This window comes from Carassius auratus, chromosome 30, assembly GCF_003368295.1.
Source record: "Carassius auratus strain Wakin chromosome 30, ASM336829v1, whole genome shotgun sequence".
Taxonomy (NCBI): Eukaryota; Metazoa; Chordata; class Actinopteri; order Cypriniformes; family Cyprinidae; genus Carassius; species Carassius auratus.
This window is the reverse complement of record NC_039272.1, coordinates 18,737,365-18,789,138: the sequence shown is the minus strand read 5'-3', so window position 1 is coordinate 18,789,138 and position 51,774 is coordinate 18,737,365. Positions and strand designations below refer to the sequence as shown.

Genomic DNA, 51,774 nt, shown 5'->3' with positions numbered 1-51,774 from the left:
TTTTTGTGATTAACATATGCTTTTGTCTAGAGTATGCAGTTAAATTACTCAATCATGCTGGATAACTCGTCTTAAGATAATCAGTGATTATTTTTGAAGAATCCTCTATGGCCTATTATGTTATTTAAACTACTTTAATTTGATGTATAATATTGAGGATTGAATCCTAATGTAAGTGCATGAAATAGAAGCAATTGTTTACTGTACCGTTTTGCCCAAACCTTTCATTAAATAATTTGAAATGTTACTTAACTTTAAGATTTGGTTAAATTAAATTATTTTTATTGTGATATGCTGTTTGTATTGTTTTTCTTGCTGTGATAAAATAAGGTTCACAATCTCCGAAGTTTGCGCATGCACATATAGTATGATACATGCTACCCTTTAAGTCAATTATTTTTATAACATATTTTACACTAATATTTAAAATTTCAGCTGAGAAAGGCTATAATGAAATATAAAAAATATAAATCTTATACAAACCAATAAGTGCATTCATTTTTTTCTGGGTTCAGCCGTTCTTTTTTGGGACCTATTCCCAGTGAGGCTAGATGAACCCAGAACCTCCCTCCCAAACAACAAAACAGCTAACTCTTGAGTGAACAGGGACATTCTGCTCCTATTCAATCTCCTAAAGCAGGTTTTGTTGACTTGGACAGCATGTGCCCCAGAGAAATCTATGTAAAGAAAAAAAAAATCACATTAACATACCAAAAACAACAAACAAACAAAACATTAGTAGGGTCTGTAAAAAATGTAATCTCTAGACTGAACACTGGCTACAATACCTGTCAATCATTTTACAATTAAGCAGTGCCTATACACAACCATCATATATTGATAAAAATTCCATCCAGTGGTTTTGTTTCAATTTTTTCATTGTTCCCGTTCATTATATTGAGCAGTTGTGACTTCACTATATCAATCCCCCTCCCTCGATTGTTGATTGACAGCAGCGTTTCAACACAGACCCGCCCTGAACAAGCTTGAGCTGTCATCATAGTCCAACATGTTGATACGTTGGAGCAAAATGGTGTGTAGGCTAATTACCGGTAATAATGTATACTTCATGCATACTTCAGTCCATTTTGTTTTGCTCTCTCAGAGTTAGCCAAAAATCACTAATTATCTCCTTGAGAATGTATGAAACCACTGCATACACACTCTAATTCGGTTGTTAAGTCTGACGTCACGTGGCTTTCGTGGGTCCAAGCGCTTCTCCGACCGCACCAAAACAATGGAGGAACTTGTACATTTATTTACGATCACGTCTTCTTACGTTACCCTCGCGGTCAAAAAGGATTTAACTACTTTAAATCCAACAGAGTGCAGGCGGCATAATTAAGGACAGATTCCAGGCATCAATGAAAAAGAAGGTTTATGAGGTTGAGGTGAGTAAGCTAGCATCCATGTTCTTGATGAGGTATTTTAAAAACTGCTGTAACTGTGGATGTAACTGAACAAAGATTAAAAATTAAATATGTGACAGCCAGGTTTTAGAGGGTTAGCAGCACCAACTGACGCCAAGTTTCTTTATTTGTTTATATTTGTAACTTATGTTATCACTGCAGCCATTTCCTCTTGTCTTTCTCGTCACAGGGAAAAGTACAATGACTGTTGACAGTCACTTGTTCTTTTAAACTCTGATCTATTTAACAACACGGGTCGCAGCACTACTGTATGGTAAAACCATAGTAAAACTCATGCAAAAGCAGTAGAAAGGCGACGGCCTTAGGACCCGGAAACAGTAGTGGTTACGTCACAATTTAACAACCGATTAAGACGTGCCAGGCGTGAAAGTTTGCCAGGCGTAGCAACAGTATCTAAGGAGGGTGGAGCTTAGCTAAGAGTCAATTACTAGTTAAAATTTTGTTTTGAATGATTAGTATTTCACAAAACACATACAATAACATACCATCTCTTGGGCTGAGCTGGAGGACCCTGAGCTTGTGCTTGCTGTATCGATCCCTCTGTTCATTGAGGATATTAGTTCCTTTACACACTGCACTAAGGTGGGAATTTCTGCAAAAAAAAGAGGAAATGTATTTTATATATTTTAAAGTTTAAAATGTACTATAACTAACAGATTTTGAGGACATACCAATTATGACAGTCAAGTTAAACTAAACTGCAGCTTGAGTATATGTTGTTTTCTCTAAAGCCCAATTTGCACGGGATTAGTATTATCTGGGGATGATGAGTGATTTTGAAACTGCCCCAACATTAATTTTGTCATGTGCATTCGCACGGGATATGCAAAGCCAGTGATTTTACTAAAATTTAATGACATAACTCCCGGATAATAAGAATGTCAAGGTTTTGACAGTCCCGTTTCTGCAAATTGTAGCGATATGACAGCACCCAAAATACTATCAAACACTCCAAAGCAGCTCCATTCTGAAAAGGAAAAAGGCAAAGAAAAGGCACACGGGAAACAAAAACCTTAAAAAATGATATATGACCCGCCAAATTACAGAAATGACTATTTGTAGTAAACTGACAATAGTTTTATATAATTTGTTTATTAATAAATTAATTAATTAAGACATTGTTGTTTGATAGTTTTACCTGAATGAATTTTTAATAATTTACTATATTTCTGATCAATTTGTTTGTTTTCCTTAATTAACCACCGTGTTTTAACACACACACACACACCACTGTGAGTCACTGTGATGGACAGTAGGGAAACGCACTGAGTTCAGACACACACATACACATTCACCTGCTGTCTCTCAGGCTGTGGCATACAGTATAACGTTGGTGATTTAGTTGAAGTAAAGGTCTCTTACTGAACTGTATTTGTGACACTCGAGGACAAATTGCTTCTCTGTCTCGATCTCTCTTGTGCTACAGTGAACACACTATATCTTTCTCTCTCTACCGCGCGTGCGAGCACACACACACACACTCCAGCATTGTAATCAACGCAAACAAAGAAATGCTTAAAATTTGCGTCTAGTTTGCATTAGTCCAAAGCGAATAGGACGCGCGTCACATATTGTGTCCCCAAAGAACATGCGTATCTAACAATAGTTCCGCTTCGCAGTGTATTTTCTGTGTAAATGCGTGCACCAAAACCGTGACCCTTGTACCAAATTGGTTCAGTACGAATACATGTACCACTCCACTCCTGATGCACACCACAGGTAATACGTGTAAAAACACATCGTAAGTGGGGTAGGAACAAGATGCCAAACGCCACAGTTGAGATTTCTAGAGGTGTCGAAAAGATTTCTATTAAAAAGTTATGAAGAAAGATGGCTGCTTAGAATGATTACAAAGATTGTAAATGCTTAATGCTCAGAATCTATCTAAAGAAATGAAATACAGTACAACCACTTTTACTGCTTTAAATACAAATCAAGTCAATAGAAAATTGCAATCACAAATGTATTATTGTATATATAGTATATTTAAGACATAATTATCCACATAGCATCCCTTAGCACAACTCATTTCAGGTATTTTATACTGTACCTTTCAAAGCTTTCAACACTTCACCACTGACAAATAATGGCTGTTCCACGCTCTCTCCGCTTGCCTCAGCAGCATCTAAGGTATCCTATATTTAAAACAATAAATACAATTTCAAATAAAAATGATTCGCATGGTAATGTTCTACTTGCAAAAAAAAAAAAAAAACGCTTTGGAGAACCTGAAAGAATATGATTAAAAATACATTAGAATAACTATAACACAGTCCAAATGTTTTTTTGTTTTTTTTTGGTGTATGGTCTGAAACGACATACGGTTGGTTGAAAATTCTCTGGGTAATCGAACAAATCCACATTTGTGTCCACGGTTTCGGCTTGAACTTCCTCCTCACTATGTAACGGATTGGTTCTGCGTGGATCAGAGTGGAGTGGTTTCCTCAGTGTATGCTTCAGCTGAGTGAGGACCCTCTCATTTGCAACCTTTTTTTGTTTCTGAACCAAAGTCAACAAGAAATAAAAACTCAGTTATATACAACATAAAAAACAGCGACAACTGAACATCTGTATATAGTCTATAAACAAATAACATTTAAACAATACCATAGATCTTATAATTTGTATTATCTGCCTAAACATTACTTTTAAAAATACATTAGGTTGACTACGCAGTCCAAAAGTTTGTGTTCATTGCTTAGGGTTTGAAACGACATACGGTTGGTTGAGAATTCCCTGGGTAATTGAACAGATCCACGTTTGTGTCCACCGTTTCGGATTCAACTTCCTCCTCACTATGTAATGGATTGGTTCTGCATGGAGTGGAGTGGAGTGGTTTCCTCAGTGTATCCTTCAACTGAGTGAGGATCCTCTCTTTTGCAACTTTTTTTTGTCTCTGGACCAAATAAAAACTCAGTTATATACAACATGCAAAACAACTATCATCAGTACAAAACAACTAACATAAATCATTATGGTGATTTAATTTATATGCATTCTACATCATTTTTATTAAAAAAATCAGATGTACTATATCACTCTGCCTTTTGTTTCATTACAGATGTAGGCAGCTAGGACTCACCACTGCACTCTGTATGTAACTGTACAATGGCCTTCCCTCTTTCTCTTAGAAGAAAATTCCATCTGTTAATTTTTACTTTTAAAGCACTAATGGGTAAATTACCCCTTTACATTTCAAATTTACTTATTTAACAAAATAGTGTTTATAGGACAAGGTCGTCAAAAAAAACTGTTATTAGTTATTCCATTAACAAAAAAAGAACCTGGAAAAAAAGCTTTTTCATTATATGCACCAAGTGTCTGGAATGAACTTCAAAACACCTTAAATTTAGAATCACTTCAATCTATTAGTACTTTTAAAACCTCTTAAAGACATCTCTGAATGAACAGTTTACTTGTTTCAACTAGGTACTATTTAAATTATGTTTGTTTTTACTTAAGTTAAATGTGTATTGTATACATAGAGCTTTGCTGTGTATTGTAATTTTTGTCCCGTTTTTTTTATGTTTTTAATTTGCAACTTTTTTGGCCTCCTGTCTTGGCCAGGACTCCCTGTGAGAAGTTATTTTAACTCGATTGGACTTTTCTTGTTAAATAAAGGTTAAAAAAACGAAGGGCCAACAGGACATCTGTATACAAACCACTGATATTTAAACAATACCATACATTTTTAATTTTTTAATATCTCTTTAATAATCAAGAGGACATTTTATCCTAGGACTGCAAAATCATAAACATTAGGGCAATTATATATTAGTTAAAAAATATATATATTTGAGCAATATTACAGTAAATACTTACTTTTGCTTTTTCATATTGTCGCTTCATCTCAATGTCTGTTTCGTCATCAGAACTTTCTAAAGTGTTTTTTTTCTAGAACAAAGACAAAAACACATTGCACAGCATCCTTAATACATTTTCACTTGCAAACAAAAAACTTGAGTTTGCATTTTAGAAACAAAACCGTGATTGTATTTTAAAAAATCAAATGTAAAAAGCATTCCTTGTCGATTAGCCTACGTTACGACCCCTCCCTTATGGCAAAGAGGAGCAAGCGTTCTGAAACGTTTCTGTGTCATAGCAAGACAGACAAGGGGATATTAACGTTATATATATTAAAAAAAAAAATAATAATGTCATGTTGTAATAAAGTTATCTGGCTGCAGCATCTTTAAGTCAGGCAGCACATTAATTTTGACTGTCATTTTAACATGTGAACCAAAATTACTGAAGATGAATTAAGTATTTATCCAACTTACTGAACAAAAGTCAGTACTAAACTGCATTTAATCATTAATAGTTCGTGCATGTTATCAAATTCAACAACTTATACTTACTCTTGGTGGAGCGCTAACGTTAGCTCCTGCTGCCTTGACGTTCGCCATCTTCTCATACATTTCGCGCCAGTGTAACGGGCTGTGGCCCAATTGTAATTGGCCGAAATTGTTATTGACGTCTGATTGGCTACGACTTATTTAAAAAATAAAATAAAAACTTTTGATTTGAGGATAAAGCCCGCTCAGAGTGTCACAAACTATTCAATGGTGATGTGTGTCAGTTTTTTTTAAAAGCATAAAATATATTTGAGAATCGTAATCAACCAGATATGCAATGATGGCGCACAAAAGAAGATATAAAGAACATGTACTTGATGATTTGAGACAACCATCAAAGGCCACGAAATATCGACGGATAACAGAATCTGAGGTAAAAAAAAATAAATAAAAATCCTGCTAGGTTTAACTACAACGTATTATTATTTTTTTTTAAGGCTAACAGTGCATTGTTTATTACAGAATTATTTTAAGTGCCGAGACCGAGGGAGTTACAAGAAGTATCTCAATTGCCCATCCTCCCACAAAGAAAAGAGACGAGTCTCAACCGAGGTATGCAACATTATGTCATTTGACAAAAACAGTTATGGATACGTTTATCAGTGATTCATATTAGAATAACTTATAGGGAGCGTGGTAATGTGTGTGCTAAACTGTGACGTTAGCCTAGACCGCACCAGTTTTGTGATTATGTTCGTTCTGATGACAAATCATCCCTTGAGGTTTTACCATATTTGTCTTGGTGACTGTATATTCATCTATAATCCAGCCAGAATTACTAAATCATAATTTAAATCTTTGTTTGTTCTTCAGATATTTTCATAGTGTAGCCTAAGCCAAATAAAATTTCATTCTAGAAGTGAGAGCTGTCATGAGGCTCAAACTCTGAGCTCCTTGCAGTTTCCTTACAACTGGCTTGCTAAAGGTGCAATTTAAGGTGATAAAATAGCTTTAAACAGCAGCCGGAGTTTTAGTTCTTTCTTACATATTCAAATAGTTATTCATACAGAATTGTGTTTGCCATCATTACACTAACTATAGTGGCATACTTTAGTTGTCCCAGAATGCTCCTCATGAAGGACCTCTGACAGAAAGTGCAAGCAGTCAGACAGCAGGACTACAGCATGAGCAGGACACACAAAACAACAAATCCTCAGAGGTAAAATGTCTACAGATTGAATTTTTTTAAATTTTAACATTTTTAAACTTAATGCTTATTTGTTGCATTGTTATCATTGTTCTACAATGTAAGTAAATCAGGGATAAGCTTATATTTCCCCTGTTGTCCTGTATGTGTATGTGATAAAGATACATGAAAAATTGCTTGTAATAAACACACCCATGTCCCCTAATGCTGTTGTATGACTCATTACAGCCTGACAGTGAGGCAGCCTGGAGACAGTCCCACTTAGTCCAAGTGATGGAATTACCCTCCACGTCAGACCAAGACAGACCTTGGACTCACATAAGTGGGGACCAACCTGATATAAAAATGCTAACAGAATTACAGGTAATAATTAATGTGAACATTGACCAATTTGTATTAATAAAACTTCTAATAAAGAAGTTACTGTGTCAACACCAGCTTATACATAGGTCAATTAATTTAATACTTTGAAGTAAACACTCGTTGCATTATCCATTCATGATAGGTTTATGCAAATTTAAATTAATTACTAATTTATAAGTTTACAAGTTGAATAACTTCCAGTTGTTCAGAAATTAATGGCTATAACACATTATTTGATATTTTTTATGCAAAAATTTGATGGATCTTCAATGCAATGCAGATACAGTTTAACAAACACTTTATATTTAATTGGCATATATTTCTGACCTCATCTAAATTAATACGCCAGCACGGACACTGGGGTCAGAGGGCCAGCTCCAGCTTGTGGTCCCCAAGTCGAGCCTTAAGACTCGGGGGGACAGGGCCTTTTCTGTGGTTGGATCTAAACTCTGGAATGGCCTGCCCCTCCATGTCCGAACTGCCCCTACAGTTATGTGTTTTAAGGCTCGTCTAAATTTCATTATTTTGCTTTTAATTCTGCCTAAGTTATGTCGTCCACTGTGGTTTTTATCCTTTTTTTTTATATTTTATATATTTTTAAACTTGATGTTCTTATTTTGTTGAATTAATTTTATATTAATTGTTTTCTTTTATGAGTCTTTGCAGCACTTTGGAAACTTTGTGTTTGTAATATGTGATATAGAAATAAAAGTGGATTGGATTGGATTTGTGTATGTTTCATCAGTGGACAAAGACATCTATCCCATTATTCATTGCAAAACTACTCTAATTCTGTCTGGTTGCATATTGCAAGTTAACTATCTTAAACTATTTTAAAAAACACGTTTATAACTAATGTTTTTTTATGTATGGCAGGACATATCCTGGACACAGCCAGAAGAGAACAAGTCTGTTCCAACTGCTGATCAGCATGAGCCAAACAAAAAGGTTAGTAGCTTTTATTATTGTATTTTTTTTTCTTTACACTATTTGTCTTTTACTACAAGTTCTCTTTTTAAAATAATAATTATTATTAAGATTATGTATTGTATCAATCGTAAACCATTGTCACAGGCCGGCTTAAATGATGGGACACAAACAACTAGTATAGGCCAAAAAGATTATATTTATTGTAAACCAAAACTATTTACTTTAAACATATAAAGGAATGAGGTGGGAGAATGTCATAATGTAATGTGTAAAGTGTATAGATGAGTGAATCTGTCTGTCTGTGTGTGTCTCTATGTGTCTGTGTGTGTCTCTGTGTGTGTGTGTGTGTCTGTGTCTGTGTGTGTATGTTTCTGTGAGCATAACTGAATTTAAAAAATAAGTAAAACTATAAAGGAACAATTGAAATAGGATGGAAGAGCAGAGAGAGAGAGAGAGAGAGAGAGAGAGAACGTGGTTAGTAGCAGCTTCAATACCCTGAACCCAGGTGGCTCCAATCACTATCGACCCTCCTCTGCCTGCAAGAGGAACCGCACCTGCAATGCAGAGGAGGGCCGTGACACCAAAAAAACCCCACCAAAGTAAAATCAGTTATCTATGTTATTTTTAGGTATGGCAGGACATATCCTGGACACAACCAGAAGAGAACATGTCTTTTCCAACTCCTGACCAGCAAGAGCCAAACGAAAAGGTTAGTAGCTTCTATTTTTGTATGTTTTCTATACAGCATGTTTCTTTTGCTATAGGTTACTTTTTACAATAATTACTATTATGATTATGTCCTCAGGCAGGCCCATTAACAGATGGCGATGATCCTGTGTATCCCGGCGCACCTCTGACAAAAGGACAAAGTTTACTGTTGCTTATGTCCTTTATACTAAGGCACAATCTTACAGCTGTTTCACTGGACCATCTACTGAAAATTTTCAATGAGCATTTTCCAGGCATGGTACCAGTGACCACATATCTTTTCCGAAAAGCTTATGGTCAGTATGGAAATTATGAACCCCATTTCTACTGTCCAACATGTGAAAACTACTTAGGGAAAAATACTGGTGAGCTACAGTGTGACATTTGTCACACAGTAACTGATTCAGACAGCTCTCTTAAAAGTGGATGCTTTTTCCTGGTTCTTAGTTTGGCCTCACAGATCAAAACATTGCTTGAGGAAAAACAACCAAAAATTCAAAACGATTGGTTGAATTCAGATACAATTTCAGACATCCAATGTGGAGATGAGTATCAAAAACTTAAGGAATCTGGTGCAATGGGTGAAGATGACATATCTTTAATTTGGAACTGTGATGGAATCCCACTGTTCAGGAGCTCCAAGTACCAGATCTGGCCCATACAGTGCCAAGTAATAGAGCTTGAGCCTAGAGAACGAAAGGCAAATATCTGCATTCCATGTCTTTGGTTTGGGGAAAAAAAGCCCTATATGCTCACATTTTTGAAGCCATTCGTAGATGAACTGTCAATTCTACAGAAAGATGGAATTAAATGGAAAGATTCCGCGAACATAGAGCACACTTCCAAGGTTTTTGCTCTCATATGTAGTTCTGATTCAGTCGCCCGCCCACTTCTAAGGAACACTAAACAGTTCAATGGTTTTTATGGGTGTGACTTTTGCTACCATGTTGGGGGAGGTCCCTACACAAATAAAGACCCTGTGCCAAAACTTAGAACTGAAGTAGAGCACTTTGATCACGCATTGGCCGCAACACTTGAGAAAACTGTAATGGGAGTAAAAGGACCTTCACCTTTAATGAGACTTGAAAACTTTCAAATGATAAATGGATTTGTTCCAGAGTATCAACACTCTGTCTGCCTTGGGGTTACAAGGCAACTAGCTAATCTGTGGTTTGACTCCAGAAATCATGAACAAGAGTGGTACATAGGAACAAAATCAGACCTTCTAGACAAGGAGCTAGTTACAATCAAACCACCTGTTGAGATAATCAGAGTACCACGGTCTGTGGCAGACAGAAAGTACTGGAAGGCATCAGAGTGGAGGTCATTCCTCTTATTCTATGCTCTGCCTCTTCTGAATGGGGTTTTACTGAGGAAATTCTGGAACCACCTTTTTCTGTTTGTGTTTGCTATGCACATTCTGTTGGGAGAAAAAGTGAAACGCTGTGATATTGATGTAGCAGAAAGAGCTCTCAGAAAGTTCACTTTGCAGTTTGAGAAGTTATATGGAGCAGCAAATATGACTTTCAATGTTCATCTACTGACACACATTACAACAAGTGTAAGGAACTGGGGGCCTCTGTGGGCCACATCAACCTTTTCCTTTGAATCATTTAATGGCACTCTGTTAAAGTACTTCCATGGAACCACCCATGTTCCTGAACAAATTGTTAGAAGGTTTCTTAGCTGGAGGAGTCTAACGCAGAAAGCTGAAAAGGTGATGGCAGATGCAAATGATGGTGTTAAAAAGATTTTTGCTGGTTTACAAAGCAGCCATTTACATTCTTGTAATTCAGCCAGCCTCAATGAAAATGTCAGGGTTTTTGGCAAACCCTGTCATGGTACACTATCACCATCCCAATCATCTGCTGTCAAAAATTTGCTGGGTGTTACAGTCAGTCAATGTGTATTTTATCATCGTTTCATCGTAAAAGGAATACTGTACCATTCAAGCAGTTACACAAACCTTAAAAAAAGGATAAACTCCACAGTAGAATTAATGGATGGACGACTGTGCAGAATTCTTAGCATGTTAGTATTCAGATTACACCATGTATCAATGCACTGTGTATTGGTTAGGGAGCTCAAGAATACCGGTAAACTGCTCTGCAGGGACAGTGAGCTAAACATTACTTCATATTTTGTTTCTGAGGTGTTGCAGTCCAACAATGTATGTGCGGTTCCCACTGATCTGTTTTACAGAAAATGTGTTTTGATAGAAGCAAAAGCCAAAAACTATGTTATTCCACTCCCAAATAATATAGAGAGAGATTAATTATGAACTGACACATGAATGAGAGATATGCATATTGCTCACTGAGCCTGTTCGTGCCCTTATCTGGATATATGTTGTTCCTTGTTTTTCTTTTATTTTGTATGGTGCAATGGTATGGCTCTGTGGAAGCACCCTAAATGTTGTTGTACCAAAGACAATAACGTCTATTTTATTCGCTTATCCTCCAAGCTTGCAAGTAGTTTTTTTTTTTTTTCATAAAATGTTATGCAATACAAAGCAAACAGTCAGAAAAATACAGTTGTCATGTCTGTTCTAAATATTAACTCACAGACAGTGTTAAGTGAATTATTTTTGGTTACTGTGAAATTATGAAACTATTTAAATATCTTGTTTTATTTTTATTGACAATAAATGTGGAAAACAATCATATTGCAATTGTGTATAGCAAAAGTACACTTTTAAGTAACATACTTAATGTGATAGTAGTGCATTTATAGTATAGCATAAGCACCTACAAGTTATACTGTATTTATGAAAATCCATCTGTTAATCGGTGTGATCGCTGCATGCTTTTTCAATGCAAAACACTTCTGAATATGTGTACTATATCAATTTAATATTTAGTGTATTTAAGTATACTTAAGTAGCACAACTACTTTAACCTATTGCTAATATATTGTAAACTAAATTAATTTAGGTTAACTATCTAATTACACTTAAAATAAATGTCAGTGTTAGTGCTATTTAGTATATTTATATAGTGTACTGAAATAGCACATTTATGAATACATTTCTAACATATTTCTGTTGAAATAATTTTATTTAAACTTTCTAAAAGTACACTAACAATGAACTAACAATGAAATATTACTAATGCGTTAAAAATGTACTTGTAAGAAATACAGTAATAAAACTATATTCTGTGTAATTTTTCAATAGTATATCATATTTATATGCACTAAAAATACATTTAAAATATCAATGGTATTTAGTATACTTTCTTAATTACACGTAAGTACTACTTTAGTATTTTCACTAAAATAAAGTGTACTTGAGTGCACTAAAAAAACACTTAATTACAAGAAAGTAATTTGTAGTACATTCTTATTTTTGTGCTAAAAACAACTGTAAAAACAATACATTATAAATACACTAATTAAAAGTATGTTTTAATTTAAATAGTAATTAAGTGTAATTAATAAAGTATACTAAAAGCCTTATTTTAAAAAAATGTATTTTTAGTGCACTAACAAAAAAATGTACTTTTGAAAAAATAGACAGAAGAGTTTTTTAGTGTATTTCTAAAAAGTACATTTTAACACATTAAAATAGTTCATTGCTAGTGTACTTTGATAGCTATGTAAAAGTACACTAACAATGAACTATTTTTAATGCGTTTAAAATGTACTTGTAAGAAATACACTAAAAAAAGACTTCTGTCTATTTTTTCAAAAGTATATATTTGTTTTATGCACTAAAAATACATTTAAAATATAAATGGTATTTAGTATACTTTATTAATTACACTTAAGTACTACTAAAGTAAAAATATACTTTTAATTAGTGTATTAATAGTGTATTATTTTTACAGTTGATTTTAGCACAAAAAATATGAATGTACTACAAATGTACTTTCTTGTAATTAAGTGTATTTTTAGTGCACTCAAGTGCACTTTTTTTTCACCTGGGCTGACCAGACGAAACCAGTAGTTCAATTCCAGGCTGCAGCGAAGTCAGATTGTGCAGAAGAATCATCTGTTTCCTGTGGTCTTGTCCTGGTGGTCCTCTGAGACAAGGTCTTTACAGGGGATCTGTATCTGGGGCTCTAGTTGTCCTGGTCTCCGCTGTCTTTCAGGGCAGTAGAGGTCCTTTCTAGGTGCTGATCCACCATCTGGTCTGGAAACGTACTGGATCCGGGTGACTGCAGTGACCCTCTGATCTGGATACAGACTGGATCTGGTGGCCACGGTGACCTCGGAACAAGAGAGAAACAGACAAATATTAGCGTAGATGCCATTCTTCGTGTTCGTGTTGTGTGTTCAGAGATGGTATTCTGCATACTTTAGTTATAAAGGGTGGTTATTTGAGTTACTGTGCCTTACCTTTTTATGATCTCTAACCAGTCTGCCCATTCTCCTCTGACATCAACTAGGCATTTTCGTCCACACAACTCCCCCTCACTGGATATTTTCTCATTTTTGGATCATTCTCTGTAAACGCTAGAGATGGATGTGTGTGAATATCAGACCAGCACCAGACTGGCACCAACAACCATTCCATATTAAAGTCACTTGAATCCCCTTTCTCCCCCATTCTCATGCCCGGTTTGAACTTCAGCAAGTCGTCTTCACCACATCCAGACGCCTAAATGCATTGAGTTGCTGCCATGTGATTGGCTGATTAGCAGTTTGTGTTACCAAGCAATTGAACAGAAGTAACTAATAAAGTGGCCGTTGAGTGTAGGTAACAGAGACGCTAGATGCCACCTCCTGTGGTTTTGTATGAGACCCGCGGGTTTGTGATACATGAAAGTAGAAAACATTATAACAGAGAACTGAAACGTTGGACCGAACAAGAATATACATGCTCAGACAACAGTGAATGTTAGAGAATATCATGCTGCGTTCCAGACAAAGTAGGTGTGAATACTCGTACTCAGGTTCCACCCATAAGTTCTACAGAGGCCCATTTAGATCTGTAGTGAACACCACTCGTCTAATTACAAGTTCTTTCACAGATTTGCAACACAAGATGGCGCTAGTACACACTGTATCTCAATGTGTGGCGCTGTTTTTTTTTTTTTTATTAATTAATTAATTTTTTTATTTTATTGACAGCACAGGAATATAGAGTCATAAAAAAACAGAATCAAACAAAATTATATCTTATATCAAAAATCAGTCTTACATCTAATACATCAATTACCTTTATGAACAGCAGAAATGTCTTAGGTTTATGATTGTTCTGTTTAGAGACTAAAGAATCATGAAAGGTAATTAAATCAGTAGAAAACTGTTTACCATTTGGTACAGACAGCATGTATTTTCCCTCTCTCTTTCTCTCTCTCTCTCTCTCTCTCTCTCTCTCTCTCTCTCTATATATATATATATATATATATATATATATATTTATTTATTGGTAGGGGTGGGGGATAGTTTTGCAATATATAATTTAAATACATAAAAGAACAGGCTTTCATGTTGATAAAGAATAATCAATCCACCGTTGCATAACAAAGAGAGAAAAACTACTATTCTTTTTTAAATGGATTACTCCAAGTAATTCTGGATTTAGCGGGTGACAAAGCAGCAGACCCAAAAGGGGAACAATGGCAAACATACCAGGGGACAACATCTAAGGCACTTGAAGAGTCGTAAAGCATGTAACATCAAAATATTATTCCTTTCTGAATAAAAGTATTAATTTATTGAATTTCCTACCACCCAAAAGATAAATAAATTCGTGAACCGTTTAAAACGATTCAGTTCGATTTGGTGAACTGGTTCAAAAAGATCCGGATGATTCGTTCGTGAACCGGATATGACAAACTGCTTTGTTTTGAACTGTCTTACAACAGACACGGAAGAGAAGACAATGCTGAATAAAGTCATAGTTTTTGCTATTTTTGGACCAAAATGTATTTTCGATGCTTCAAAAAATTCTAACTGACCCTCTGATGTCACATGGACTACTTTGATGATGTTTTTCTTACCTTTCTGGACATGGACAGTATACTGTACACACAGTTTAATAGAGGGACAGAGCTCTCGGACTAAATCTCAAATATCTTAAACTGTGTTCCAAAGATAAATGGATGTATTACTGGTTTGAAACAACATGATGGTTAGTTATTAATGATATTATTTAAATTTTTGGGTGAACTATCCCTTTAAACACACTTTTGAAACTCTGTTGCTGCCCCAGAAAAACAAACTGTATCCACTGTTTACATAACGGTGGGTTCTTTAGGAAGCTGAACAAAGTTATCTTTTCGTTACAACCAAAAACACACTTCCTTGGAGACATTCTTTCTTCCCAAGCAATACCCGTGCAGCACTGCTGCTGGATGAAGCACGTTGATGGACTTGCTCTTGCTCTAGGAGAAATTACCATATTAGGAGTTCCACCCTCGTTCATGAAGAGCCACAATTGAAAAAAACACTCTGAAACTTGTACGAGCCCGGAAACAAGATTTTTGGCACAGAAATACTTTGTCATAGATCCAAATTGTTTTTTGAAACCTTGTCCATGCTTAGCATGAGTATCCAACTTTTTTTTTTTTTTTTTACTTTGCGTTAAAGTGCCCTTTATCAGTGTGTTTATGTAAACTTTACAAGGATACTAATAGCAGTCTCAAGATGTCTGATAGAGTTTGGGTGTTAATAAATGTACTTTAGTTTCTTGTTTATAAGGTATGCAAGATGTCAAAAAGAAAAACAAGTATACAACTATTTTATTTTAACAATTTAAATTAAACTTTTTATTGCAATTGATATTTCAGTTTTTTCATTCATAGTCATTTCTATTTTTTTTGAATAGTTTAATGATCTTCAAATTATCTTTGTTTCAAATGTCAAACTCACAGGTAACATAAAATAATAATAATAATTGTTTCCAAATGAAAAACACGTCAACATAGCTTCCAAAAGTTCTGTAAATCTATAACGTCAATACACTCTCATTAAAATTATAGTTTTTGTAAGTACAAAGTGATGCATCATCAGGCATTTTTCAAGCAGCATGCATTCACATTTACAACCCTTTTTCATAATTTAAATAACATAAACATAGCATATAGAAATATACAATGCATAAACTGGAACACAAGTACTACAGCACTACTTTTAAATAAACTATAGACATTGTGCATATTCACATTTTAAAAATCAAATAAAGGACTACTTTGACATTTTAGAATTTTCTAATTGGTTTACATCTTTCGCTCTTCTCAACTCCTCCGGGGAAGACAAAACAAAACACAAAATACTACATTACTATGACTGCTTCAGTATTCTACTGGATTATATGAATGCTAACTTTATTTATAGTAATATCTGCATGTCTGTGAAATATATATACAAGTTTTAATTGTATTTATTGTATTAAAATAACATTTATTTTATATTAAACAAACAGACACAACTGACATATATATGATTTGGTTCTTACCCTGATCTTTAATAACATACAAAGTTTAGTTTAGTTTCACAGTCTCTGCTCTCCCAGCGTTTAGCTGCTAGGTTTCGAGATCCACAGTAAAGGGGACTGGCGGGGCATTCCGGCAGCTGGACCAAATTTCCCAGAGACTCCCCACTGACCCAGAACCAGGACCCTGCCAGGAAGTGCAGACCTGTCCACACGCCGTCGGTTTGCATGTCTGCTGTCTTGTTATTGGCTTGGAAGAGATGTAAACTGGTTGGCAGAGAGGCCAGGTCAGAGTGTTGAGACCTGCAGTGTTCTAACGCCTCCTCCCAGCTCTTCTTCTCCGTTACCAGGATCAGTTCAGGCACCCACTTATAACAGAAAAATGGGTACTTCATATCACAAGCATAATCATACAGTTCCCCACCTGAACTCTTACTGCAAAAGGCTGTCCCTGGCTCATTTGGTTGACCAGACTTCCATGGCATAGACCTTTCTGTGCTTCCATCACTCCACACCCATTGATGGTCAGCAGAGAGTTTGTTCAGTCCAACCCAGCTCTCTGTGCTATCTGCTTTCTGATCATTTGAATCACTTTTGAACCTTGTAAGCTCCTCATCGCTGTCTATGGTGGACAGGTCGGCATAATTCTCTCTGCAAAACTTTTGAGCGTCACTCCAAGTCTTAGCATAACTGATAAAAATGTGTTTCCTGATCAAAGTTAAACTCAGCTCACAATGAGCTGACAGGAAAAGAGCAACCCAGGCAATCTTCATCTCTTCTGTGGGAAACAAGTCTATAAATACAGTCGTAGGGCAGACTCCATAAATATATAGGCTATATATACACATGTAAATTTGTAATTTGTTAGTCAGCATTTTTTGCAAATAATTACTTTGTCAGATGTCTAGTGTCATGGCTAATCTCAGGCCGAGATCTTTATCATGACAGTCAGTTTAAAGATGCCAGCAATTTAATTAATAGCTCACAGAAATGTAAAAAAGAAAGAAAGAAACAAAGACTGCAAACATTTTCCAATTAGACTGATGTTTTTCTCCTTCTTTTTTCAAAATATCACATGAAGCAAACACAGAAAAGGAGTTTTAGGAATGACACAATCTGAAGTTTAGTATGATTTAAATACTAAATATAACAGAAATTATTGCAATATCAGAAATCTATATTTTAAAAAAATGGGAAATGCAACATAATGTCATGTGATTGTTAAAATCATGTAAAATAAATTTATTTAGAGAGGTTATTTATTTATAATGTACTATATGACTATAGCCTGGGGTAAAATTTACATTTAGCAACTTTGATATGATGCTTAGGTTTATACGTCACATACAAATATTATTTTACTATCTTACTACATTAAAAACAATTACAACAAAAACGACCCTTATGCAAAATCCCTCAATTTCTGATCTGATTATTTACTTTTCATTATTTGATTATAAACTTTTCATTATTATAGTTAATATAATACAATTTTCTGAAAACGAGCATCAAGTTTTTTTTTGTTTTACAATCTCACTATTAAATAATTATATATATATATATATATATATATATATATATATATATATATATAAAGAAAATGAGCAGAACATTTTATCTTGATTAAATCGTGACTGAATAAATTTATTTATAGACAACTAGAATATAAATATCTTATATATATATAGATAGTGAAAGGCAATCTGCAAAGAAACGAATTTGTTTTGCATGCCCTGTATTTTTATATATATGTAAAGTTTAAATAACAAAATATATAAAGAAGTTTGTATCTTTTGTGTTATAGCACTCAATATTAGGACAATGCCACATTCATAGCTTAAGTCAGATGGAAAGCATCAAATTTGAAGAGTTAAACTTTTGGGATAATGACGTGTCAGACTTTTTTTTGTTAATTGTACTTGTTTCCCTTGTTATGGATTCTTTTGACCTGTGTACCATCTAGTTTTCTTTGCTCTCTGTGTTTAAGTCCTCAGTTTCCTTTCCTTGTACTGTCTTGACCTTGTAGTCAAAGCTGTTATGTTTGCTTCAGTGGTTGCTCAAGGCTGGATTAGCATCTTTTGTTTATTTAATCAAAATTTTCTGCCTTAAAAGGATAGTTCACCCAAAAATGAAAATGTTATGTTTATCTGCTTACCCCAAGGGCACAGAAGATGTAGATGACTTTATTTCTTCAGTAGAACACAAATGGAGATTTTTAAATGAAACTATTACAGTCTGTCAGTTTTATAATGGAAGTGGGTAGGAATCACGGCTTTGAGAGTAAAAAAAAAATACACATACAAAATCAATTTAAACCCTGCGGCTCGTGATGATACACTGATGTGTATAGACACAAAACGATCAGTCTGTGCAAGAAACTGAACAGTATTTATATCGTTTTTATCTCTAAAATATATCCTTATTTTCACTGCAATGTCCTGAATGTGTTCACTCTTCTTTTTCAGCCTGCATGTGAGGCATCTTCTTCTTTTTCTTTACGGCAGACTTTGTAAATGGAACCTACGTTCAGTTCGGAAGGACTCATTCCTATGCCCTAATCCCTTCAAAGGGTTTACCCTCTGGAGTGAGAGCTATTAAGGGTCGAAGGGTGTAGGGGACCGAACAACTGTTTCTTGAAGTGTCCCTCTGCGTCATCATCTGGTGCCCACATGGAGGTGCTGTCATTATGTAAAGAATTGGCACAAAAGATCATGGGAGCCCAAAGTGTCCATCAGTTGTACCCTTTGAAGTGGCCAGTTTTGATCACTTCCATTTTGAATGACCCTTTCTGAAGTGCCCTTCGAAAGGCGATATATCCTGTTTGGAACACACCAAGAGTGTCAGTGTGTCAGTGCTTGAGAGATAGGTGGTGGTTATGCATTTATAAGTCTGTGATCCGCTGTAAAGCAAGAAGAAGATGCATCACACGAAGGCTGAAGAAGAAGAAACGCGTTCAGGACAGTTCAGACATTGCGATATAAATACTTCTGTTTTTTGCACAGACCGATCGTTTTGTCTTTACAAATCAGTGTTTCATCAGGAGCTGCAGGGTTTAATTTTTTCTCTCAAAGTAACTTCCATTATAGGTGTTCTACCTTTAGGCACCGCTCCCAGCTTTGTACCTTTTTTGTCTGAAGGAGAACAGATGTTTGCATATTTCTGTGCCTTTATTTGGTGTGTGTTTGAAATAGCCTGCAGGCAGAGAATCACTTTGGATACCCAGTTCACTCTCAGAATTGTTTATTATTATTTGTTGACTAATTTAATTGTTTCATTTTAGTATTAATTGCATCCACTTGTGTTTATATATATTATGAGTATATGTATTACTGAGTGAACATGCAGATTACAATATTTAGCAGACAAATAAGCTATGATAAAATATAGCAATATATTACAAAATTGATAATAACAAATGTATACATTACAGTGTTATATTTTTATATATTACAGTACAGACATTAAAAGATGTAAAAAATAAAACTTTAGAATTCATAATTCTAATGCAAATCATATAACTTTTTGTTGTATCATTTTTAACTATACACCATGCAAAAACTGGACTTAGTGTAATGACTACTACTGTTCCGAGTGTGTGTTCACGGTGTGTGTGTGTTCACTGCTGTGTGTGTGCACTTTAAATTGGTTAAATGCAGAGCACGAATTCTGAGTATGCGTCACCATACTTAGCTGTATGTCACGTCACTTTCACTAAACTCTATTTGACTGGATTATGATCAGGATGAGCTGCAGCAAGACGTGGACTGTGACTCGCTGAGATTTTGGTGAGGTACGTTCCAGGGACTAGTCCGGATATTCCATCCCTCGATGCTGTCCACCACCCATCCTTGCCTTTCTCAGTGATGGTAACAAGCTGTCCTTTACTGATAGACAGCTCATCATCTTCCTAGAAATTAGGGATACAGGGAGTTGAGTACACAACTCGTAAAATCAGTCTCTAAAGACCATTAATGTTTTTTTTTTTTTTATAAACATATATAAACATTTTAAACTTTTTTACAAGGCTGTCAGGCAAACATTTTTATGATAAAAATTACACTTATGAGATTTATATTAATTTCTTTTAATTACTATTAATTTTATTTCTACTTTATATTCAAGTTCCCGATTGCTACCTCAATTACATTTCTTAACTTAAACAGAAACTCTAAAAAGCATTCTAAATTCAACTCTGAATTGTGCTCAACCACAGAGTCTACTAACTTCTGAGATAAAAACTAAGCATAAAAATAACTGTATTTATTTACCTGAGCTTTAAAATCATATAACACCATGTACTTCTCAGGTCCTCCTCCTGTTTGTTGAGCAGATGTGTATGATCCAGCTGAATTACTGCCTGCATCAGATAACCCTGTGATGTATAGTAAGGTCAGCAATATTCAGTGTAGATAATTCCTAATATTGCTTATTAAGTGCTAGAGTTCACTGGAATGTATTATGAGTATATTAGTTTAATGCTCTTTGCATACTGACTATAAGTTTAAAGGGACAGTTCACCCAAAAATTTAAATTCTGTCATTAATTACTTATCCTCATGTAGTTTCAAACCCATAAGACTTTTGTTCATCTTTGGAACACAAATTAAGATATTTCTTAAATAGAATAGACAGCAGTAAGGACATCATCAAATTAGTCCATGTAACCTCAGTGGTTCAACCATAATGTTATAAAGCTACTTTCTATGTGTGAAGACAACAAAAATAACTTTATTCAACAATTTCTTCTCTCCTGTGTCAGTCCGCATCAGAGTACCACAACGCATGCCTGTGTTGCTGCAGACACAGGAGCCGGCGTTCAGACACAGAACCTGGATGTGCTGCATCTTATTTACAAGAAGAAGACCATGCACGCTGTACATAAAACAGTCCTCATAAACATGTCTGAAGATTTCGACAGAGAGAGCAATTTTTGCTCAGCCTTAATTACAGGTGCTTCTCAATAAATTAGAAAGTCGAGGAAAAGTTCATTTATTTCAGTAATTCAACTCAAACTCTGAAACTCACGTATTAAATAAATTCAGTGCACACAGACTGAAATAGTCTAAGTCTTTTGTTCTTTTAAATATAATGATTTTGGCTCACATTTAACAAAAATTCACTATCTCAACAAATTAGAATATGTAGATATGCCAATCAGCTACTCAACTCAAAACACTCGCAAAGGTTTCCTGAGCTTTCAAAATGGTCTCTGACAATCATTGACACCCTTCACAAGGAGGGTAAGTTACAAAAACTCATTGCCAATAAACTGGCTGTTCACAGAGTGCTGTATCCAAGCATGTTAACAGGAAGTTGAGTGGAACGAAAAAGTAGAAGAAAAATATGCACAACCAACCACAGAGAGAACAGCAGCCTTATGAGGATTGTCAAGCAAACTGGTTTCAAGAATTTTAGTGAACTTCACAAGGAATGAACTGAGGCTGGGGTCAAGGCATCAAGAGCCACCACACACAGACGTGTCAAGGAATTTGGCTACAGTTGTCGTATTCCTCTTGTTAAGCCACTCCTGAACCACAGACAACGTCAGAGGCATCTTAACTGGGCTAAGAAGAAGAACTGGACTGTTGTCATTGGTCCAAAGGCCTCTTTTCAGATGAGAGCAAGTTTTTTGGAATCCAAGGTCCTAGAGTCTGGAGGAAGGGTGAAGAAGCTTGTAGCCCAAGTTGCTTGAAGACCAGTGTTAAGTTTCCATAGTCTCTATTGGTTTGGGGTACAATGTCATCTGCATGTGTTGGTCCATTGTGTTTTTTGAAAACCAAATCACTACACCCTATTACCAACAAATCTTGGACCACTTCATGATTCCTTCTGCTGACCAGCTTTTTGAAGATGCTGATTTTATTTTCCAGCAGGATTTTTCACCTGCCCACACTGTCAAAAGCACCAAAAGTTGGTTAAATGACCATGGTGTTGGTGCGCTTGACTGGCCAGCAAACTCTCCAGACCTGAAGCCGATAGAGAATCTATGGGGTATTGTCAAGAGGAAGATGAGAAACAAGAGACCAAACAATGAAGATGAGCTGAAGACCAATGTCAAAGAAACCTGGGATCCATACCACCTCAGCAGTGCCACAAACTGATTACATCCATGCCATGCCGAACTGAGGCAGTAATTAAAGCAAAATAAGTCCCTACCAAGTATTGAGTACATGTACAGTAAATGAACATACTTTCCAGAAGGCCAACAATTCACTAAAAATGATTTTTTTTAATGGGTTTTATGAAGTATTCTAATTTGTGAATTGTTGTGTTTTTGTTAAATGTGAGCCAAAATCATCACAATTTAAAGAACCAAAGCCTTAAACTACATCAGTCTGTGTGCCCCTGTATTTGAACCAGAATATACAGATGATGAACTAAGAAAGATGGATGCTCTGTGTCAGAACGCCCACTCCTGTCCTTACTACCTTTCTGGGCCTTGAATGTGTCAGTTTCAGTGTCAGAAAGCTATCATATTTCACCAAAAATATCTTAATTTGTGTTTCGAAGGTGAACAGAGTTATATCGGTTTGGAAGATTTGTGAGTATTGGTGAGTAACAGATTGGTGAGTAATGACAGAATTGTTATTTTTGGGTGAACTATCTCTTTAAGACTTCATAGAAGTAATACTGACCACTGAAAGACATCCCTGGAAGCATTACAGATAATCTGCAGATACAAAAGGTAGAGTTTAACAATCAAGTTACGAAAAAAACATAAAATAACAGTCATTCTTAATTAAGATGTAGTTCAGATATTCACCTCTTTGTTTCAACTCTCCTGACTCCTCCATTAGCTTCCAATTCAGAGTAACTCTGAAACTCAATGAGAGCTGAGGAGACAATTTATGTAGAATTCCGTAACAGTGTCACATCATCTTACTGTATGTCAGCTCTTGAACTGTTGGATTTCTGAAGTAAATCATGATTATGGTGAATATACCTGGAGGACGACAGGCTGTCTTTTTCATTTTAATGAAGCAGTTGTTGTCAGTGATGATGTCACACTGCTCTAAAACCTTTCTCACTTCCTCATAGCACTACAAAACAAAGGAAAACAGTTGTTAAAATAACTGTAAATCAGAAACAGCATTTGACTAGGCTTTGGTATATAAAGATTGAGAAATGTGGACATTTACGTCATCATCATGGACACACTGCATGGACAGCAGATTGCAATGATCCCATAACACACAGCGCAAGATATTAATGCGCTCAGACTCCTGCTGCTGGAACACCTAGACGGCAACACACAAATACAAAACATGAAATATTTTTAAAATGTGGCCAGTGAATTAAGAATTATTTCCCTTTTAACTATTTTTGGTAATGGCATTTTCTTAACCTGTCTAAAGTTTTATACCACATCAATAAATATTCTCCAGCTGTATATGACAGAATGCTATGACTGTTTATCACATGCCTGTGAGATTGTGTCTTCTCTCATTTAGTCATCATTACCCAAAAGAAAACATGAAGCTATGCTTATTTGTGTAGACACTCCTTCCTCTTTTAACCTCACATTTTAGTGGTCTATGCATGTTTATGTATAGTTCTTTACCTCACACACACTCCTGTATGTGCTCTCCCACTCCTGGCACATTTTTTCTAGTTGATCAACATTCCATTTGAATTGCTTTTCTGAACCAGCAAGAGAATAAAACAGAAAGTCAACTCTCAATTAATTCTAACATGTAAGATGTAAAGTGTAGTGTACACAATGCATGCACAATGCTTGATTGAATATTTGATTATTTTGACTTCATCCAAAAGACATTACATTGCATCTATCCTCTTACTGCCAGCCAGGAGCATAACAACATAAGTGTTTTAGAACAAACCTGAAAGGTTGGCTGCCTGCCTGCATAACCGCGCCCTGCTCATCACCTACAACACAATACAACATAGACTGATAAATAGCCATACTCAGTCTTTGAACCTGACTTCTTTGAAGAGCAGCGTGTAACATATATTGTACAAATAATCTTTAATGTAACATACATATGACAGAATTGTCACAAAGTCTCTATTCTAAAGAAATCAAAGTTACACTGACTGATGTACAGTTTCTTATTACACTGGGGTGGAATGAAGCCCATTCAGACTGAAACAAGTTTGCATTGCTTTAATCCTCATTTTGGCCTTACTGTGACCACAAACCTGCCATAGGGAATTTACACAACTGTCTAAAACTCCAGAATTAAAATGAACACTTCTCGTTAGGAAAATAGGGAAACATTTAATTTACTAGGGTATTTAGTGTATAAAACGTTACAGTACATATTCAATATTTTTTTCAGTTCAGGCCCTCACACCTTTTCTGATTGCCGGTGGGTGGAGGTGGTCACATTTGTCTTCTTCCCCACTGCTTGCTCAGCCTCTTCTGCCTCTTTACACCTCTGCTCATATAACCTTTTTGACTGTAGGACATACAGTAAATAAAATAGTTTCAAAGTGAGTAAAAATGCAAGATAAAAATAAACGGGGAGGTGGGTACAGAGCTTGTTATACAAATGTGTCTAAAAACGTATCGCACGATCTTTGGTGTTTCAGTGGTTGTACAACACAGGAAGTTCAAGTCTTATTATATCCAGAGACAGCAAGCATACCTACAAACCAACCAGCCTATTCTTATTTTCTCACATTCGCTGTCAACATCTGTTTCCATGCCTTTTTATTTTTGTATCTCTCACTACACATTTCTTGGTGGTAAAAATAAATGTTTGAGTCTTCAAACCCAATGCTAATGAGCAAAAGCCTGCATGTATCTTATGTGTGCTGTCTAATCATGGCGTAATTCTTTCTACAAATACAATCACTACAAGCCTAGTGGCTTCTGTTACTTCTTTCAGTTTCTACTTCTGTCTTCCTCATTTGGCTGATATAGAATTAGGTTGGACCCTGAGAATTATGTGTCATTTACGCCACGAGCAACTAATGAAAGGGGAAACAAGAGGACTTAACACTGGAAGATAGATACTTGTTTTAACCAGATTTACTCCACTTACCTCCATGGTCTTCTTGTGCAACAGAACTTTAGGCTTCTGAAGTTTTTCAATGATCTCTTCAAGCTAATTAGGAAAAAGAGACATTAGCTTTCATCGTTTTGCACTTGCATTAATAAATAAATTAGTGATCATTCAAAATACAACATATGATGTATGTGTTAATGCTTGTGTGCTTGCAAACCAAAGTGCCAGTTTTGTTCCTCTTGCACACTGACCATATGAATAACCACAACTGTGACCATGGAAACACTACCAAAGTGCTGTGGGCTGTGTGCGTAATAGATCATTCGATTTATTTTCTACCTTTTTTCTCTGTTCCCTCTGGCGCTCTCGAAATGCCTCTATTTTCTGAACTTCCTCCTTTATCCTTTCAGATAGTTGGATGTGCAGGTTTCCTGTCTTCTCAATTTCTAGAAAACAATGCAAATCAGGGTGAGAACTTAACATTCAAAGCCTTTTCTAGGAAAGAGGCAACAGGGAATTGCATCACCTCACATACCTGCTTTTAATTTGTCAAACGAGGCCTTTAATGTTCTGAGTATGGAAAACAAATGATGTAATGAATACACACAAACACTTATCTAACACACTTTTGGACACACTGTATATTGTAGATAAGAAAGTTTTACATAAACATGAGGCATTTACTTAGGAGTTGTTGAGTGTGATTTGAGTTAAGTAGCAAAAGTGTGTGTGTTTCAAATAGAATTTGTTTGCAACCTACCCAATCTCGGTTTGACCTTCTGCCTTCCGAGCAATTGCCACCAGATCTCGGCCGTACTTCTCCTCTGCTAGTGCTCTGCGAAGGAGAGCAGAAGTCACACACTGACATTCACAGAAACACACCGCTATAAATAACTACCCCATACCTCATTTTCAACAGTTCTTCTACATCCTTGCACATGTGTCTGCCATCCTGTAACCTCTGCAATATTGCTTCATAACCCGATTGGTCAGAAAAGTCAGTACCCTGAAAACATAACAAACACGCAACACACATGACATACATGAGACACATATAGTACCGGTAGTCATTCTGATATGTATATTTTATGAGCACTAAGGACACTATTCTTTGGAGAACCATTAAAAATTAGTATTTAAATATGAAAATAATATTTGAAAGGTAGTAGTTTAAAAGTTAGTTTCAGTTTTTTACTGAAATGTAATATTATTAAAAGGAAATCCACCCTTTAAAAACAAGCAACACATTATTTCAATAGTCCATTTAAGATGTTCTACTAACTATATGCAATTTTTTCAACTACATGTCTACTAACTAAATCTCATTAGTCTACTAGAACACAGTTATGTTAGAGTTAGGGGTAGTAGATAAGTAAAAGCTGACATGTACTTGTAAAGATAGTAGAATGTGTGTTGGGGGACCATTAAAATAAAGTGACATGACAGTTCAAGTTTTATTATAGAGCAGAGTCTTAAGTTTTCCTAATTCACTTAAGAAAAAAAAGGAGAAGAAGAAATACAACCCATTATTCTAAAAATAGAAGTAAAGGATTTTGCATCTCCTGTAGCCTATAGGCTATCAATTGAAATTTGACTTAAAAGAGGCTTACAAACAAGAACTTACCCAAAAGGCATTGCAGAACAGTAAAGCCATCTTCTTTACCAGGCTACGTAAAGTTATAGTTCAGAAGTGCCTCTTTAACACCCACAAGCAACGCTGTGACAGATTACATTAAAGTTGCTGTCACGGTTAAAGAAAGACGAGCTACGTCGAGAGGCAACCGTCAAATGAAGAGTTTGAAATGAGGAAGAAACTGCGTGGTGGTCAACTTTGATCTCTTGGCGTCTTCATTTGCTCATTGAAAGAGGAAGAATAATGTTGATGTCACTGTCAGCACGTAATTTCAACAGAGATGACAGAAATTCGCCAGACAAGCGCCAATCGAGCTGATAATATAAGGTAGACCAAATAATAGATGTTTAGAATTTTATTTTAACACTGCACCATTATGGAAAATGGGTTTCTGTGGATATAAGCCACACAATATAAACAGTTGGCTTCATATTGTGTGTGAAGTGTGAAGCGGCAGCTATTGTTAAACAATTTACCCCTGTATGCCAATGTAAACAAAAACTCAATTTTCCGTTGTCATGTTATTCTTTTCTGGCTAATGATTGCTGTAACGCACTTCAGCCAAAAGTGGGAGACAAAACCCTTCTAATCTAATAGAGTGTATCAGTGTGGCATAATAACTTTATTTCAAGTTTCCGCTGCCTCAGATAAAACGGGTTTATCACACTTGACCTGGCTCATCTGCTTGAGAAATTATCTCACTTTGGGATCAATATACCGTGTGAAAAGCTAAACAGCCTCTTTGCAAAGAGGAGGTCCTAAAAGCATGTTTGGGTGCACGTGCAACAAAATGTGTGTGAAATATAGGTCTAATGATGATAATAATGCAGGTTATTCTTACAGGTTTATTCAAATATATTCTGTGTATAAATCAACAAATCTACTTATTTTATAGTAATAAAATACTAATAATTATATTTTTAAGTATACTGAATAAAATCCTAAATGTAAAGAGTTTTTAGGCCCATGTGGTTCTAAGGCTTATGGGGTGGAAAACATCATTAGGCTACCATTGTATTGGGAATCTGTGAATACATTAACAAATCTATAATAGAGCTGCAGTAATATAGCAAGTAAATAAATAAATAAAGTCTTAAAGACAATTCTAAAAAAGTAATAGAAAATTAGGAAATAGAAAATAGAATTAAAACATTAACAGAAAAACAAAAAGCTTGGTTGGAGTGTACCAGTTTTTTTTTTGGTAGATACATTAATGCAACCTGTTAGTGTTCACTGGCTGACAGATTTGTAGTTTTATTCTCTGCAGCACTATATATATTGTGTGTGTGTGGTGTAAGTCATGTAAGACTCTCAAACAGCTTGTTTTGGGCATGCACTTGGCAATATCCTTTGTGTTTGTCATTGTGTGTCAAAGAGATTGTGTGTGCAGGCAGTTTGCACTTGTGAATATTTATATGATATAGATATGTATTTATGTATTTATAGACATTTAAGAAGTATGCATAACTGCTGTTGAGCTATGTGGTGGTGTACATAATTATCGATTGATGTGATGAAGTGTGGTGGTGGTTTGTGTGTGTGCGTGTATTGATTGTTCTGTTATGCAGTATGATGCTGAGTGTGGCATTGTTGACTGCTTGCGGTCGCCACAGCAGGCAAGAGGATTGTGGTTAGGCTGCAGACAGACTGACGTAGTGTGTGTGTGTGTGTTGTGAATGCCCCCTCTTTAGGTATGTGCTCCTTGAATGAGGCGAAGACTAAAAGTAGTTTCTTTGTTACCGTGGATTGTGTCTAGATTCACATGCATGCAGTTATGTTGAAAAGGTGAGAATGTGGTAATAAATATTGTAAATTATGTAGAAGATTGTGCATGCAAGCATGATGTGAAAATGCATTTGTGACCTGTCTGTTTCGTAAATAGGGCTACTAAATTGTTTTTTTTTTATATGAATGAATCTCTGATGGGAACTGACTGTCTTCAGAAAAGTTTAGATGCTATTTTCTTTTCATCTTGCCTCCAGATGCTTATTAATGTAGTATTTAGAAGTGCAGGACTACTGTTCTATAAGCGCCACCTGCTGTCAGAGAGTGACTTTGCATTCTCATGCAGCCTGCCTTCTGCTTTTACTTCATGCAGATATGTTTTAATTGGGATAATAATACTGTAGTAAAACTGAGGTCAAATTCTGTTTTGCTTATTATACAATCTAATATACATCAACATTTATTTTGATAAAATGCTGCAGTTCTGCAGCTGTTTCATGCCTTCCGATTAATATAAAGGCACAGTCAAGGAAAAAATGTGATAAACTGTGAAACCATCCGAATCCTTAAAAAATACTGTTTTGATCAAATCGCCCAGAACTTTTAGACAGCTTTTACAGACTTTTTACAGAGTAATAGTAAGATAAGCAGTACAAACAGCAAATAATCATAAATATTTGTTTAACAAATCATTAGGCTAAATATTACACAAAATAAGCAAATACATAATATTATAAAATGTTAAATGTATACCTTGCTTGACTAATTTTGTCTTTTCTACAATTTAGTAAAACTACAAAAATGATAAGAAATCAGAAATGTATGTAAAAATATAACAGCAGACATTATAAAAATACCTAAAATATTGGCAATATTCAAATAATATCATACCTGTCATAAATGAGTTTTTTTATATATATGTATAAATGCATGATAAAAATCACAACTAAAATTATATTAAATCTGAAATTTAAGATACTTTATAAAATTATCTAAAAGAAATACACAAATATCATAACATGTTGTTAATATTTATATATATTTCGGAGCAGTAACCCTTCTAGTTGGCTTTCTAGCGGTAGTAATAAAAAATGTTTCAGTGTTGATCTTTGTAAAGATATTCTGAATCCACCTTCTTTACTTTAACATGGACTTGATATTGAAATCTTCAAAAACAGGAATTCATAATCCTCACCATTGCTATGTCTATCAATACATAATTTACATAATATGATAGATGAGGTTTTATTCCTAGAAAGTAGCATACACACAGATGATAAAGTGTTTCAATAAGACAGTAGTATCTATATCTGGGTGTGTCTATGTCCTTTGCAGGTGTATTTTTATTATAATCGATCTGGCTTTCCTCCCTCCCAAGACATCACAGATGACCTTCAGGGTAGGAGGGGTTCACAAAACTATACATTCAGTTTTGATGCCAGCGCTGAGGTGAATGAACTGTTACCTACTACACTAGTAAGCACACAAATAGCACCCTTCTTATTCCTTATCCTGTCACAATCATACACGTTCTCTTGCAATGATCAACATCATCACCTTTGCAGATGCTTTTGGGTTTCCAGCTGGCCTGCAGGTGCTCTGTGTGTGTGTGTGTGTGTGTGTGTGTGTGTGTATTGACGCGCCTGCTTCCCTTGGGCTGTGTTTGCTGGTGTAGTGTATCAGTGGGCCAGCAATGTGGCGCCATCCGTCCTGCTCCCACCACCAGCCCCCAGAATGCATTACACACCAATCGAACACAGCCATTCGGGATAACTCCACTTTTACCTAGTGGACAGCACTGCTGTTAGGGGCTTTTGTCCAGTCTCTCTCCCCTCTCCCCTTGTGTATTCTCTGTTGAAAGGCTCATGTTACACTAGCTGTAGAGACCACCTCAGTGAGTTTGTGAGGGGCTAACACACACACACACACACATACACAAACACAAACGTAGTAGTCTTTGTAGTAGTTGAACAGGTGATTCAGTGGATACAGTATTAGTTTCATACCCTCCTAAACTTAAATTAAGCTAGCTCTCTTACTGACAGATATGAAAATAATCACTGGTTTTATTTCAAAGATTACAAACCATGTTATAGATTTTTTTAAGGGACTGTCTAGTCATCATTTACCCTATTGGCATTCCAAACCTAGGACTTTCTTTCTCCTGTAAAACACAATAGAAGATATTTTGAAAAATGTTCCAGTGTTTTTTGTCCATCGTATAATTAACGAAAACAGTTAAGCCTTCTTCAGAATATCTTCTTTTGAGTAATGCAAAACAGAAAAGTCACAGGTTTGATACAATGACAGAATTTTCATTTTTGGGTAAATTCTTTTAAAACAAGTTTCCCTTTACATCCCTATTAGTGAAAAATGATAAGCACATTGATTCGTTTTCATACCTTTAATTCTTGTTATGCATTTACTGCTTGTGATCCTTTAGGTGAGTTTGAGGTACTGTGGTTGATAAGGGACATTACAGTATTACAGATAACTATTACAGATAACTAGCCATTTTTTTTAGTTTTCACTGTTTTAATGAACTAACATAACAGTAGATGGCTCCATGTCGCATAAAAAAAGATTGTTGCACTTAGCTATCACTTTATGAAAAAAATGCAATCTTGAAGTTGCCAGTTAAAGTAACCTTTTTTTGACAGTGTATCAGCTCTCATTACATAAAATCAATATAGTGTATTCTCTGGCTCTACCTATAAGAAAGCAATGTTTTATTGAAAGACAGAGTGGTAACTAATGAGTTAGGTACAGTAATTGCTGTTTCTTCTAAATATGGAAAAAATAATGTGGAACCTTCCACTAATCTAGGTACATTTCTTAACATAAATTGCAGACTATACGTATTCTACTTTCATGTACATAAGTCTTGGATGTGGTGAGAAGTGTTCACAGGAATTGACGTGTGTCGCTAAGTGATGGAGATAAGCAGTGGTGTGCTTTGACCTTTGCTGCCAGTGTGCTTCTGCCCTACTGCAGACAAGGGGCTTGAGATATCTTATGCCTCAGTCACACCAGGAAGTGGACCAGAATAGCTCTCAATGTGTGAATGAGACTGATGAGTGTGTTCCGGACTGTCAGTAATTTATGTGTGTTTGTGTGTGTGTGTGTGTGTGTGTGTTAGTACAGTATGCATGTTTGTCTTAGATATGAAACAACAGCATTGTTTTTGGATTAATTGATTGGCTTTCAGTTGAAGCAGTATATATTTCAGCTATCAATTATTACAAAATAAAAAAAGACAACAACAACAACAACAACAAAAAAAAAGAAGCTTTTTTTTCCCCCACAAACACTTTAATTATTGTATCTTCTAAACTATGACTCATCACTATGATCAATCTATAGAAAGGTACAGTATGAGCAGGTTCCAAAAGTCTGAGACCACGTTCAAATTATTGGATTCAAATTCTAAATTAAATCTGAAAATAAATGTAAAAAAAGAACTAATATGATAGATTAATAATAAAATAAAGATTCTTCACTATTTCTTGATTTAAAAGGTTCTATTGAATTATAAAAGTGCAATATAAAAACATTTTACTATAGTGGTCATAGAGATTTGGACATATATTTGAACTTATGTTCAGGCAGGATTTATGAAAAATATTTATTATTAATTTGCAGTCAAAGGCACGTTTAACTGTATAAACACATAGTCTTAGTGTTGAAATGCATGTTCTATATTGATATCCTTATGAAATCCGATCTCTCAGGAAGTATAGATATCGATCAGGATTATCCTTGTACTCGATTCTACCATGATTGCCAGCTGGGATCTGTGTGTGAACTGTTTTGATTTGTTTATGTACTGTGTGTGTGGTTAGTGTTTTTCTTATTTATAAGGATCGCTTTCAGAATTTTTCCAGTGATGCAATATTAAGATTAAGATTTGTCTAGCTGTGATATTATCGAAAGATAACAGTTTGATTGGATGGTCATTTGTGCTAAATTAAACGAATAAACTGCAAAACCTCCAAAACTGCTGTATTGAGGATACACTCTTACAAACGCACACATTCACTGTCGGTTGTGTATGAATAATTCAGTTGATGATATATGGATCAGTTTGAGTGATATCCTGAGGGCTGTGTGATCATTGATCGCTCTGTTAGAAGGCAGAAGATTACCTCACCTCTCAACAAGTGTGTGTATTTGTCAGTGTATGCCTTCATGTTTATCTGCTTGTCTTTGAGTCTCTTTTTAATTGTTTGTAAGCAAATAATTCTTCTGTACATACTTTCTTGGATATTTATGCAATGAAGGAGACCTGTCTTTGCTTTATAAACACTGGCAGCTCTTTATCATTTACATTTGTGACCCTGGACCATAAAACCAATCTTAAGTTGCTAAATAGCTAAAAAGACAAATTGTATGGGTCAAAATTATAAATTTTTCTTTTATGCCAAAAATCATTAGGATATTAAGTAAAGATCACGAGTAAAGATCATTTTCCATGAAGATATTTTGTAAATACACTACCGTTAATATATCAAAAAAATGTTTTTGATTAGTAATATGCATTGCTCAGAACTTCATTTGGACAACTTTAAAGTCGATTTTGTCAAAACAAATTTTTTTTACCAATAATTCCCTTTCAAGGGAACTTTGAACTGCGCCCTCTAGGGGTCGCTATGTGGAAACGACTCGTTGTGACCCGTGTCTGAAGCATACATTGATACATACCTAGATTTGTCCCCTTTCTCTGAGTTGGTTAGACCCAGGTTCCTTGGGCTCCACTCAACCAGTGTGTCTCTAGTAACACACTTTCAAGCATCACTCCCCTCATTATTATAAAACTGGATGTCCGGCCAGGTTGCCCTGAGAGGCTTTCTGGTCACCTGGATATCCCTTCTTGCTGATGCATCGAGTGGAAAATAAAGATGCCATTTGTGAGAATCTTCTTGTTTAATGCTATCTCAGGCAGTGCTCCCCTTACCTCAGAGGATTGTTTTTGAGGTTTGGCACCTCTGCTATGCTTAGAAAGCTTTAAGTACACACGCTAAGCTCTGTGTACTTTCTGAAATCCATATGGTGGTACAGTAAGTGTGCATGTTTAACACTTGGCGCACTTTCTAAAAGTTGAATTCCTCGCTCCGTGGGCTGGTCTCGTGGTAGTTTAGCAGTGCTAACCCAAAAGGGTTACCTATGAGCGTGCTACTCTCATCCTTAATTCGGAGTTCTCCTCTCATGTGAAAATTGAGTTCCCCAGAGCACCTGGCAACCAGCAGCATCAGATGAATTAGGACCTTCCTTCGCCTTTTTGATGCGGTGAACTTTGGCTAGCTTGCAATACACTTACCCGTCTGATACTCACGATCAGGATGTAGGTTGACTCACCCCCTCACCATTGTCTTTGAGAGGTGGGTTTGTTCCCCCTTAGCTAGGTAGCCTACTGCTGGCCATTTCAGCATTGGAACATGCTGCAGGCTGCGCCCCCTCTCTCGTCAGAGATGGGTTGTGCTCCCTCAGTTAAGTAAATTATTTCTAGCTGTTCCAGCTTTGGGACATGTGGTAGGTCTAACGCCCCTCTTGTTTGAGAGTTGGTTGTTTGCCCTTCACAGCATTATTACCATAGAGTTGATGACTCTCAAACATATTTTTTTTGAGGATGCAACTATTTATTTAATGAAGTGCCACGAGAGCCCCTTAGAACAGTATCTTAAAATCCATGTTATGCGCACTTTCTAAAATCCACACTGTTGTAAGTTTGCACGCTATTTCTCTGCGTTCTTTCTAAAATCCTATATGGTGAGGGCTTTGTGCGGAACTGCTTAATGCCCTTTCTTGAGCTGGTAAGCCTGTTCATCCTGGGTTCCACTCCACTTATGTGTCCTAAGGATACCTATTTAAACAGGGTGTTGCTACTAACAATCTGTTGAGACAGTTCCTTCAGCAAGCTTATCCAAGAGCAAGCGGTAGCCCCTGTGTGACAGGCCAAGACTTAGTATATTGCTAGGCTCTTGGTCGTATCCCTTTAAAGGAATCTATATTGATTCCAAGCCTTGAGCTTTACCATAGGCCCAGGACTCTGGCCCTAACAGGTAAGTTTGGGTATGTAGCCTAGGCCTTTGGCCGTAAGGGATAATGTCACAGACAGCCGTCTAACATCCCAGGGACAACTCCCATAGAAATGGTAGAGTTGGTACTTAGTACTCACCATGGTTCTGGCCTTCACTCCCCTCAGTATGATTTAATGCTAAATTGCTCTTAATTGGTTACAATGAAGAAACAAACTAATGTTGGATGGCCATCGAGGGTGAGAATATTTTCAGCAAATTTTTATTTTTGTGTAAACTATTTCTTTAAAGGATATTTTAAAGGGGTCTTTTTATTCATTTTTTCCTTTCTCTTTGGAGTGTTACAAGCTCTTGGTGCATGAAGAAGATCTGTACTGTTGCAAAGACTAAAGTCTCAAATCCAAAGAGATATTCTTTATCAAAGTTAAGACTCTGCCACGCTCCCTAAAACAGCTCATTCAAACACGCCCCCACATGTCTACATCACTATGTGGAAATATTTGTGTAATGCCACCCACAGAAAGAAGGCATGGTTTCAGTAACTTGTGGCTTGTGTACTGCAAACACATCACTGTGTCTGTCACATGACTCTGTTCCCCTTTCAGGTTTGAACTGATGGAAGATGAAGATGAAAATGAATCTTGTTATTATGGAAATGGGCGTTACATTTCATGCAGGATTTTTCTCCATGTAGTGGATTTCAATGGTGGTCAATGGGTTAAAGGTTGCTGTTTCAATGCAGCTTCAAAGGGTTCTATCCCAGCAGAGGACAAAAGGTCTTATGTAGCAAAACGATTGATCAGTTTCTAAAAAATAAACTACAAAAAGTATACTTTTTAACCAAAAATGCTCGTCTTGCACTAGCTCTGCATTGCACGTTGGAAAATGGTTTGTTCTACGTCTGCTTTTCAGTTCAAAAAGGTAGGGTAGGGTGAAAAACTATAACTATTTTCTCCTCCAGCTTCAAAATCATCTAAAATCGTTGTTTTACCTTTTCTGTAAAGGGTGTTTAACTTTTTTTGAACATTTGCTTTGTAAATACTAGGTTGGTACTTCTGCCTATGTCACAAGTAACTTTTCCAACGTGATAACAAAATGCTTGGGGTAGTATATCATTATTATTATTGTTTTTATAAAATGATTAATCATTTCACTACATAAAACCCTTATTCCTCGTATCGTGTGGAGCCGTTTGAAGCTGCATTGAAACTGCATTTTGGACTTTTAACAAGTTGGCCGCCATTAAAGTCCACTATATGGAGGAAAATCCTGGAACATTTTCCCTTAACTTTTTTTTTTTTTTTTTGACAAAAAAAAAGAAAGATATGAATATCTTGGATGACATGGGGTGAGTAAATTATCAGGAAATTTTCACTCTGGAAGTGCACTAAGCTTTTAATGTGATGAGCAGTGCCGCAGATCACAAACATTTTTAAAATGCTTCACTGCATGAGGTTTCTTTGAAAATCAATCACTGCTTCCCAATGATGCATGTTTTCTCCTCTCTCATCTCCCTGTCTTTGTGTAGAACCTTGTAACATGTTCCTGTTCATGATGTAAGTCTGTGTGACAGTTCACATAACCCTGGCAGACTCAATGATTCTTCAGAGGCGGTAATATGCTTTTGACTGGGGCAAATGATATGTTAACATATATTAATGATATGTTAGCCTGTGGTCTACAGTTTCTCTCTCCCCCTCCATGCCACAGATATTCAGATTTCACCTTCTAAACCACCTTGTCATCATTTACTCCTCACTGAGATAATCACTATAAAATTGTAGTCAAACAATCTCAATGTCCAGCTGATCCTGGTGATGGGAAGGGAAATACAGAAGGTTAAATAGTGAGTGTTTTACCATTTTTTATGAAGTTTTAGAGATACCTCTGGTGCATTTCAAACAGCAGATGAAAAGGTATGTCTGGGAGACAGGACTGGACTGACCCCACCCCAACACACACACACGCTATCATTTCAGCACTTGTTCTCTGAAGCACTGGGCTTGCTAATGTGTTTCACACAAGCAGTGAAGCAGATAATCTGGCGTTTCTCAGAGAGACACAGTTCTCTTACTCCTTTTTCCTCTTTTGCTCTGCTTCCCAATCTTTTTCTCTTACCATTTTCATTTTTAAAAGACTGTAGCCTTTTAACAATTTACACAAATATAGAACTGTTTTGTGTGTGTGTGTGTGTGTGTGTGTGTGTTGGGCAATATTTAATGTTGCGTTACAACAACTCTTGATGAAAAACAGAGACAGACTTTTAAATAAAACACTTATCAAATCTAATAAAGATGATCAGATTCATAGTTTCATTACACAGACTGTTTTGTGTAAGTAGTTCTAGTGAATTGTTTTCTACTAGTTTTCTAGAAGACTTTTTAATACTTGGTGTTCCTGTATTCAACAAGGATGCATTCAATTGATCAAAACCATTTGTAATAATAAGAAATGTTTCTTGAGCGCCAAATCTGCATATAAGAATTGTTTCTGAAGGATCGTGTGAAACTGAAGGTTCAGCTTTTCTATCACGGAATAAATTGTATTTTAAAATTAAAAAGTACAATATTATTGTTTTGCTGTAATTTTGCAATCTTTGTCATCATAAGAGATTTCATAAACATTTAAAATTCCTACTGACCCCAAACATTTGAACGGTACCATGTCCAATTTGATCTAATGTACTGAAAACCATACTAATGTACTAACAACTGCTAAATTGGAATCCGTTACCTTATTCCTCTCTATACAATTTTTCACAGTACTATTTTGACCAGTTCTGATTGTTATCTTACAGGGGAAAGAAACTGGGTTGTCAGTAGGATCAAACATTTTGGCGTAGTCAGGAGGATTTAACATCCTGATGATTGATCACTTTGAATATGTATTTAAAAAAATTGTATCACAATGTTTTTCTACTATAGAGTAAATCCTGCTGTCCAGACCTCCCATGCCTTCATTTTAAGCATAGTTACGCGTGAGTCATGTCATGCTTGTGGTCTGTCTCGGTTGTTATGACGCATTCAGGGGTCAGCTGGCTCCTAGTCACCTCCTGTTACAATAACAAATGTACCGTTTGATGAACAACAGTCAGTTTATGAATGTAAGTAAGTCACTGTATATCTGGACTCCTGTCAGTGTGATTCAGGCACAAGTCTGACCCCTGTCTGGCACTGTAGACATACCTGACAGAGTGACTGCTGAAGAAAGCTCTATTACTGTTTGAGATTTAGAGGACTATCGCAATAACGACTATGACTCATGCCACACTTTAAGTTTGGGTTTTCCAAATGCGGGATCTATTACAGATCTGTTTTTAGAGTAAGACTCTAAGTTCACAGGGTCAGCGAGATTTGAGGTAGTTTATGGGATTATTCAGATTAGATATGGTCAAAGTAGAAATCACTTGATGAACATGCCTCTCTAATGTGATCCTGGTATTTACTACATTGTCTTTATTTGGTCTCTGTGTGGTGTATAGGAGAAAGAAATCAATACTGTTATTCAGTTGGGATGCATTAAATTGATCAAAATCATTTTCAACATTATAATAAAAAGAAATGTTCCTTGGGCACCAAATTAACATATTAGAAGGATTTCTGAAGGATCATATGACACTGAAGACTGGAGTAATGACTGATGAATCTTTGTAATCTCAAAAATAAATGACATTTTTACATATATGAAAATAAATAAGACAAATAAGACATTTTTTAGAATGTAAATGCAGCTCAAATAAATGCAGTCCTGGTGAGCAGAAGAGATTTCTTACATTTTTTAATAGTATATATTGTAATGCATATATTTTAGTATAATATAATACTTTTATGTTTAGAATTTTAATGTGTAGTTATGTTAGTGTCATTTTGAATGTCAAATTCAATGTCAGTTTTTTATTATTTGGATAATAAATGAAGAAATTGTAATAAGAATCTCTTCTCTGCTGTGAACACCTTTTCAAAAGTAGATAATCTGAGTTCCAAATCTGTACACACTACTCACTTCCTTTCCAAATAAAGGCGGACATAGTGACTCTGTTTCTTGTGATTAAACATCCATATGCCTTCTCTCTTGTGTATTTGTTGAGCAAGATCTCTGTCAGAGCTGGAAGTAGCTTTGAAGATGCAAACTGATGATTCACATTGTTCTGAGCTGTGGACTGAAGCAGACAAGTTACTGAAGACAGAAAACATGTTCTTGTTGCAGATAATGAGGCATGAACCTTCAGACTTTAATTTTGATCAAGTCTAGTAAACTGAAGTCTTTTTGTTGTTTCCTTCCTACAGAACAAGACAACAGAGTGTAGCTTTTCCACTGTTCTTGGTTTTGTGGTGTACTTCGTGAATCTGATTGTGTGGTTGAGGACACGTCCATGTGGGACATCTGTGTTTAGTCTGAGATCTAGTCATCGGTTTTGACTGTGTGCCCAAAAGATCAGAATCAGAGCAGGAAGGGTGTTTTGAAATCAGATGAACAGCTTTCTGATATAAATGGTATTGTTGATAGGAAAGTGTCACATGGACATTATGTGTGCAAACGAAGCCAAATATTTGTGTGTGTGTGTGTGTGTGTGTGTGTGTGTGTGTGTGTGCGCGTGTGTGTGTGTGTGTGAGTGTGTGTGTGTGTGTGTGTGTGTGTGTGTGTGTGTGTGAAATGAATGCAAGGTGGACTAGAAGCATAAGGGCAGGTTCATTTTTGTTAAATGGCTATGCTCTGCTCTGAACTCACAGAGGGAATACCCAAGAGGCCATGGGGTCAAGAGTCTCGCCCCCCACCCTACATGGCTCTGATCAAGTCACTGACCTGAATTCATGACCAGCATAGACCTTAAACTCACTCTATACACACAAAGCCAGTATGGACTGCAGTAGTTGCAGATTGAGTGGTCTCATCTTTATAGATCCTAATGAATCCACAAAACAAAGCTGAATGAGGACAATAAGAAATATATGCTATACATGTGAAAGAAAAGTCCTCATTTTCCCCGTTCTGCATATTCCAGTACATTTGTGTATGTTCTAAATACATTGAAATATCTTGTGGTCAAACAAGAGGAAAAACATTAGTTTTTACACCAAGCAACAGATGATTTGTGGCTTTGAAGTATGTTCTGTTTCTGCTGCCTATAATCTAACACAATAGGCTGTGCACTCTAATTCCTGTTTAAATTTCTGCTTATTTTTCTCATGTAAAAACCCATTGCATAACAGGCTTCATTTTGAGCTGTTATTTTTATGAATAATTTTTATTCAAGATTTTTTCATCATAACAATGCTTATTAAACTGTATGTCTCATCTGATTGGATAATGCAAAAGATCATAAAAAAAGACAAATGTAATGGATTGGATTGTGTCGTTAGTGTCAGAATGGGAGTGAAAAGTTGTCTTATTGTAAATACCATTGTTGGTGTGTGTGTGTGTGTGTTAGTGAGAGAGAGAGATTCATAGCCACTCTGTGTGATTGAAGCAGAAAGCTTGCATTCGATCCATCTGTCTCACACCTTTTAAAAGCTTTTCTGCTAATTGACTGCCACCATCCTACCAAAACTATGGCTTTAACAAAATATGACACACAAGGGATGTTTGTGAAGTTTATCATGGAAATATTGATTCTTAAAACCATATTAACATTTAATCTTCATTTTTTTTCTTTCTATCATGACTCAAAAAGTCCAGTATAGCTTAGATAACCATGCTTTGAAAGGGAAAATTGGATCACTTTTTATGATCATGACCTCTCTGCACTTTAGGTCTGTCCTAGGTACTTTGTGTTTGAAAAGAGAGCACATGCAGATGAGAATTACTACATGAAATACTTAACTAGGTTGTTAATTTTCTAACTGTATAAGGTCATATTTCAGTGATGCAGGTTAAGCTGTGATCATTGGTTGAGGATGCTGAATGACTGATCTCAGGTCAGTAGGAACACCTGGCGTCTGTCTGCCTCCTGTTATAAAGGAGAGCAATTCATCAGTGCCAGCAGCTCCATACCTGAGCTGAGAGTGAGAGAGATGAGTGCTCTTCCACAGGGTGTGATTGAACTAACGGCACTGAACCTGTGAATACAATGTAATGTGTTTCCGCAAAGCACTGCACATATATTTTCTCTTCTCTGTGAAAGCATTTTCCTGTGTGAAGTTCTTGAAATTGTGATTTAAAGAGTGTTTCGCAGTGTTATAATTCTAATTTAGCCCACTGTTGTCAGCTTGGGTGATTGAGAGGGTCTAACCTATTATACGTGGGCAGCAGTTCACCGTGTTGGCGCCAAAGCTCTATAAACACTCAACACGTGCACATATACACACACACAGATGCTATCTGCTCCCACATCACTGTGACAGTGTGAGAAATGCTGATATGTGAGTGAGACTAGAGGAAGCCCAGCTGTTTGGCACTGTGTGCACGGCTGTGTATATGCGTTTCTGTGTGTGTGTGTGTGTGTGTGTGGTTGAACTGTTTGGGAGTATCACGGTGTGTTTTCTCTGATGTATATGTTTTTGTTTGATTCCACTAGATCTTCGCGTCTGTTTGGATTAGAACTATTCCCTTCCTGTCTCACTGTCTTTGGCTTTCCCTTCCTTTTTTCCTTAATGAACCACAATCTTTAACACAGAACAAAATATATAAAACAAAACAGTAGTATCTATGTATGTATGTATAGATAGATAGATAGATCGAAATATTACACAAATAAAACAGCAGTTTTTAGTTCTAGTAAATTCTAGTACGTATGTGATCTGTGTAGGTAAAGAGGAAAGCTGATTTAAACAGATAGCTTCTCTGTTATTATGATCTCCATTGTGCTGAATCCAAATAGATCAGTCTTTAAGTGATGTGTCTGTGGTGTTTTTGGCAGATACATCAAAGGCTGTTTCCAGGTTGTTTAGAGGACAGATGTGAATGGGCTGAATCCTGAGCAGGCAGGAAATCAGAGACAGGGTAAAATAAACAGACCAACACAGCTTGACCTTTCCTATAACCCACCTGACCTCTCCTGACCCTTCCTCCTCTCTTATCTCTTATCTCTTATCTCCCCTTATTCTGAGACTGAGGGTGGAAGACAAGTCGTCTATCTCCTTTCTTTTCTCTCTGTCCTTCTTTCTCACACACACAGGCAGACACATTGATCAATCACTGCTCTAGCTCTGGCTGATGCAGTCGGTGAGAAAACTGGAGTCTCACTATCAGACAGCAAGGAGCATGTTAGTGTGCAGTAATAAGAGGTAAAAGAGAGCAGAAACTTCCTATTGATCAGATCGGATGTGATAAACAGACAGCAATCATCAGATTAATCACAGAAGAAGTGAGAGAAAACGTTTGTAGTGTGTTGATAGATTTGTACAGATGCAGCACAGAAAAAAACATAAGATGAGAGAGTCTGGAAAAATGAGGAAGGAGGAAGGAGAACAAGGGATAATGGCCAGAGCGTAAGGGGTAAGAATGATGAAGATAACAAAAGTGATTTAGGAACATAGAAATGAAATTAAAAGGGGGAGTCGGAGGAATGATTGGAGAGAATGCAAGCAGAAGGACGTGTATGTAATTGGAGAAGAGAAAAGGGGGATATTGAGACAGTGCAAGCTGTCATCCAGTTGGAGAGGGTCAAAGGTGAAGAGTATCATATAGGACACATGCATGCACACATACACTACCATTCAAAACTTGGGGTAATTTTTTTATGTACTTTAAAAAAAAATGTTTTTAAAAGAAGTCTTTTGTTCATGAAGGCTGCATTTCTTTTTAGCTAAATACAAATACATTACAATTTAAAATAACTTTTTAAATTATTTTAAAATATTTTAAAATGTAATTTATGTGTGTGATGGCAAATCTGAATATTCAGTCATTATTAAGTCTTCAGTGTCACATGATTCTTCATAAACCATTCAAATATACCAATTTGTGCTTAAGAAACACTATCAGTACTTTATATTTCTGTGGAAACATTCTGTATATGTTTTTCATGATCCTTTCATAAATAAAAAGTTGAAAAATTTATTTGAAATCAAACTGTTTTTTTGTAACATTATGACTTTACTGTCTCTTTTAATCAGTTTACTGCATCCTTGCTAACTAAAATTATTACTTTCTCATAAATAAATAAAAAATCTTACTGACCTCAAGCTCTTGAACTGTAGGAGTTTTTATTATTTATTATTATTTATTTATCCTAAAAAAACTCAGTGAATCATTACAGAACTGTTTAAATATAATCATACACTTTTGTATGCACTATTTATCATAACACAAACTTTGCCTCACAATTTTAAAAACCAAACTATTCTTTATCCATTTTAGGATACCGTTTAAACTACTGTTTATTCATCCCACACGCACTCAAGTGAAAATCTTGCCCACATGTGTAACAGTATCTTGTTGTTAGTTGAGTAACTTCTGTGCTGTTACAGGATGTGTTTGGGAACTGGAGTCAAAGAGAGTCTTGCCAAGAAGTGACGTAAAGCTGGAATCCACTAGGTGGCAGCGGCTCTGTGAGTCTTGTGTTTATTCTCTCAAGTGGCTGAAGACACTCTGTTTCACAAGTTCAGAGAGTGTTTTTGTAGTGTTTGTTACAGGAATTTGCTTTCACAGAATCAACATTGCACTAAAGTAAGCTGCCAGAACAGCCTGGAGAAAATTCAGTTAAGAAATTAAAGTAAATATTTACAGCCAATCAACGTAAAGGTTCACTCAGTCATTTTTTCCTCATCAAAAAGTTTCATACATAAAGTAATGAATAGTGCTTTTGAAAATGTTTATAATCATGTTCAGTCACATATGATGAAGACTGCAGACATATCAGTAACCTAATAAGAGCTTTTTTAATTTTACATTAAAGGGGGGGTGAAATGCTATTTTATGCATACTGTTTTTTTTTACACTGTTAAAGAGTTTGATTCCCATGCTAAACATGGACAAAGTTTCAAAAATTAAGTTGTACGTTTGAAGGAGTATTCTTTGTTCCAAAAATACCTCTTCCGGTTTGTCACAAGTTTCGGAAAGTTTTTTTCGAGTATGGGTCTGTGTGATGTTAGATGGAGCAGAATTTCCTTATATGGGTCCTAAGGCACTTCTGCCAGAAGAGCGCGTGCTCCCGTATAGCAGAGCACAGACATTCACTGATCAGAGCGACAGACCGAATTGTCACAAAAGAAGTGTGTTTTTGGGTGCCAGAGCAAGACAACCCTGCACAGACTACCAAAAAAAAAAAAAAAAAACAGCATTAAGGGACCAGTGGATGGAGTTTATTTTTACAGGGCATTAACGAAGTTGTGCAGGTGTTTGTGCTTGTTCCCTGCATTTCGAAGATGCTTGTTTTACAAACAAGGCCCAGTTTGACGCCGGATTTGCACATCGTTAATTTTTTTAAGGATAATGCAGTCCCAACGAAAAAGGGTCACGATTTTGTGTTGGAACCGCAGGCGGTGAGTAAAACTGCTTCAAATATCTCTGTGTTGTTAACTTAGCTATCAGCGCGTAAGCACATCAAGTAAACAACATGCGATGTTGTCATCAAACTGCACTTTCCACATGTACAGCTTAAAAAAAAAAAAAAAAGACGACATAAAGTGGAACTTAGTCATTTTCCAAAACCGCTAAGCAAATATATACAGTTTCAGTACATACCACATAGAGACGTCGTTGCTGCTGCTGCTCTTGTTAAATTTCAGCCTCTGGATCTGATTCTGGATCATAAATATACTGTACGCTGAATCTGACTGTTAGCCATGGTTTGTTTTGGATGTTTTTTTCCTCACGGTAATGTCACAGACGCTCTCAACGCAAAAGCCTACTCGCGCTCGTGATTCTTTAGCTCCGCCCACACGTCACGCCTCCAGCCGGTCGTGTTTTTCCGGGAAAAATCGGTACAGACTATCTTTCTCTTATAAATATAATAAAACTAAAGACTTTTTGGAGTTATGAAGGATGCAGTACTACTCTATAGGTACTCAAGATTAACAGGATATTGAGTGAAAACGAGCATTTCAACCCCCCTTTAAATGAGTCAACATGTTGAAATCGCACAAACAATCCAACACTCAGTTTATCTTCATAAGTTTCTTTTGATTGTAACAATTATCTCTCTTATTCCATAAACCAAAAGCCATTAGATTTTTATTGTAGAACACTGTGGTATGTTATTGATTAGTTGTCTGCAATATGATGTCCCTTTTTCTACTTTGTGTCAGATTACAGTAAGAGAAGGAGAGAAGGGTGCACACACACACACACACACACACACACACACACACACACACACACACACACACTCCATCACAACTCATTCATGCAGCTATAACTCTGTGGTCTCAGTCTAAAACAATATGTTCAATCTCTAAGACGTCTTGGCAGATACACACAGACAGACACACAGACAGGGAGTCCTTCACCAAACAAAAGGCATATTTGAGATATGAGCATCTCCCTATTGACTCAATCGCTTCTAATATTTCGGCACCACCATTCATCTTCTCATGTATCAGTGCTGCTACATACTTCTTTTGTGCTTCGTAGTTGGACCATCAGGGATCTTGCATGAAATATTTTATGTAACTGGCCCATAACCAGAGTGTGTTAAACCTCCATCAGGCTGCCTGTCAACAAGCATTTCTTTCTTTCTTTCTTTCTTTCTTTCATTCGTTCTTTCTTTGCACAATCTTGATTGGTCTTTAAACACTCTTGGGAACACTTCCCAGGATTATTATAAATAACTTCAAAAAGGTTGTAAAGACATTAACTGAACTGAAATGGATTTTAAATGAATTGTACACTGGATGTCCCACTTCTACACTGTAAAAGATAATGAGCATTACTGTAATTTAAAAAGTTTTGAATACAGTATTAAATAACAAAAAATACTCTTAAAATGTTTGAATGTATATTTCAGAATGTATTATTCACTGAAATATTGATTGTAGTCTAATGCTCAATGTGTGACTACTCTCATATATTTACTGACGCTGTTTTTATTTTTTAAACTGAAAATAGCAAATAGCACAAACTTGGAAAAAGAAGAAATGAGAGGAGAGATGGTAAGATGGAGACAGAAAAAGTCAGTGATGGGGTGAAAGAGAGATGCCAGGAGTAAATCTCTTCTCTCTGTTGAGGCAATGTGATCCCCTTCTCCGCTTGGCTGCTTCTGACTGGAACTCCTGTTCTTCCCTTCCAGAACAATGCAGGTCAGCTTAACTTTCGGTAGAGGGGGGAACACCGTCTACAGGTAACCCCTTATCCATGCACACATATACACACACACACACACACACACACACACACACACAAACACACAAACACACAAACACACACACATGTTTGTTTTTGTGAAAAGTGGGGACATTCCATAGACGTAATGGTTTTTATACTGTACAAACAGTATATTCTATGGCCCTACACCTAAACCTAACCCTCACAGGAAACTTTGTGCATTTTTACTTTCTCAAAAAAACTCATTCTGTATGATTTATAAGCGTTTGGAAAATGGGGACATGGGTTATGTCCTCATAAGTCACCCTCTCCTTGTAATACCTGTGTCATACCCATGTCAATATACATAGTCATAAAACAAGAGCACACACACACACACACACACAAATATACAGATGGACAAAAATCTCTTTCCTCTAATGTGACACAATGGTTGTCAATGATTATGCATCTAAAAATGCATTGGTGATGTCAGCTGAGCTCAAACATTACAATAATTTTGAAAGTGTGTATCTTTATGTATATTTTTTGTGTGTGTGTATGTTTATGCTAAGATGACCAAAGTGAGTCTGTATTCATTAAACTGTCCAGTCTAGAGTAGATATAGAATTTCTTGGCACCAAACCTCAGCAGAGTGTGTGTGTGTGTGTGTGTATGTGTGTGCGCACGTGTGTGTGTGTGTGTGTGTGTGTTTGTGTGTGTGTGTGAAATATTTGTAAAAACTCCACAAACTTTTTTCCAGCATACTCATGTATTTTTGTGTACACACCAGCTGGAAGCAGCACTGGGCAAGAAAGATCTGCAGACAGGAAGCAGAGTGTTTACTCAACACATTTTGAACAAACACAAATACACTTTTCTGAAGTGACAGGCTCAGATAGTCTCTGACATTCATGTTAAGAGCCTTCTCAGTCCACATTATACAGAAATCACATAAACTCTCAAAGAGTTGCAAACTAAATATACAGAATTTACCTGATGAATTTGAAAACAACATATTGTAGAGTCTAGTACAGCAGCTAGTGGTTTACTTAAAAGTCCTTAAGGGTGTTGGAAGACATCTGAACGCTAAGATCTCCATTTGACTTTGGGCCTATTTGTTCTTATGATTAATGACATAAAGGGGTTTTTTAACTAATAAAAAGCAAACTATAAGTTTTACTCTTCACACTAATGAAATTTCATTAGAAAAAAATCTGTGAAGCAGTTTTACAAATATTATACATGTTTAGAAAAACATTTGTCTGCCAAATTAATGTTTATATTATTTAATAGTGTTCAGGTTGTAAAATGCAATGATATTTGTGAGTTACTAATTCATGAAATTTGTAGAATTATTTTTTTACCTTAAAAATAAATTTCAAGCTTATATATATATATATATATATATATATATATATATATATATATATATATATATATATATGTGTGTGTGTGTGTGTGTGTGTGTGTGTGTGTATAGTAATGAAGAGTAAAGTTGTGATCTTTTTTAGATCTTTTATTCTGTATTGTGACGTTATTGAATGTAAAGAATTTGATTGGATTTTGAAATGTAGGCACAAAACTAAGGTAGATGAATGTGGTTAAGTGAGCTAAATGATTGCAGAAGTTGCCCGAGAGAAGTCTGTTAAATTTTGATTTAAAATTACAAGGTCCGAATTTTTTCTTAAAATTGTTGTATTATTATTTATATGGCTGAAATTATTTAGTAAGGCAGACTTCATTTTCTGTGAAAGGCAAAGCTTCTTTCTATTGTGTGCATGAGTAAAGGGGCTTTATTTCCTCATTGGCTGCTGTTGCACCTTGTTTGCTGATGGCTTCCAATCAGCGCTCCACTTTTCACACTTATTAAGCTCATCCATTAACACGTACATATGTACACTGGCTTCCTCTCCATCTCTCTACCTCTCTTTTTCACACACACACAAGTCCAGCCTCTCAGTGAGAAGCCACTGTGAAACTGAATCCCGCCACTACAAGATAAGGCAGAATTACTGGAAGATGAACAATATGGCCGTTGTTAAGTGGCTGCCAGCCATCAGAACTACACCCACTGCGGAGAGAGTCCAAGGTAGAGTCCGCTTGAGTGAGCCTAACACTATCGGATGTGAACTCTGACAGCAAGCCTGAAGGAATGCAGCAGTGTGTGTGTTTTTGTGCATATATGTGTGTGTGTGTGTGTGTGTGTGTGTGTGTACATGTGTCTTGGAGCTGCACCAAGTCAACTGCACATAGTTGGCCTGTAACTGGAGAAGCAGAAGCCTGTCACTTTCCCAAATTGCTACTCAAAAGCTCTGACATTTCAGGTCAGAAACGGTGTTGAGGTACAGGCTGTGGTTTGATGGGTTTGGCCACATTACAATCATCAGGCTGTGTTGCCATTCTGCTGCTCAGAACTTGTCTACACTATAGTCATGTTGTCAGAATCTGTACCCTCAGACCACAAGGTAGTGCCCAAAGTTATTTTTTAAAGCTGTTTTGTGCCAGCATATAGCTAGAGCTTTGTTGTTAATGATGGGAAAAAAAATCTGGATTTAAAAGTAATATAATGGTAACCACGTAACTAGAACCTCTGAATTAGCTTAACGGATACCAAATAAATTGGTCTGTTTAGGGGGTGTAAATGTTTGCATTTAAAATATGCCTTTTATATTGTGGTTTATGGTATTAGCCAATGTAGGTGAATAAGTGCAGTCAACTCTGCATAACGTTTTGCACTACAAACCAGTGCTTTTCAGTTCATTGCATTGTCTGAGCCTAGAAGACACTTCATATTTAGAAATATCATCAGTTTGACTGCACTTACACAAATAAATGATTTGACATTTTTAAGATAATTTGAAAATTGAGCTAAATGTTGATACTGTTGTCTTTATAGCTGAATTAAATTTGTTTTTAACTGAATGGAATCAAGAGCTGAAAAGCAACATCACTGTTTTCAATACTGCTGCTTATAGCTTGAATTGAACTTGTTCCATGATGAATGAACGTTAAAGTTATTAAACTGAGATGAACAAACACTGAACTGACTGGAGCTGAATAATGACACTATTGTCTTTCTACTGCTGCTTTAAAGCAGAATTTGAATTTGCCTCATATTTTAAGTTTGCATCGATTGTATCATTGATTCTGTCAATTTCCTATATACTGTGAAGCTGTTTTGAAACAATCTAGTAAATTAAAGTATGACTACAAATACCAGTCTGCAACGTCAAGCAACATTACGGACTCTTTTGTACAGCCACACTCTTAAAAATAAACCATGCAGTTTTGGTTCCCCAAAGAATATTTTAGTAAACAGTTCTTAAAAGAAAAACATTTTCTTAGTGTTAAGAACATTTTCTTATACAAGAACCTTTTTCCACTGTAAAGAATCTTTTGTGGAATGAAAATGTATCATGGATGGTAAAGATACTTTGTGGAACCACTAATGCCAGTAAAGAACCTTTATTTTTAAGAGTGTGCAATAACTGGAAATCCAGCTAAAACCAAAAGCAAGTTAAAATGTCTGCGCTTACTCTTGTGAATAGTGAAAGTGATTACTATAGCAAAACATTCATGTGAATTAACTATGGCATGAGCCTCTTGTGTTTTGTCTTTATACTTTCTTTTGTATTCTGTCTTTTTTCAGTTGGAGTGAATGAACATTCTAATATGTAAAGCAGCACTTCCATCCAGTTGTTGTAGGACCCTGGGAGAGTCCAAGACTTACTAATAACCCAATTAGCTGTGATTTGTCACGACGTGGGTGGAGAGAGAATGAGCTCTCTTGACCTGTCATTCAAAGACAAATTAACCGTTGCTCCCATAATGCACTAGTGCAGTTGGCTTATGCTGAAAAGGAAGCTATCAAATGTCGACTCCTCTATTGTGGTGACAATTCCCATGGATTCCTCTGTAAAGGTTTCGGAGGTCACCTCTTGCCCTGAGAATCTAAACTTTCAAATGTAGTGTAAATTTATAGAGTGACAATGATGGGAAGGAATTTAAAATGTCTCATTGTACACAAGTTGCCTTCTCTGTAATGAAAAGTGTGTGAACACTTCAAATAATGCTTTTATGTAAATGATTTCCCTCATCCAAGTTTGTGATGTGCTGTACAAGTGTGCTGAGTGCTTTCTGAGCATATTGACTACAGCTGCTGTATGTTGTAGTGGTGATGTCATGTAGTCCAGCTGCATCTCATTGGCTGCCCGTCCTCCATCAATGACAAATAAACTGAACTTGTTGTTGACACTTTAATTTGCTTAATCTCTTTTCAAATCTTTTCAACTGCCCTGATAAAAGTAACATGATTTCACCCTACTAATAACTTTTATATTATTTGTCTATACATATAGTTTGTATTGATGTAAGTAGTAAAAGTCTCACAGTCTTTCAACTCAAAAACATATAAAAACATTTAGAAATACAGCCTTTACTTATCTTACATTTTCTTATATGCTCAACACACACTACTGTTCAAAACTTTGGGGTCAGTTTTTCAAAGAAGTCTCTTTTGCTCACCAAAGCTACATTAAATTGATCAAAAATACATTAAAACAGTAATATTGTGAAATATTGTTCAAATTGTGTACAATTTAGAAGCCATACTGCATACGTATTCAGTCACATGATCAGAAATCATTTTAAAATGCTAATTTCATACTCAAGTAATATTTCTTAATATCAATGTTGAAAATAATGTTTTAATAAATAGGAAGTTCAAAAGAAAAGCCTTTATTTAAAATATAAATCTTCTGTATCATAAATGCCTTGTCGTTTATGAACATTTTAATGCATCCTTGCTGAATAAAAGTATCAATTTCAAAGATACTCACTGACCCTGAACATTTGAACAACTGTGTACCGATTCATTTTATAAAGCTGAAGTTCTTGCTAAAAGTAAAATCTTTATGTTTCTTTTGCGGGGGGCAAGAACCGATGTTCTTAATCTTTGCATAAAGAGCACTCTGTTCGCTGTTAGCCATGCAGTACCGACAGGTCCTTGGCAGTGACACGTTATCTAATACCAGTCTCAGTGAGTCCAGCAAAGCGTGAAGTGTGACCAGCAAGCTCTCCCAGCATCCCGTTCGCTCACAGTATCAACACTTAGGTCTTTTCCTCAGGGCACTGCACTCGGCTAGGTAACACATACCTATGGCATTTAGAAGAGGAAGTGGGTATTAGAGGTGGAAGCTTGCTCAACTGAAATCAAAGGTTTCTATAAAATCCATGCATATTGGCCACGATCTTGACTGGCTCCTCTAAACATTGAATAAACACATCTGTGTTTATGTATGCTGAGTGTCTGACTCAAACTCCATTGGCAGTTTTAGGGATTTAATGGTGGAGACTAATTACTTAATGAGTTTATTAGAGCTCATTTACTGTGCTCTGGGAAGTGAGTTTAGCTTTCATCTGAGAACAAGAAGGTCTCTTATCTAATAGACTTCCACAGTCTGCAGCAAAGAGACGGTCTGTTAAAAAAAAAAAAAAAAAAAATCCCTCCATGGCTGTCTGGTTTAGGTCCTGATTAAGATTATGACAGTTTCTACTCAGGATGTAAAGAGCCAATCTTCGCAGAATTTCTTATGGCATTCAAGCTCTTTCCTAAACATTTAATAGTATATATAATATTAGTGATTCGGGCTGATTTTCATATTAAATACAAATAGGGAAATTAAATAATAGGGAATTGTACAATGTAAAAAATTATATTAAATATATTGTATTATATTATATTATATTATATTATATTATATTATATTATATTATATTATATTATATTATATTATATTATATTATATTATATAAAACATATTCCGATAAGCTTTAATTTATTTAGCCTACTACCTTTAAAAACTAAATTTGAGATAAATATTATGTTCAAATTATATTATTTTAAACAAAAG

General features: G+C 35.9%; 3 protein-coding genes and 1 long non-coding RNA gene across 4 annotated transcripts; 2 read left to right on the top strand and 2 right to left on the bottom strand.

The window, feature by feature from the left end:
- Positions 1-623: 623 nt before the first annotated feature.
- LOC113049968 (uncharacterized) lies at positions 624-5,848 on the bottom strand. The gene is made up of 7 exons (XM_026212700.1): positions 5,789-5,848; positions 5,253-5,324; positions 4,150-4,326; positions 3,753-3,929; positions 3,481-3,565; positions 1,916-2,022; positions 624-677 (listed from the first exon to the last, which is right to left on the bottom strand). Exons 1-7 carry the CDS (start codon positions 5,846-5,848, stop codon positions 624-626), a joined length of 732 nt encoding a protein of 243 aa, XP_026068485.1.
- A 128-nt stretch (positions 5,849-5,976) lies between these two features.
- On the top strand, positions 5,977-9,607 carry LOC113049967 (uncharacterized). Its single transcript, XM_026212698.1, has 8 exons — positions 5,977-6,158; positions 6,248-6,337; positions 6,840-6,944; positions 7,161-7,295; positions 8,172-8,243; positions 8,854-8,934; positions 9,031-9,505; positions 9,567-9,607. The coding sequence occupies exons 1-8, from the start codon at positions 6,063-6,065 to the stop codon at positions 9,605-9,607; spliced, it is 1,095 nt and encodes a 364-aa protein (XP_026068483.1). The 5' UTR covers positions 5,977-6,062.
- Positions 9,608-18,526: 8,919 nt separating this feature from the next.
- On the bottom strand, positions 18,527-27,093 carry LOC113049520 (proline-serine-threonine phosphatase-interacting protein 1-like). The gene is made up of 15 exons (XM_026211935.1): positions 26,910-27,093; positions 26,191-26,291; positions 26,046-26,120; positions 25,821-25,855; positions 25,625-25,731; positions 25,322-25,384; positions 24,629-24,733; positions 24,155-24,200; positions 23,875-23,954; positions 23,453-23,551; positions 23,257-23,353; positions 23,077-23,146; positions 22,949-22,983; positions 20,583-20,686; positions 18,527-20,221 (listed from the first exon to the last, which is right to left on the bottom strand). The coding sequence occupies exons 1-15, from the start codon at positions 26,937-26,939 to the stop codon at positions 20,033-20,035; spliced, it is 1,236 nt and encodes a 411-aa protein (XP_026067720.1). The 5' UTR covers positions 26,940-27,093; the 3' UTR covers positions 18,527-20,032.
- Positions 27,094-42,039: 14,946 nt separating this feature from the next.
- On the top strand, positions 42,040-50,073 carry LOC113049521 (uncharacterized). Its single transcript, XR_003276615.1, has 5 exons — positions 42,040-42,286; positions 43,087-43,167; positions 45,665-45,708; positions 45,846-45,896; positions 49,512-50,073. It is a non-coding gene; the product is annotated as an uncharacterized LOC113049521 (long non-coding RNA).
- Positions 50,074-51,774: the final 1,701 nt, after the last annotated feature.

Excerpts from the sequence above, each read along its gene's own strand:
- LOC113049968 (XM_026212700.1), bottom strand. The coding sequence starts at position 5,848 with ATGTATGAGAAGATGGCGAACGTCAAGGCAGCAGGAGCTAACGTTAGC. Across the intron at positions 3,930-4,149 it reads CAGGGAATTCTCAACCAACC|AAACAAAAAAAGGTTGCAAA; the intron begins GTATGTCGTTTC and ends ACTTTGGTTCAG. Across the intron at positions 3,566-3,752 it reads CAGAGAATTTTCAACCAACC|GATACCTTAGATGCTGCTGA; the intron begins GTATGTCGTTTC and ends TTTTAAATATAG.
- LOC113049967 (XM_026212698.1), top strand. The coding sequence starts at position 6,063 with ATGATGGCGCACAAAAGAAGATATAAAGAACATGTACTTGATGATTTG. Across the intron at positions 6,945-7,160 it reads AAAACAACAAATCCTCAGAG|CCTGACAGTGAGGCAGCCTG; the intron begins GTAAAATGTCTA and ends GACTCATTACAG. Across the intron at positions 7,296-8,171 it reads AAATGCTAACAGAATTACAG|GACATATCCTGGACACAGCC; the intron begins GTAATAATTAAT and ends TATGTATGGCAG.
- LOC113049520 (XM_026211935.1), bottom strand. The coding sequence starts at position 26,939 with ATGGCTTTACTGTTCTGCAATGCCTTTTGG. Across the intron at positions 23,552-23,874 it reads CATACAGGAGTGTGTGTGAG|GTGTTCCAGCAGCAGGAGTC; the intron begins GTAAAGAACTAT and ends GTTGCCGTCTAG. Across the intron at positions 20,687-22,948 it reads TCCAGGGATGTCTTTCAGTG|GGTTATCTGATGCAGGCAGT; the intron begins GTCAGTATTACT and ends TATACATCACAG.